General features: G+C 38.5%; 4 protein-coding genes across 6 annotated transcripts; 3 read left to right on the forward strand and 1 right to left on the reverse strand.

Moving 5' to 3' along the window:
• Window positions 1-17,767: 17,767 nt before the first annotated feature.
• On the forward strand, window positions 17,768-27,250 carry LOC114266199 (putative inactive histone-lysine N-methyltransferase SUVR2). 3 transcript variants are annotated; one of them, XM_082887300.1, is made up of 10 exons: window positions 17,768-17,937; window positions 20,064-20,319; window positions 20,554-21,103; window positions 21,858-21,971; window positions 22,537-23,753; window positions 23,898-24,160; window positions 24,829-24,895; window positions 24,987-25,037; window positions 26,042-26,138; window positions 26,876-27,250. In XM_082887300.1, exons 2-10 carry the CDS (start codon window positions 20,137-20,139, stop codon window positions 26,893-26,895), a joined length of 2,562 nt encoding a protein of 853 aa, XP_082743426.1. In that variant the 5' UTR covers window positions 17,768-17,937; window positions 20,064-20,136; the 3' UTR covers window positions 26,896-27,250. The 3 variants fall into 3 exon arrangements, 2 of the variants coding, with proteins under 2 accessions (XP_082743426.1, XP_028062885.2); XR_003630584.2 differs by having other exon boundaries at window positions 17,865-18,095; window positions 23,898-24,173; XM_028207084.2 differs by having other exon boundaries at window positions 17,865-18,095.
• A 2,338-nt stretch (window positions 27,251-29,588) lies between these two features.
• Window positions 29,589-33,832, forward strand: LOC114266198 (large ribosomal subunit protein uL14). Its single transcript, XM_028207081.2, has 4 exons — window positions 29,589-29,721; window positions 29,806-30,090; window positions 32,489-32,530; window positions 33,396-33,832. Exons 1-4 carry the CDS (start codon window positions 29,709-29,711, stop codon window positions 33,476-33,478), a joined length of 423 nt encoding a protein of 140 aa, XP_028062882.1. The 5' UTR covers window positions 29,589-29,708; the 3' UTR covers window positions 33,479-33,832.
• A 1,809-nt stretch (window positions 33,833-35,641) lies between these two features.
• Window positions 35,642-37,008, forward strand: LOC114266218 (acid phosphatase 1-like). The gene is made up of 4 exons (XM_082889222.1): window positions 35,642-35,665; window positions 35,777-36,165; window positions 36,271-36,480; window positions 36,690-37,008. Exons 1-4 carry the CDS (start codon window positions 35,642-35,644, stop codon window positions 36,865-36,867), a joined length of 801 nt encoding a protein of 266 aa, XP_082745348.1. The 3' UTR covers window positions 36,868-37,008.
• Window positions 37,009-37,760: 752 nt separating this feature from the next.
• Window positions 37,761-43,294, reverse strand: LOC145799621 (peroxygenase-like). Its single transcript, XM_082889223.1, has 4 exons — window positions 43,259-43,294; window positions 38,306-38,400; window positions 38,076-38,201; window positions 37,761-37,981 (listed from the first exon to the last, which is right to left on the reverse strand). The coding sequence occupies exons 1-4, from the start codon at window positions 43,292-43,294 to the stop codon at window positions 37,828-37,830; spliced, it is 411 nt and encodes a 136-aa protein (XP_082745349.1). The 3' UTR covers window positions 37,761-37,827.
• Window positions 43,295-72,089: the final 28,795 nt, after the last annotated feature.

Consider the following 72,089-nt stretch of genomic DNA (forward strand, 5'->3'; position numbering starts at 1 on the left):
AACACCATAATTACATATCTACCATCGTGCAAGAGGGTTTTAATATGTGTCCGAGTGTTCGAACCCAAATGCATGAGAAATGGTAAGTAAACAACATAATTACATAGTTGCCATCATGCAAAAGCGTTCGACTAAGTGTCCAAGTGTTCGAACCCTAATACATGAGAAACGGTAAGTAAACACCATAATTACATATCTGCCATCATGCAAAAGAGTCCGAATGTTCCAACCCGAATGCATGAGAAATGGAAAGTAAACAACATAATTACATACCTACCATCATGCAAGAGGGTCCAAATATGTTTCCTTGCGTTCGAACCCTAATACATGAGAAATGGTAAGTAAACAACGTAATTATATATTTGTCATCGTGTAAGAGGGTCCGAATAAGTGTCCAGTGTTCCAACCCAAACCCATGAGAAATGGTAAATAAACACCATAACTACATATCTGTCATCATGCAAGAGGGTCCTATATATGTGTCCGAGTGTTCGAACCCTAATACATGAGAAATGGTACGTAAACACCATAACTACATATTTGCCATCATGCAAGAGGGTCCGAATAAGTGTTCGAGTGTTCGAACCCTAATGCATGAGAAATGGTAAGTAAACACCAGAATTACATATTTGCCATCTTGCAAGAGGGTCTAAATATGTGTCTGGGCCATAATATTCATAATGGTACCATTATTCCTATTAATAGAAGCATGGAATTTGCATCTATATTTCCAGATGAAATTAAAGAAAAAACTCAATTACAGAGATTTTTGGGTAGTTTAAATTATATTCATGATTATTATCCTAACCTTGCTACAAATGCAGCAATTTTATATTCCAGGCTTAGAAAAAATCCTCCACCATGGGGTCCAGAACATACAGAAGCTGTTCAGAAAATTAAGGCTAGAGTTAAAACTCTACCTTGTTTATCCTTACCAAATCCAGAATGGAAGAAAATTGTTGAAACTGATGCCTCTAATCTTGGATATGGCGGAATACTTAAACAATTTAATCCTAACAGTAAAAAAGAAGAACTCTTACGATTTACTTCTGGTATTTGGCACCAAGCTGCTAAAAATTATCCAACAATAAAACAAGAATATTTAGCTATTATTAAATGTGTTCTTAAATTTCAGGATGATTTGCTAAATCAACATTTTTTAATAAGAGCTGATTGTTCCGCAGCCAAACAAATTTTCAAAAAAGATGTACAGAATTTGGCTTAAAAACAAATTTTTGCCGCATGGCAGGGCCAACTTTCAGTATTTGATTTTGATATTGAATATATCAAAGGAGAAAATAATTCTCTTCCACACTTTCTAACCCGCGACTATTTTTAGGGTCCAAATAATGTAGAATAGAGGCCGAGGCCCGGGTAGACGGGGCCGTGGCAGGGGCTCAAACTCTTATCATACAGAATTTCTAGGCTTATATGCCTCTTCCAGTAAAAAAAGGGAATCTAGGCCTAGTTTGGCTACTCCCAAAAAAGTACACTTATTTCATCTTTTTATCTTTTTTGGGTCACATCAATCAACATCTCCTCTCTACTTTTTCTACACATAATACAAAAAAAGTCAAAAAGTGCACTTATTTAGTCTTCCCAAACTAGGCCCTAGCCAAACGGCTAAAGATGTCCTTCTTGCTCCTCCAGTACCATATGTCCAGAATTTCATTACTGAGGAAACAGTCCTCTATATTGAAAATACAGATATCCAATGGATGAAAGATCCATGGACATAGAGCAAGAGGGTCCGAATAAGTGTCCGAGTGCTAGTACCCTAATGCATCAGAAATGGTAAACACCATAATTACATATCTGCCATCGTGCAAGAGGGTCCGAATAAGTGTCTGATTATTCGAACCCAAACGCGAGAGAAATGGTGAGTAAACGCCATAATTACAAATCTCCCATCATGCAAGACGGTCCGAATATGTGTCCGAGTGTTCGAACCATAATGCATGAGAAATGGTAAGTAACACCATAATCACATATCTTTCATCATGCATGAAGGTTCGAATAAGTCTCCGAGTGTTCGAACCCTAATACATGAGAAATGGTAAGTAAACACCATAATTACATATCTGCCATCATGCAAGAGGGTCCGAATAAGTGTCCGAGTGTTCGAACCCCAATGCATGAGAAATGGTAAGTAACACCATAATTACTTATCTGCCATTATGCAAGAGGGTCTGAATAAGTGTCTGAATGTTCGAACCCAAATGCATGAGAAAAGGTAAGTAAACACCATAATTACATATTTGCCATCGTGCAAAAGGGTCTGAATACCTGTCCGAGTGTTCGAACCCAAATGCATGAGAAAAGGTAAGTAAACACCATAATTACATATCTGCCATCGTGCAAGAGGATCTGAATACGTGTTCGAGTGTTCGAACCCAAATACATGAGAAATGGTAAGTAAACAACATAATTACATAGCTGCCATCATGCAAGAGTGTTCGACTAAGTATCCGAGTGTTCGAACCCTAATACATGAGAAATGGTAAGTAAACACCATATTTACATATCTGCCATCATGCAAAAGAGTTCGAATGTTCCAACCCTAAGGCATGTGAAATGGAAGTAACACCATAATTACATATCTGCTATCATGCAAGAGGGTCCAAATATGTGTTCGCGCGTTCGAACCCTAATACATGAGAAATAGTAAGTAAACAACATAATTATATATCTGCCATCGTGCAAGAGGGTTCAAATAAGTGTCCCAGTGTTCTAACCCAAACGAATGAGAAATGGTAAGTAAACACCATAACTACATATCTACCATCATGCAAGAGGGTCCTATATATGTGTCCGAGTGTTCGAACCCTAATACATGAGAAATGGTAAGTAAACACTATAACTACATATTTGCCATCATGCAAGAGCGTCCGAATACGTGTCCAAGTGTTCGAAGCCTAATGCATGAGAAATGATAAGTAAACACCATAATTATATATTTGCCATCATGCAAGGGGGTCTGAATATGTGTCCGAGTGTTCGAACCATAATGCATGAGAAACGGTAAGTAAACACCATAATTACATATCAGCCATCACACAAGAGGGTCCGAATAAGTGCCCGGGTGTTCGAATCCCAATGCATGAGAAATAGTAAATAAACATCATAATTACTTATCTGCCATCATGCAAGAGGGTCCGAATAAGTAGCCGAGTGCTAGAACCCTAATGCATCAGAAAAGGTAAACACCATAATTACATATCTGCCATCATGCAAAAGGGTCTGAATAAGTGTCTGAGTGTTCGAACCCAAACGCGTGAGAAATGGTGAGTAAACGCCATAATTACAAATCTGCTATCATGCAAGACGGTTCGAATATGTGACCCATAAAGCAACTTGTAGCAACCATCAAGAGGATACAGATGAAGATATAGGTGTTCTTAATTAGTCATATTATGAACAATGATCAGTTGCACATATATGAGCTTTTTACATAATGTTTTTTGTGTCCAGTCCTTACAGGTAGTTGCGAAAGAAGAAGAAGATATGGTGGATTCCTTGGATATCTTTGCTCATATCAGTGGTGTCAATTCCTTCAAATGCAACTAGCCAATTCAATCTTGGATTTGATCCTCAGTTTTGTCTCATGAAGCACTTGTACAATTTTGTAACACCCTGTTTCAATTAGGATATATATAGCACGGGATCCTCTGTCCTTAAATTTCTCTGTCAAGCACAGAGAGTATCCCAATACACTTTCAGTCGTAAGATTATGTTTCGAGATTCTCATGATTCAAAATTGTCACAGAAAGCGCCCTCAAACAATACACTTTTAGTGATATTATCATGTTTCAAGATTCCTGCAATTCAAAATTATCATATGATTCTACGACTGACAATGCATTGAGACTAAAGGATTTGGGAGCCTATATATATATGAATCCTCGACTAATAAAGAGTTGAATAATTGGGTCATTATATGGTTTTTAAATAATATATGTTGAACGCTAAATATGTTGCGACTTGTCAGTTGTGTACATAGTTTGCCTGCATTCATGTCAAGTCTAGCTTCAAATGTACAAATACTCTAGCATTTCTCTTGCTAGAGTTACAGTTTCAAGTTTATTAGTTTTAGTCATTGTGTACATGTTCATATTGTAAATGATTTCTTATCGATTGATGAAATAAATAAACATAAATTATAATTGCAGAGAATAGGGCATGTTTGATATGAGATTATTTTGTGGGAAGATTCGATGCTATGGGATTGTGTTCAGAATTATAAATAATAATAATAATAATATCATGGGAATAATATAGTTGAGTACAAAACTATGATTATACAATTGAGCATAGTGTCTTATTTGGAATTAGATGAAACCATTAAAAGTATTTTAAAATCAGTATTAAAAAAAAATGGTGATAAATGACTTGTATTTTTTTTTTCTTTTTTTGTCGTATTCTTGAATTCATTTTCATCATACCCAGTCATAATTAATTTTTAATAAAGATACACATACAAAACTTTACTCAAAAAAACAATGAGCAATTTAAATTAAAAATCTAGTATAATATGATTCACATTTAAAATTAATATGGACGACACGATATTTATTTATATTTTGTGCCTACTGATTTATTTTAAACTTGCGAACACAATCATTTTATCAACGTTGTTAAAAAAAAATTATTCACTTACTCATTACAAATATCAATGTAAATTCTTTATTCCTAAAAGTTGTCAAGTAGTGGCCAAACATAGTCAACAACCAAGGTTCAAGAACATTAAACGAATATTTGTACTTGCAATTATCTCAAGTAAAAGAGTTGTGTTTGTACGGGGAAGAAATAATTCTCCTCGTATAATCCTGTTGACCAAGTCCACGCTCCTCCGTACGACGTCACTTTATCACCTGAAAACACAAACGTGAGCTAGCCGGCGGGTGTGTGCCGGAAACCTCTCCGATGCCTAAGTCAGTAAGCTTGACAAATAGACACAGTTTTATGCTCTCAGAAAGAATTGTGTTCAATTACCTCCTCCAAGGTGGTGCTTGTGGGTTTTTATAAGTTTCCCGTGGCACAATCCTAGTAGGACTTGTATTTCTCCATGCAGAGTCCTCCCAGGATTCATACTCCTAAGGATAGTGCTTATCCTTTTACACCCTCCCCCACTGCTTAAACCAAGTGGGATGGTTTTCCCTTTGGCCGAACTACCATATGACCGAAGTAAAACTGGCTATGCCCAGCCACAAAGTAGGCCGTACTAACAGTAGTTTGGTTCTTCTTTGTGCTACACCACATCTCGGTTCTCTCATACACGAACCGTGGTATGTTCGGACCGATCTACTGAATAGCAACATTCCGACCGACCTAACCCGAATTCATAATGACCGGACTACCTTCTGAGACCGGACTAACTCAGATTGTCTAAACCGAGGCAGCTTTTCAATTCCTTAGCCGAAGCAACTTCATCTTTTCTTTTGACCGAAGTAAGTCACCATCTCCTCAGAGCCGGAGTAAATCTATTGTCTACGAACCGGAGTAACTTTAACAGCTTGGGCCGGAGTGACCTCTCTTGGGCCGTAGTAACACTTCAGCCTTTTTACCTAGTCCTTGGCATTTTGGGCCACAAAGTACATTTCACAGCTCGGCCCAATTTTTACCAAAAAATACCCTCTCAATTGCCCCTTAATTTCATCTGCATAGCATGATTGAGATTTTCAACCGAGCTGAAGTTCTACAAGCCTTTCCAGCTGAGATAAAAAACCCTTCAGCGTATCCAGCCGAGCTAGTTCTACTTCGAGCTCTGCCTTATCCGGTCAAAACGTCTCTTCAATCACGACTGTAACGCTTCCCCTCCCCTTGCCACGTGGCGGGCTCTGATAGGTTGTAAGCTGTCATCACGCCGCCTTCGTACTTTGAACTTTTTGAACAGTCCCGCCTCTTTTTGCCGCCTCTTCTCTGTCCTTTTTCACAAAACAACTTTTCTACTCTTGAATCATTCACTTACACTTTTCATATTCTTCGTCTTCTCTCTGTGTGCTCTAGCTGTTCTTCCATTGCACTCGAAGAGGCTGTGGTTTTGCTACCATTCTCCCTTCTTTGCCTTTGTTTCCCTCTGGTAAGTCTTGAAAAAACTTGTTTTTGCTTTCTTCTTTTCTGTTTTCTCTATCTTGGTGAAGCATGCTTGTGCATTTCTTTGTTTTTGCTTCTGCACTCTTATGAAAAAAAATATGATAGCATAGTTCATATGTGCAAGAACTTCCGAAAAAACCTTGCCTTTGATCCAAAATTAGGCAGCAACCGAACTAGGATCCTGTTTGCCCTAAATAAGTAGATAACCGTAGACAATCAACCGATCTAGAACATAAAAGTCTCAAAGAGTCACCGATGCCCGACTCTCTTTAGCCGAAGTAAGATCACCCAGTTTTGAACATTTCAAACTAGGAACCTCGGTTTTCAACCGAACTAAGCTCTTGGGGCCAAGCCGGCTTTCTTAGTTCTTAAACCGAACTCAGAAGCCGCCCCTAGAGGCTTAACCGAAGTAACTTTATTCACACTGCAACCGATTTAGGCCTTGGGGCTAAACCAGCTTTCTTAGTTTTTTAGACCGAACTCAGAAAGCTGCCCTTAAACGTTAAACCGGTCTACCGAGCAAACTGCTCAAACCGAGCCACCAAACCTATTGATGAACCGAGATAGAACCAGTTCTTTGAGGCCGAAGTAGGGCTTTTATACCTTGCTTCTAAATTGTAGCACGGTCAGTTGATCAGTGCTTTAACCCCCTCTGTTTTTTACTTTGCAGACTTAGGTTACCCAGGCACTCCTGCGTGCGCTCAACCGAGCTACTGAACACGATTTTTGCACCGATATAAATTATAAGTAATTTATTCATCAGATGGGTAAGTATAGGTATCTAGTTGAGACCCCTGGTGGCATGGCCGAATTTAGGAAAGATTACCAAATTCCTGACGACGTCCATCTGACGTTGGCCAAAAAAGATGTTATTCCGTGGGAAAATGAAGGTTCCGTCCCTTTTACTCTTCAATCCATAATAGAAATCGGACTACGGTTTCCTGTCCAACCATTGATCTGTGAGTTCCTTAGGCAGACTAGGTTATGCCCCACCCAACTGTCCACCAATACATACCGTATTATCATGGGAATAGCCGCACTAAACCACCAAACCGGTTTAAACCTTGGCCTTGCCGAAATATTCCATCAATATTCCATCGGCTCGAAAGATGCTGGGTGGGTCTATTACCTTAGGATCCGCCGCCGCCGAGAGAAGATAGTTAAGCATACACCGGACAAAGACCTTAATGATGATGACTTCTTCTGGGTCTCTGGGAATTTTGAGGATTTTCAAGCCCAAATTCCTGGCCGACCTATAAATTGGAAAAAGGGAGAGCCTGGTAATTTAACTTTGGTCTTCTTTCTTGTATGTTATCTCGGTTTTTTAGTCTATTGACCGAACTAACACTTCTCTTTTTTTTCGCAGATTTCGCCCATCTTCATTCCTTATATAGTTATCCAAACCTTGCAATTTTGCGAGCCGCGCTACGGATTAAAGAAAGAAGTTGGGCTAAGCTTCTGAACTTTGAGCCGACCTACCGGTACAGCGGTCGCCGAAAAGCAAGAGTGATTGACTTCCTTCTTGAATAAGCACCTGAACCGGACCCAACTTTGCCCGAAATAAGACTTGTCCCACTAACCGCTGAAGAAGAGATGGCGAAGAGGAGCAGAGTTAGGGCCCTTCTCACCGAAACAACTAGGCCCGAAGTAATGCCTCCCAGTCAATCGCAGCCTGCCGTTGTGGCCCTCCCTTCTCAACAGCCATCCTCTTCCCGCCGAACCAAACGTGCCCGAACTGCCGAAACTGAACAAGTTTTGGTTGATGAAGAAGAACCTGCTATTTAGCCGAGCTTACCACCAAGCCCCCAACCGGAGTCTTCCGACCGAACCGTCGGTAGCTGGGCACCAAAACTTACTTTCAACGACCGAGACATTCGAGATACAGACTCGGTTGTTGCTGAGAAAGACCACCTGTTGGCCATCAATCTGGCCAAGAGTGTGTGTCTGCCCAAAGACATGGAGCATCACCAAAAACAGTTAACCACCGAGCTCAAGTCCATCCGGTCTGCGACTAAATCCATGATTCTGGTTAGTAACTTCGGTCGCTTTTCTGTTTATGTTTCTTTTTCTTTTTAACTTTTTCTTCGGCTAAAGGGAAGTTGTTGCTTTGTCAGGCCATTCAGAAAAACCAAATCACCCATAGGAAAGTACTGGAGCTGAGGAAAGTGACTAGGCAAGCAGCGGCAGAGGCAGAGGCGAAATCGGCCGAACTGGAAGAGGCCAGAAAGGAACTGACCGAACTCCGAGGTAAGGTCGGCCGACTGACCGGAATGGTTAGTTCGGCCGAAGCTGAAAAACAAAAGACTGCCATTGCTCTGAAGGACAAGTATTTGCGCGAGCTGTTGAAGCTCGAAAGAAAGAAAGATGCCGAAATAAAGGAGAAGGTAAAGGAAGCTGACAAACAAGGCTTCAAGAGGGCAGAGGATGCTTATGCCCAACAATGCAATGCTGCCAAGGAGCTGTTCTTTAAGTGCGGCTGGAGGGGGGCCGTTGAGAAGCTCGGTCATGATCCTCAGACCGAGGTTTTCAACCCTCCAGCCTACTTTATACCGAACTCCCTGATGGAATATGCCAAAGCCATGCAACAGCAGTTCCTTGAGGGCTCAGACGATGAAGATTCTGATGAAGACTCTGCCCCTGAGGACACTTCGGTTGTGAATGCAGATCAGGTAGTTCGGTCGGAGCCCATGGTGGAAGATCTAACTATTGATCAACCAAGTGAAACCGTGGCTCCGGCCGAAACCATTCTTCCTTCTGAAAACGTCCTTGCGCCCGAAACCGGTCTTCAGGTTGACGCCGATGCTGCCTTCGACGCCGAGATCGAAGATCTTTTTTCTTGACTTTGTACTTTTTTCTCTATTTTTTTGTTACCTTGTCTTTGTAACCGGGCTGTGCCCTTCTGTAATGACTTTTTAGTGAATGAAAAATTTGCTTCAACTCTTATTCCGGTTGTGATATGTATGACTGTGCTTTGTAATGTCTTCTATTACTCCAACTGTTATTTCGGTTTTGGATGGTTAAACTATACTTGCCAGCCAACCACTCCTTAGCCGATATGCTTACTTCGGCTGAGGAGTACAAAGTGTTGGTTTATTCCAGCCAACCACTCTTCAGCCATGCACTTACTTCGGCTGAAGAGTAACAAGAGTTGGTTTATTCCAGCCAACCACTCTTCAGCCATACCCTTACTTCGGCTGAAGAGTAACAAGTGTTGGTTTATTCCAGCCAACCACTCTTCAGCCATACCCTTACTTCGGCTGAAGAGTAACAAGAGTTGGTTTATTCCAGCCAACCACTCTTCAGCCATACCCTTACTTCGGCTGAAGAGTAACAAGTGTTGGTTTATTCTAGCCAACCACTCTTCAGCCATACCCTTACTTCGGCTGAAGAGTAACAAGAGTTGGTTTATTCCAGCCAACCACTCTTCAGCCATACCCTTACTTCGGCTGAAGAGTAACAAGTGTTGGTTTATTCCAGCCAACCTCTAAGTTAGTTTTTCCAGCTAACTTAGAATAAAATGCCTGTATTAAACCTAATCTATACCAAGGCTAACTCTTACAAAGAATAACTTGTGCTGAAAAAGAATTGTTTGTTTTATTGAAGGAAGAAAAAATTACATATGTTGGAAAGAGAAAAGCTAAAAGTAAAATAACTTGAGATTGGCCGTATTCCATGGCCTAGGGATTGCCTTGCCATCCTTGTCTTCTAGGTGGTATGCCCCTTTGCCTGCTAACCCAACCACCTTATAAGGACCTTCCCAATTTGGGCCTAACTTGCCGTCTCCTGGGATCAAGGTGTTTCCCATTACTTTGCGTAGTACCCAATCCCCAATCTTGAATTGTCTTGGATGCACCTTTTTGCTGTATTTTCTGATTAACTCTTGTTGGTATGAGGCAATGTGGACTAGTGCTCTTTCTCTTCTTTCTTCTGCAAGGTCGAGTTCTAAGGCTATGGCTTCTCCATTTAAGTTTGGGTCAAAATTTTCGCTTCGAATTGTGGGGAGGCCAATTTCTAGTGGGATCACTGCTTCCATTCCATAAGCTAAGGAGAATGGTGTTTCTCCAGTTGATCGCCGGGGCGTGGTGCGGTAAGCCCATAAGACGTGAGGGAGTTCATCTGCCCACTTGCCTTTTGCTTTCTCTAGCCTTTTCTTTAGTCCATCCAAGACGACTTTATTTGATGCTTCAGCTTGCCCATTTGCTTGAGGATATGCCGGTGTGGAATTATAGAATTCTATCTTGTACTCTTCACAAAAGCTTCTGAAGATTCTGCCGTCGAACTGAGTACCATTGTCTGAGATTAGTGCTTTTGGTATGCCAAACCGAGTGATGATATTCTGCCAAACAAACTTCTTCACATCTTTTTCTTTGATTGACGCCAATGCTTCTGCTTCCACCCACTTTGTGAAGTAGTCTGTTGCTGCGAGAAAGAATTTTCTGCCGCCGGGTGCTGTTGGAAGTGGTCCTACTATGTCCAAGCCCCACATTGCGAAAGGCCATAGGCTAGTTAAGGGTAGGAGTTCTCTTGCTGGTTGATGTATTTGGTGTGCGAATTTCTGGCATTTTTCACACTTCTTCACATATTTCTCTGAGTCTGCTTGCATATATGGCCACCAATATCCTTGTGAAATAGCCCTGTAAGCGAGCGATCTTCCCCCTTGATGACTTCCACGCACCCCTTCGTGTATTTCGAACAGGAATGCTTCTACTTTGCTGGGATGAACGCACTTGAGGTAAGGTCCAGAGAACGACTTCTTGTATAATGCCAAAGATGGAGATAGCCAAAATCGTTGCGACTTTGTCCTTATTCTGTTAGCTTCTTTTTTCTCTTCTGGTAGGATGCCGTCTTTTAGGAAGAGGATGATGGGATCCATCCAAGAAGGGCCTAATTCTGTGCAACATACTTCTTCTGCTTCGGGGTCTTCTATGCTTGGTCTTGGTAAGAAGTCGATGAGTAATGGATGAGGGATTGATGTATCTGCCATTGAGGCAAGGCCTGCTAGCTCGTCCGCTCGGCTGTTTTCCTCCCTGCCAATTTGTTCTATCCTTACCACATCAAACTTCTTGATCTCTGTTCTGACTAACTCTTGGTACTTGGCCATTCTGTCGTCCTTTGCTTCGTATTCGCCAGAAATTTGGTTTACCACCAGCAGAGAGTCACTGTATACCATTAGTTCGGTTGCTTTCATGAAGTGTGCTGACTTGAGTCCTACGAGAAGCGCCTCATACTCCGCTTCATTGTTGGATGCTGGGAAGCCAAGGTTGATTGCTTGCTCTATAACCAGGCCGTCTGGAGAGATGAGGACTATGCCAAGCCCTGCACCATGTCGGTTGGATGCTCCATCCACAAAGAGCTTCCACATCTCTCCAACGAATAGTTTCCAGCAAGTGGAAGGATCAGATGATGTCGTGAGGTCAAGAATGGTGTTTTCTTCAAGGTCCATGTTGGCTGTCTGTCCTTTGTCCTCTGTTTGAACTGTTGGTGAGCCTTTGTTTGTCTCTCCCTTGTTGTCCTTAGTATGGTCTGGCTTGGTGCTTGGTTGACTGCCTTCCACTAGGGGTTGCGTTATTCCGGCGTCAACTTCCGTCCCTAGTTCGGTTGTGTCAGTTAGGTCGACTGGGCAGATATGATGACTTCCAGGAGTAAACTCTACGACGAAGTCTGCCAAAGATTGGGCTTTTATTGCGGTCTTGGGTTGGAACTTAATGTCGAATTGTCCCAACTCTACTGCCCACTTCAAAATTCGCCCACTAAAGTTCGCCCTTTCGAACAGAGCTTTTAGTGGAAAGGCTGTGAGGACGACTATGGTGTGGGCGTGAAAGTAGTGCGCCAATTTTCTGGATGCCATCATTAATGCTAATGCTAGTTTCTCCAAGGGCAAGTACCTTGTTTCGGCTCCCAACAATGTCTTGCTGACATAAAAGATGGGCAGGTGTTGTATTCCTTCTGCACGAACCAACACTGCGCTGACTGCGTGCTGAGAGACTGCCAGGTACAAAAAGAGTTCTTCACCAAGTACTGGTGTAACAAGTAGTGGTGGGGAAGACATGTACTCCTCCAAGCTTTCCAGAGCTCGGTCGCATTCTTCATCCCACTCAAACTTGGCCTTTAAAGCTTGGAAGAATGGTCGTAGTCTGTCTGATGACCTGCTTATGAACCGGTTGAGCGCAGTTGCCATACCAGTGAGATGCTGCACTTCTTTGACTGAGTTTGGTCTCTCCAACTCCTGGATTGCTTTGATCTGAGAGGGGTCTGCTTCTATACCTCGGTTGGTCACCAGGAAGCCCAAGAATTTGCTAGACCCAACTCCAAATGCGCATTTGGACGCATTAAGGCGCAACTTGTGTTTTTTCAGGATCTGGAACATCTCGCCTAGGTCTTTAAGATGGTCATTCTCATTCTTGCTTTTGACCACCATGTCGTCGATGTAAGCCTCCATTGTTCTGCCTAACAATGGTTCGAACATCTTGGTGACCATCCTTTGGAATGTCGCCCCTGCGTTCTTTAGGCCGAAGGGCATGACCTTGTAGCAATATAACCCCCTTGGTGTTGTGAAGGATGTGACCTCTTGGTCTGGCTCATGCATGGCGATCTGGTGGTAGCCCCTGTATGCATCCAGAAAGCTAAGTCGGTTGTGCCCTGCCGTTAGGTCCACCAGTTGATCTATCCTTGGTAGAGGAAAGCTATCTTTTGGGCACGCCTTGTTGACTGTTTTGTAGTCGACGCAGACACGCCATTTACCATTCTTTTTTGGCACTACAACTGTGTTGGAGATCCATCTTGGGTAGTGCACTTCTCTTATTGCTCCTGCCTCCAGCAGGTTGCCTACTTCCTCCGCCACTATTTCGGCGTGGTGGAGTGCCGACCTGCGTGTGCGTTGAATGACTGGTCTGGCGGATGGGTGGACATTGAGTTGGTGACTGATGAAGTTTGGGTCAATTCCTGGCATGTCGTAGGGTGTCCAGGCAAACACTTCGATATTAGAGGTCAAGAACTCCAAGACCTCTAATCTCTCAGTGCTGGACAATGATGAGCCAAGCAAGAAGAACTTATCCGGGTTCTTCTCATCTATTTTTACCTCCACCAAGTCCTCCACCGCTTTCTGATCAGCCTCTTTGCCGACGTCCGCGAATAGTTCATTACTTTCTGGTTCTTCCACCGAATGAACGTATCCTTTGGCAGCTCGGCTTCCATTCACTGTGGCGAAGCATTGTTTGGACATGATCTGATCGCCATAGACTTCTTCAATTATGCCGGTGTCGTTGGGAAACCGCATTACCTGATGGTATGACGATGCTACCGAACGCATGGCATGCAGCCATGTTCTGCCCAAGATGATGTTGTATGTGGAGGGGACCTTCAATACCCAGAACTCCACTTGTTTTGTTACACTCCCTGCTCTGACTGGAAGGATTATTTTACCGACAGGCCACTCTGGCATGGAGTTGAATCCAATCAGGGGAGAAACTGCAGGCGCCAAGTCTTTGTCTTGCAGCTTCAGTTGCTTGAATGTGTCGTAGTACATGATCTCACATGAACTACCCTGGTCAATCAGAATCCGCTTAACGTCAAAATCCTTGACTCGGAGAGTGACGACCAGCGCATCATTGTGAGGACAGTATATTCGATCCAAGTCCTTATCCGAAAAGGACATGACATTTGTTGCCTCTGTCTTCCCCTTCTTGGCGGCAGGTTGGGCACTTAACACTTCCCTGAAGTGCTCAGCCTTCTTTATTGATCCCCTGAGCTCGCATACACGCTCAGGTTCAAAGACTCCATGTATCACATTGATGATGCCTTGTGGTGGGGCGTCGATTGGCATTCTGTTGGGATGGTTATTATGATCTTGGGGGGCCGGTTGCGTCCCTCCTTCAATGTATTTGTCCAAGTGGCCTGCTGCCACCAATTCTTCCAAGTGCTGTCTTAGTGGCGTGCAATTCTCAGTTCGGTGCCCCTTTTCCTTGTGGAAGGTGCACCATGATCTGTCGTCGTAATTTTTCTGAGCTTCCCCTAGCTTGGCTGGCCACTTGACAAAAGGCTCGTCTTTTATTTTGCTCAGAATCCGATATATTGGTTTTTTGAACACAGTTGTTATGGCAGTGCGGATTCTCAACCATCTTTTGTCTGGGTCTTCTCCGTTATCTCGTCTGCCACGCCCGCTTTTATTCTGCCGATCTACTGTATTGACTTTTGCTGAGGTCTTCTTTTCTTGTACTGTGGTTGTACTAGATTTTGCTTTTGCGCGTGCGCCATCCTCTTCTACCCTGATGTGCTGATGCACTCTTTCCATCAGGGCCTCCATGGTGAGGGGTGGCGTCATGGTAATCGAATCCCTTAGTCTGTTCCCTACTGGAAGGCCTCTTTTATATTGCGCAATGGCTAGATTGGTGGGGCAGTCTCCAATCTGGTTGAATGTCTCCTAGTAGCGACTATTGTAAGATCTGAGGGTCTCTTTTTCACCCATGTCGATGGAGAGTAACTGGTCTATCTCCACCGGCGTTTTAGTGTTTGTTCGAAACCTCGTTACGAATGCTTCTGCCAATTGGGCCCAGGAGGCTATGCTGCCCTCTGGGAGCTTTTCGAACCAAGCAAGACTTGACGGGAAGAGTATGCACATTAAGGCCTCGTTTCGCCTGTACACAGCCATGACTTGGCGAAAGTGGCGAAAGTGTGAATACGAGTCCGTCTTCCCTTCATATGTGGTGAATTTCGGCTGAAGGAAGCCTGATGGTAGGGGCGCGTTTTCGATTGCTGGGACAAACGGCGAAGTCTGTAGTCTTGCCAATGCCTTGTCCGTTGGTTCGTAGGCCGGTCGCGGTATTGGCATTCCAACCTCGACGCTTCCATGCGTCCGAGGAACCAACCGTTGTAAGGCCGAAACTCGGTGTGGATCCCTTGCCCTGGCATCCTCCTTGCATCGTGCTTTTTCTTCGAGCACGGTTCGTAAGTCGGATGACCTGGGTATCTCTGTTTGTCTAGATCTGGTTTGGTGTGAATGTGAAGGCCAATACGTGCTTCCTTCTGTGTATGATCTTTCGGATCTCGTCCTCTCAGACCTGGAGTGACGAGTCCTGGAAGATAAGGAATGAGTGTCGCCTGACCTGAGACTTCTGCTCTCTCCTTGGGAGGGTGTAGTATTCCTACTACGATTCTCTGAGTGGCGAGGGGGCGTCTTGTGCTTGCGCCCCTCTCCTGTCGCCACATCTTTAGTCTTCATCTGGCGTTTTAATGCTTCCATGTCCGCCGCCATCTTCCGAATTAGTTCATCTTGTTCCTTTACGCGATCTTCCAGGGCTTGAGGATCAATCCTCCTCCTTTGCCTGTCAGGACTTTGAGAGTGACGAGGGCTGCTATTCCGCCTTCCCCTGCCACTCCTCCTGGAGTTATGTTGTTGGGGCTCCAGATCTGCCATAGGAGGGACAGAGGGTAATCCTTCACGCCTTGCGCCCCCGTCTGGAGTTAGTCCGTCGACGGCGGACTGCGGTAGTTCTTCAATGTGCGCCATTGATTTGAGAGAAAGGAGAAGCTTAGTCAAGAGGTTTTTGTTCTTGTCTGTTTTTCCCACAGACGGCGCCAATTGTACGGGGAAGAAATAATTCTCCTCGTATAATCCTGTTGACCAAGTCCACGCTCCTCCGTACGACGTCGCTTTATCACCTGAAAACACAAACGTGAGCTAGCCGGCGGGTGTGTGCCGGAAACCTCTCCGATGCCTAAGTCAGTAAGCTTGACAAATAGACACAGTTTTATGCTCTCAGAAAGAATTGTGTTCAATTACCTCCTCTAAGGTGGTGCTTGTGGGTTTTTATAAGTTTCCCGTGGCACAATCCTAGTAGGACTTGTATTTCTCCATGCAGAGTCCTCCCAGGACTCATACTCCTAAGGATAGTGCTTATCCTTTTACACCCTCCCCCACTACTTAAACCAAGTGGGATGGTTTTCCCTTTGGCCGAACTACCATATGACCGAAGTAAAACTGGCTATGCCGAGCCACAAAGTAGGCCGTACTAACAGTAGTTTGGTTCTTCTTTGTGCTACACCACATCTCGGTTCTCTCATACACGAACCGTGGTATGTTCGGACCGATCTACTGAATAGCAACATTCCGACCGACCTACCCCGAATTCATAATGACCGGACTACCTTCTGAGACCGGACTAACTCAGATTGTCCAAACCGAGGCAGCTTTTCAATTCCTTAGCCGAAGCAACTTCATCTTTTCTTTTGACCGAAGTAAGTCACCATCTCCTCAGAGCCGGAGTAAATCTATTGTCTACGAACCAGAGTAACTTTAACAGCTTGGGCCGGAGTGACCTCTCTTGGGCCGTAGTAACACTTCAGCCTTTTTACCCAGTCCTTGGCATTTTGGGCCACAAAATACATTTCACAGCTCGGCCCAATTTTTACCAAAAAATACCCTCTCAGTGTTAATAAAAAATAAACATCAAATACAAGTTGAGGCAAAAAAGTTAATAAAGCACCTAAAAACCAAAAAAAGTGCCAAATTTTTATTTTATGGAAGAGAGAAGAAGATTTAAAATTATTTTAATCATTAAATTTGCTTAAAATGAAGAGATAGAAACTAAATGGGTAAATAACACTTACCCACCCCTGTACCTGCAATTTGATTCTTTAATCCTATTAATCTAATGTTTTAAATTTAAATTTAATTTCAATTTGATTACGTCGTTCAAATTAGATACTCAAATTTATGAATTTTTAACAATAGACACTTATATAAAAAATTAACAATAAAAAGAAAAAAACATAATGACAAATTAAAACAACAAAAATTAAAATGAAATTTAGATAAATATGTAGAAATGAAAAGTACTATAATTTACCCAAACTAGATAATGGGTAAACAACTCCCTTAATGACACCCATAAACATAGAATATCACAAGTTAAACTAATATCTAAGATATTGAAGCACAATGTACAACACTTAAAGCACAAGGTATCACAAAAATATCTCAAATTTTAAGTCTTACCATTTTGCATGGCCACTTTTTATGGATAAACAACTCCTTTAACTTAGGGGTTGTTTGGGATGATCTAAATAAGTGCACTTTTTGTCTTTTTACGAAAAGATGTGTACAGAAGTAGAGAGGTGATGTGATGAAAAAAAGATAAAAAGATGAAAAGATGGATTATTTTGAACTTCCCAAATACTTGGCCTTAGAATATGAAAAGTTAAACTAATACCCACGATGTTGAAAAACAGTGTACAACACTTAAAAGCACAAAGTATCACAAAGTCTCAAATTTTAAGGGCTTGTTTGGTTTGTTTTTGGGAGAGTAGTTTTTGAAAATTATTTTGGAGACAGTTTTTAGGAATTTTTTTGGTTTATTTGGTTGTATATTTTGAAAGTAGTTTTAGAGTTTGGGAGTTTGTAATGATTTGACATTTTGTTTTAATTGAGTAGATGTGTGTGAGAGAAAAAGTAATTGAGAATGAGAGAGGAGAGAGGAGAGAGAAAAAGTTATTGATTGATAGGTAAAGGAGAGAAAATGATTTTGAAAATTGTTTTGGAAAATTTACAAACCAAACAAATATTTTAAATTTTTTTCCCAAAATCACTCTAGAAATTCAAACCAAACATACCCTAAGTCTTCATCATTTTTCATGACCACTTTTTACTTTTTCTAGGTCACAAATTTTTTATATACTCTCTTTTATATCTTCTCTCTACCTTCTCAATATTCTCCTCTCTAATTGAATCAAAAACTTATATCGTCTCTCTACCTTCTTAATATTCTCCTCTCTAATTGAATCAAGTTTTTGAATGAGTTTTCTTGTGCCCAAAGAAAAGTCTTTCATAAACAAATCCAAATAGAATAGGTAAATAAAAGTTTTCTCAGTCAATTTCCTCATGAAGATCACATTGACTTCAGGAATATATCAGATCCAACACAAAAACCTTGAAAACCCACTTAGGGTTTTGAGTGTTTTGCATTTGGGGCTCTAATAATTTACTTATTTTATTATCTTTACTGTTGGTTTGTTTCTAACCTCTCTCTTCATTTATTTTAGCACTGATTTACTCATGTTTGCTAGTTTATTTATCATTATTTGCTTTGGATGTATCTGAAATTTTGTTTTTTTATTTTATAATAACTTTTGATAACATTAACAACCATGATTGCGTTGAAATCTCTGCAACTTAGCATCAACTTCGTGGGTGAACCTTTTTTTATTTGTAATATTTTATATTTCTTTGTAAATGGATATTTAATATTTATGTTTGCATACATATATCTGGATTATTATATTATAGGATATTGTTTATTATGTAAGAAGATGGACCATAGGCTTTTTCTACTAGTGAGATTTATTTATTATTTATTTTTACTTTGTTCAACTTGGGTTTTGTTTCACGTTCTTTGAAGGCAAATATTTTATTTATTTTTTAAATTTTTTCTTATTTTTGGGTGATGGCGGGTTTAGGTGGGTTTGCATTTCATCTATTTTTTGGGTTGCTTTAGTGCTTGTGATTGTGGGTGTGTGTATATATATATTTGTACAACTTTTTTCCATATTTTTTTTTATCTATTTCATTTAATTTTTGATACAATATCAGGTTGGAGGCAGTAATGATATGCATTGCATTTTACATTGGTTTTGATCCATTGGATGGTGTTTTAAATGCTGGGATTTTAAACATATCTCTTATTATCAGAGCAAATGGGTGTCCTCTTTTCCCTATTTTCTTTAAAGGGTTTGCACATTTGTGTTTGAATGGCTTTATTCTAAAATATGTGTGTGTATTTTTGTTTTTGTTTTTGTTTTTTTTTGTGTGTTCTGTGCGAGTCCTTTTTGATGTTTGATGGAGGTTGAATGAGATCGTCAGGAGATGAAAGCTCGAGTGTGTTTTACTAGGATTTCCTTAGCAGTTACTTTGAATAAGAGCATTTGCTATATAATCCTCTTGGAAATGCAGTGAACACATGTCAAACGTGTATTCATTAGTAATAATTGATATGGCGTACGTGGCCTAGATTGATCAAGCACACAGAAATTTTTCAGCAATTCCATACTTGTTAGGCTATAAACAAAATGGATGATGAGTAATAGTAGTAATATGTGTTAAAAGTCCTGTGATATATGATATTTATTAAGCTTCATCAATCACAACAATTGTTGATAACAAAATATATATAGTTGATGAGTCAGACATAATAACAGGGTTGTTGTGCCATATCATTTTCTTATGAATGTCAAAAACGTTTATTTCTTGGTTTATTTTCATTTTTAGATCAGTCAACATTTAGGATTATAGATCAATTCAGTTGTATGCTTCATTTTTAGATCATTCAACATTTAGGATTATAGGATTAGTGTCTCATGCAAATAATTCACTGTATTGTCCATTCCACATGACTGATGAAATGAGCTGAGATTAATTTGAATAGGGTTTGAAGTAAAATTTTATCATTTCATGTAAGCTTCTCCATTTATGACTTGATTATTGAGATGTCGTTTAATTCTTTTTATGCTAAGCCATATTTATGCTTATGATTCCATTTTCTATAATGAAGCCATCCGAATCCCATTTTATTCACTGCTTCAGTTGCTATGGAAATCTTATTTATTTCATTCCCATAGGATGCCAATGTGCTTTTGTTGATTATTTCCGGTTTATGGCTGGATTTGTTTTATTTTACATTTTCTTTTCCTGTAATTTGCATATCTTTGTTGTCCTTATGTTGATGTCTTCTTCATTTCTCTTATTTATTTATTTTTTAGTAAATGCCCATACTTATCTGTTTGTATCATTGGGTGAATTTGTGCTTGTGACTGTTCCTGTTCCTGTTCCTGTTCTCCAAAGAAATTTCTCTATGCTGAGAACAGAGTTATTGTTTTTCTGTTTTTTGTTGATGATTATTTTTTTTATTCTTCATGATTCTGCAAATTATCTGGTTGTTTGGGATATTATTTTCACTTATTTTAAAAATTTTGATGTTCAGGGCCCATGGTAGTAAGTAAAGGTAAGGGGCTATAATTTTTCGACATTGAGTTGTTTTACTTGGCATATTGGTGATGGCACCAAGATCAAAAATTGCAAAGGCCTGCAAGGCAATGAAGGTTATTGGCATTTCTGAAGAAACCGTTAAACCAGTTTTAAAGAATCTTTTGGACGTGTATAACAAAAACTGGAAGCTTATTGAAGATGAAAACTACAGAGTTCTTATCGATGCTTTGTTTGACCACGAGATCCCAAAGGTGTGCCTTCTCGCTTGAGTTTACGTGATTATTTTTTAGCATTGCAGGTTGCTCATTTATTTAAGAGCTTATTGTTTTATTTTACATATTTCATTGCTTTCATTTACCCATTGTGGAAGAGAACTGTGATAATGTTAAACCCATAATTTGTATTATGTGCCACTTAAGGTGGACTCATTGGTCATACTTCATAACCTTCTCAATTTTATTTCATCTGTTTCTCATTCTGTGTAGAAAGGGGAAACGAGAAAACATGAATCTTGGTCCAAAGTTGAACCTGAAGAAAGTGAACCACCATTAAAAAGAACTCGATTGAGAGGCCAAACAGATCAGTCTTCATCCTCTGCTGGTAATCACAGCCCAGGTCTTGGAAAAACTTTCGGAAGGACACCAAAGGAGGCTTATGTGTCTCAAACTCATTGCAAGGAGAAAATAGATGTGTCCCCTCATCTGTGTCTCGTAGACAAAAAATTTGAATCAAGTCCATCTGAGCAGTTCTCTAGTGACAGAAGAACCAAACCTGAACATCTTTCATCTCCAACACATGTGCAAGATGATGAAGAGGTAACTCAGTTTCAGTTTGTTCAAAAGGGGAAAAAATTGAAATGCGAAAGAGACACACAATGCTTTTCCTATGAAGAGCCAAAAGGTATACCTGTTGTGGATCTTTCTGATGAGGAGAGTGTGCTTGATAAACATCATAACAATGCTGTTATTATCAAACGTGAAAGAGATGCTGATGAGCTGCCACAGTTTGATGTTCCTCTTGCTATTGTCCGCCCAGGTTTGCAACTATCTTAGTAGCTAGCTAACATTTGCAAAATATCAAACAGGCGTTCTAGAAGATTGAATTCTGTAGTTATGATTCTCATTAGATCTGGAAAGTTGTTTGCCGCGATAATGATTGGTCATGCTACTCAGAGCTCTCTGTCACTGCACATGCATATTAAAGCCATGGCAGCAAGTGATTTTAACGAACATAGTTAGCTAGCAGTATGCTGATTTCTTTCTTTTCACACAAGTTAGGTGGGTTTTGATTGGCTAAAGTTTATCATCTGATGTATGTTTCTGGGTCAACTGGCATATCATTTTGGCAACATGTGTGAACAAGCATCGTCTAAAGCTGAAGTAGGAAAAAGGGAATTCTAACTTTCGAGGTGGTTCTGCATGTCCCAAAATTAAAATTCTGGATTGTTGAATATCTGACATCTTTTAAAGCCTTGTACTGCAAGTGAAATTAAGGCTACTCTATCTATTTTTAAGAATAAATAAATAAATAAAAAGAAAAAAAAAATCTGGCACCTTTTAAAGCCTTGTACTGCAAGTGAAATTAACATGGGAGCAACTTGACTTTGATTGTGTTTGTTGTTTAATTTCTGTGTCTCAATTTGATCACAATCTCTTTGTTTCAAGTTTTTTTCGGCCAATTAATTATTTTTGTTCTTCTTCCTTTGCATTTCTAGAAGTTCATGCATATTATCTAAATGTCCTTGCTTTTTGATTTGCATTGTATTCACCAAATGACTTTGTGCATGCAGCGGCTCCTCTCAGTTTGGCACATGAAGATGGTTTTACAAATGGGAGTTCTTCAAATGTTAGAGAAAATGACGGGGAATTCTTGGGAACAAAGCAACTAAATTCTGAAGTTGTAGGTAAGGCTCACTCACATGCATGTGCATGTGCCTGCATATTACTACCACCAGTTTTAACAGTATAAAAAAAAAGGGAAAGATAAAAAAAATATTGAATTATCTGTTTGATGATGTCACTTTCTTTAGTCTAAATAGCCACTATTTTATTTATAAGTTTCTTGGGTTGACGGCATTTCATTGTAAGTTTATTGGATTGAGGGAATGCTCTACATTTGCAGCTACTTGTGCTGCCCGAAACTGAAAATTTGTTGATGTCTCTTTTTGATATATGGCATAGTCCTTGCTGCTGAAAGTGAGATTGGCGCTATACTGCAATAAATTTGATTTCCACGTGCAGTAAACCTAATATGATTGTGATTTCTTTCTTTCGTTCTTTCGTTCTTTCTATTCTGCTGATTGGGTTCATTTTTATTTTACTTTTTCCTTTTAACAATTCTGAAACTTCAGGCAAATATGATAGTGCTTTCGAGTCATATAAATAGCCATCGCTTTGCGTCATTTTTTTATATATTAAATGTTTGGATTTTAACTGATGCACCTTTGACTGGTGACTTTCTCTGTATAGTTCCTCCCACTCTGCTGTTATTATGTGAAGATGGTTCTTCAAATGAGAATTGTTTTGATGTTGAACGAAATGGGTTGAAGCTCCTGGAATATAAACAGCTGGATACAGAGGACAAAGGCGATGATTGTGCATCAGATTCATCACAATTTGACATTGCTTCCTCTCCTCAGGGAAATGTGAAAATTTCCCTGATCTGTAACTCTTCTCAGCAATCTGGTTTTCGTATTCCAAGTTTAGATGCAGTTTTGAAATTGGTGGAGGAGAAATATATTAAAACATACAGAATTACTGAACCTGGTTTCTCTGTGGTGAAGCTGATGAAAGATGTCTGTGAATGCTTCTTGGCAGAAGGCACCAATTGTACTGATGATGGACAAGTAAGATCCACAAATTTAACATCATCACTTGCTATATCTAAGAAATTAAGTGCACAAGATGTTCTGTGTGGCAGAGTCTATGAAGGCAATTTCTGCATTCCACCAAGCTTTCCAAACGAACCATTTAGATTTAGGAATTTTATTGAGGTGCTTCCCCAGATTCCTAGGGTTCTTACTTCAACTAGTTCCAATGTTCTTAACTACATTACAGAGTTGAATGTAAATGGGAATAGCTATTGCGGAAGGGATATAAAGATTAAGGCACTGGAAAGTTTAGGACCTTCGAATCCAAGCAGTCTGGTGGTTGTTCAGAAACACAACTCATGTCTTGATCCTTTAAAGGTTTCACATCACATTGATGACATTACCAAAGGTGCAGAGAATGCTAAAATCTCATTGGTAAATGAAATTACCGATGAGTGTCTGCCAGAATTCCACTACATTCCAAGGAACATAGCTTATGAAAATGCATGTGTGAAGTTCCTTCTTGCTCGTATATCGGATGACAATTGTTGTTCAAATTGTGTTGGGGATTGTATGTCACTTATCGTACCTTGTGCTTGTGCTGGTGTGACAGGGGGTGAGTTTGCTTACACACATGGCAGGTTAGTTGAGGAGAAGTTTCTGGAGAAATGTATTTCACTGAACTGTGATCCTGGACAGCACCGCCTGTTTTATTGCAAAGATTGCCCTCTAGAAAGGTCTAAGCATAAAAGGGTATCTGGCCCATGCAAGGGCCATTTAGTGAGACAATTTATAAAAGAGTGCTGGTACAAATGCGGATGCAGTATGAAGTGTGGAAACCGCTTGGTTCAGCAAGGCATAACAGTGAATTTGCAGGTCAGATCTTCAACATCTCTTTCTTTGACTTAAAATTTTAAAATGGTGCAATAATTTATTACAAATTCCTTGGAAGATTTATATTTTCAAGTAAAAGACACGTTTCATAGTAAAGATTACATATATGCATTCTTGATGTTTTAGGTGTTTATGACACCCGAAAAAGGTTGGGGTGTTAGGACACTTGAGGACTTACCGAAAGGTACTTTTGTATGCGAATATGTGGGAGAAATTGTGACCAACACAGAGCTATTTGAGAGAAATAATCAAATGAGTGGAAGAGAGAAGCACACATGCTCTGTGCTACTAGATGCAGACTGGGGTTCAAAGGGTGTGCTAAAGGATGAAGAGGCTCTCTGTTTGGATGCAACAGTCTATGGAAATGTTGCAAGGTTTCTCAATCACAGGTACTTCAATGCTGTAAGTAAATACCTTTGTAATGTCACGTGTCTTTGCAATGCTTTGCCATGAGTATCAATCTGAAAATAATAAATATTGTCCAGAAAATGCTGGTTTTACGCTAAATTTGGTTATTTTGATGCATTTGTCTGAGAAACATGAGGCTCATTTAGCTGCTGCACATGAAGGTTCTATCATTGTGGAGTAAATGACAACTTTTCAGAGGAGACATTGATATCTATGTCAGGGGGCTCTTACATTTCACCACAAGAAATTCATTTAACTTTCTCCAATTAGGGAAAGCAAGAAGAGGAAAGAATGAGTTTGGGAAAAAACAAAAGTTCTCATGCATCCATGATTTTAATATTCTTCTACTTAATCAGTTGCTGTAGGCAACAAATCTCTCCTAGTACTTATTAAATCTTAGTCCTATAGTATCTTTCCTTTTTTTTGGGAGGGTAAGTTTTTAGTCACGTAGTTTTGTTTTCCCTATTCTCTCTCTCTCTCTCTCTCATTTATTTAGTTTTGTGATTTTGTCATGAACTTTTATGTAGTGTCACATTGTCATGTTGACTCTTTGTTTAACTTTATGAGAGGGAAAAAAATCTTCCGTCTTTTTTTTAGTAAGGATTTTTTTGAAAGCTTATGTATCTGAATTATGCATTTTGTTGATTAGATGTTTTGATGCTAACTTGGTTGAGATCCCAGTTGAAGTTGAGACACCGGACCATCACTACTATCATGTATGGAATCTTAGCATTTCATTCCTGTTAATCTCTCTCTCTCTCTGCAAATTTTGGGGATTAATCCAAATATTGTCTTATTTCTTTGTAGCTTGCTTTTTTCACAACAAGAAAAGTTGATGCTTTGGAAGAGTTAACATGGGTAAGTAGGTGGTATATATGTACTGTGCTCATTGAGATGCAGCTTTGATCCATTTAACATAGATGCTCCAAAAAACCCCTTCCAAGCTTCGATTTATATTTTGCTACCTCAAATATCTGAGTTTGAGCTTAGAATCAACTAATTTAAGACTTGTTTTATATACTACTAAGGTATGACTTTACTTTTTTATATATTTTTATCCCTTATTTATTTTTATAATAATTATTTTTCTTAATGAAGGATAGATTCACTGTTTCTACCTAATTGCACTAGGTTCAAGTTAAATTCATTACAATTTGTAGATGAATCTGTAAATTCTATGTTTGGATTTTCTAATCTACTGGCTTAAACTTTTCTTCTATGTTTTATATTTTTATATATGTTTTTTTAATGTTTTTTGCAAAAAGTCTAGATTTTACATCTTGATGAAAACATAAATCCTCATGTTCCTCATTTTTTTTTTGAGTTTTGTCATTCAACTATTCCCTATCGTGTAATTACTATTTTTTATGTTGTAATTTAATTATTATCTGCTTGTGAACTTAATATTCTACTGGTAATTTATATATAACAAATTATTACGTAAACTATATCAACATAATAGATTTTTTATTTTGATTACTTATGTTGATATAGATGCTTTGTGAACGTGTACATTTATGCGCGCACACACACACGTGTATATATATATATATATATATGTTGATTAAAACATGGTTTTTAAAATGTATTCGGCAAGTTTGATAAATTTTCATCTTCAAGTGCATCTATATAGCTATAATAAACGTAGCGGAAAGTAAAAGACAGGAAACATTTATCTTGGCAATGACTTAAAGAACAACATAAAATCCGTTATCCATATTAAATCATGCTCATGACCTGAATAATTTCATTAAAAATTCAAATTTGAAATTTGAGGGCTGAATCCTTATTATTTTCTCTCAATTCTTTATCCATATTTCTTTACTATTGGCTGTAAACAATTTGTACACAATCAATTGCAGGACTACGGTATCGACTTCAAAGATCATAGTCATCCAGTGAAAGCATTCCATTGTTGTTGCGAAAGCATGTTTTGCCGAAATGTGAAACATCCAAAGAGTTAGTATATATTTCTGCAACCATAAAGCCTAAATATTTACCTTTTTGTTCTTCTTATGGACAGCAGAATCTAGTGCTTCATGAGTGTATGTTTATGGAAGATAATAAGCAGTATATTTCTTGGTAGCATTTCCTGACTGTTTGAGGCTCTGGAAACTGATCATTTCACTTGTTGGGAGTCTGTGTGACTGAAATGCTTGTTGCACTTAGAAATTTGATGGCAAATGCTTTTTTAGTAGCTTTTTTCTTTTTGTTCTTTTTTACTTTTTTGGATAAAGTTATTGCTAAAAAAGTTAATGCATTTGGCAAATGCTGAAAAAGTTGTTTTCGTTACTGTGAAAGTTTGATTAGGGTTTGGAGTTTTATAGTTTCATACCATCTGTACCTTTTTATAAATCTCAAAGTACAACGTACTCCTCAATCAAAATGGGCAAAAACGTTCCTATTGTTGGAGCATGACTTTTCTAATGATACTGAATTAGTGCATTACTATTTAAATTTGTATGTGCAATATGTTGCTTAAGCAGAGTACGCATGTGGTTGACATCTGGTTGTTGTAAGAGGTTAGTCTTTTAGTTTCCTGTTGATTCAAGTAATACTAAAAATTGTTAGGTTTAATATAAATCTTTTATTTTGAGAAACATGTGAATGGCGTTGAACCAAATTTATTAATTTTTTTTTTTTAATATAATCTATGTGGATTGAATTCTAATCGCATTTTCCATTTTGCGGTACAGGAAATAGATCCAGTTCATGAATTTTCAAGTGCTCACAAGGAAAATATTACTGAGGAAGCTAGCTGTGGCTCTCTCTCAATCACTCCCTCTTATAGAGCAGTCTTATAATTGATGAAAATACATATTACAAATAGTTGTAATGAATTCTGATTTCGCCTTTATGATACCGTGGCAAAGGCTAATAGAATTATATATATACATAGATTAATAGAATATTATTACAAATAGTTGTAATGAATTCTGATTTGGCCTTTATCAGAATTATTTATATACACACACATATATATAGCAAACTATATTTTAGATATATGTATTGGGCATTTTCAGATCTGAAGGAAGACTTCCGATTTCATTAATTTCTTTGAAGTTTTTAAATCCAAATTTGTGTTGCTGTTGCTTGCATGTTAACCAATTTATCATTTGGAGTTTACTTGTCACATTAACTGGTTGGCTATGTTAAACTGAAAATTGACTTGTTTCTCTTTGATGGTTCAATGGAAATTCAATTTGTTCAAGTGCTCAAGACAAGCTACATGATAATGTGCAGGTTGCATGCTTTGTGAGCTTGGCTTGCATTGTAACTTTGGTTCTATAGTGTGGGCATTATGTCCCGCCCTGGTTTTAAAAATTTGGTAGCAAAAACTAATTAACCTAAGTATATGATTATTTATTGGAAATTCGTTGTTTTACGTTATCACTTAAGTTTGTCTCAATTCATTTTCTTCTTGTCCTTTTTTCATTTCAAAGTAAAACCGAAGTGTCATCAATGTTGTCCAATTATTAGATTTACTAAATCAATTATAACATTTATTAAGTGTGATTTGGGTACAAATAAATAAATTCCTCTAAGATAAAAAGGCCTCTAAGACTGAAGTTAATTATAAGGATAATATTTTTTATAAAAAGTTTTGTTATTTTATAAGACATTTTTTTTTTTTTTATTTTCAATGAAAATTTCAATATTTCTAGTTAATTAACAAATTTTTAATGTACTCTCTCATGCTTACCCTTACATTAGCGTATAATTGTGGCAATACAATAAATAAATAAAGTTCAAAGTTTAATTAAAAAGGTTTGCAATTAATACAAACGAAATATGATTATAATTTTACCTTGATGTAGAATCATAAACTTAAATATTATGATGGAATAATTATTTCATTCCAACTCTTACTCCAACAAACCAAAAGCTCTTTCCCTTTACTTCAGTTTTCTTAGCACTCATACAATCCAAATTCAAAAACCCTCAAACAAACAAAATGTTAATCAACACACTTTTGTTACATAATGCTCACTTCAATATTCCCCTTCAGGTGAATACAAAGCAAAAATTTCTCATGTACTGTGAATATTGGTTTGGCAAGACACATTGAGCAAACATAATATGAAGATTATAAAATTACTTTTAGAGAAAGAGAGAGAGTTGTTTTGATAAGAATGTTCAAACAGATAAATGGATGCACTTTCGAAGATAATTTTGTTGGTTCCATTACAATATTATTATTTGATTTTAGTGTTTGAAACTCAAATCCATAATGTTCAAAGTTATTATCAGGATTAACGAATTTAATTTATTTTATGAGGCCATGAAATTTTGATTAGGATTTAACGTCAGGTGTCAGGTGTGTATTTGGTTGATATAATCAAAAGTCGCTATAATTTATCATATTATACTCTTTATTTTTCTACACATATTTTCATAAAAAATCAACTAAAATATAGGGAATTATATCTCAGTGGGAGAGTTGTTTTTTACGCAAAAGCATTTCACTCGCACCCATCACAGAATTACTTATATTTTACATATTTTATTTTATTTTCACTGTGCTGTAATTTTTCCACTAAAATACTCTTTTATATAATGCCAGATAATGGGCCTACTTAAATCTTGAAATCCCACACATCCGTGAAAGTTGAAGTCCTATAGAATTCTACAGTACTTTCCTGATAATACACAAAAAGATGAAGGTGTTTTATGTAATTTTATTGAAATAGCTCACCAGCACAAACCCTAGCTCTCGATAGCTTCTATTTGCACACACCATTTACCCTCTTTACAAGCACTTAATGAATTTTTTTTAATTACATTTCAGTCCCAAAATGAAACTACCAAAATAACCTTCCTCTTCTCCCCCAACCCCCGTCTCTTTCAGTCCAAAAACCTAACCCTAACCCTAACCCTAACCATCATCCTCCATGGCCGCCGCCTCTCTTTTCCTCTATCACCGCCGTAACCTTTTCCTTCACCACTGCAACTCCCTTTCATCTGCGAACCCATTGCCTTCCCGCTTCTCTTCCCCACCACGTCGGGCATCGTGGAATTGCCGCCGTTCAGACTACTAGTGTTGAATGAATCGCCTCCGTTCGGAAATCAACCATCGAACCAATGAATTTGGTTCGACTATCACCATCCGAACAAAGCACACTGGTTCGACCATCAACATCCGAACCCCCTTTCGTCTGCGAGCCGCCGTCGCCGTTCGTCTACGAGTCGTTGTCGCCTTCCTTTTCGCAATCGAGAGGAGAGAGAGAGGGGGGGTCGCCGGTGCTGTGTCGTCGTCGGCAAGGTGGTTGCTGCCTAGGGTTAGGGTTAGGGTTTGATCGTTGTTGGCTGGTGTAGAAGAAGGTGTGTGAATTGGGAGCGTGTGTATGGGTATACCTGGAATAAAATTGTGTGTGCTGAGTAAATTGAATTTTTTTTTTTTTTTTTTTGGTGTGTGAATTAAAAAAGATGCGTAAAAAGAGGAATGTGTGTGTAAAGAGAACCACCCCTAGCCCTCTCTATAAATTCCACACAGAACCCTAATCTTCTCTCTTCACTCAGCAGGCAAAAATGTCCAAGCGAGGTCAGTTTATCTCTCTCTCTCGATCTCGACGTGTATGTATGTATGTATGTATGTATCGTTTTCATGGTTTTTGGGTGATTGTAGGGCGTGGAGGATCGGCGGGGAACAAGTTTCGCATGTCGCTGGGTCTGCCGGTGGCGGCGACAGTGAACTGTGCTGACAACACCGGAGCGAAGAATCTCTACATCATTTCGGTGAAGTGCATCAAGGGAAGACTCAACCGCTTGCCCTCGGCATGTGTAGGAGATATGGTGATGGCCACTGTGAAGAAGGGCAAGCCTGATCTCAGGAAGAAGGTCATGCCCGCTGTCATCGTCAGGCAGCGCAAGCCCTGGCGCCGAAAGGACGGTGTTTTTATGTACTTCGAAGGTCTCTATCATCAAACTTATGTTTTTTTGTTGATTATACTCATTGTGATATCAAATCTGTTTGTTTTGTGCTTTTGTGGTTACTTTTTTATGGGTAATTTCTTCTTGATTATACTAATTGTGATATCAAATGGGTTTGTTTTGTGCTTTTATGGTTACCCTTTTATGCTTCTTAAAAGGGTTTAATTTAATGTTTCTTGTTGATTATACTGATTGTGATTTGAAATGGGTTTGTTTTGTGCTTTTCTGGTCACCTTTTATGCTTCTTGAGGTTGTGTTTGGTTGAGGATTTGATGAGGGAAATGGAAAGGGAAAGTGAAATAGAAAGAAAAGGAGAAAGAATTGATAGGATTTGAATTCTAAGTTAGGTTTGGTTGAGTTGGGAAATGGAGAAAGAAAATAGGATAAGTGAACCAAAAAGACAAACAGTGGATTTGCATTTCCCCCTCACTTTCTTTTCCCCTGTGTTCTCCATTATAACCAAACAAAATGTGAGATTGCATTTCCTTTCCCTTTTCATTTCTCTCATCAATTCCTCTAACCAAACACAGCCTAAATGTTTTAATATTGAGTTGTTTAGGTAGTAATTGGATGACTATAAGTTACATTGCTTTATACAAGTTGTTTATAGATTTATGAACTTGGTTGATCATACTGATTGGAATTTATTGTATGTTAGCTGTATTGCTTCTTAAATCTACTTTTTCAATTGTCTCTGCTGGGCTGTGAAATTTTAGGATGACATGATATGGAAAAGAATGTATGCTGGTATAGCAGCATCTTGATAAGTGAATTTATCATTCACGAATGATAATCTGGTGCTTCTTGAGACCAGCCACATTAAATGTCAATCATTAGATCGAGTGGGTTATTATCTCTTAATCTGTACCTGCTCTGTCGTGGTCTGATACATTTCATCCTTTTCCTTTTTGTCTCTTAATCTCTCCTTTGTCCTCACTGTCATGATTGATTATTTACTACAAACATCTATTTGGTTTTCATTCTCCCTTTTCTCATTTTGTAATCTAGGTTTAATAATGAGCTTAAGGGGAATCTATTTCTTCTTGGTTATTTCGGCTGGTGATGTGGTGTGAGAATTACATTATCTATTTAGGGTTTCTCTACACCTCCCATACCCAGCTAAATGCACGTTACCAATCTTGCCCTATATTGGATGATAAATCTGTTTATCACCCCTGTCAAGATTGGGATATGTGAGTCTGAGTTTATCGTCATCTTCTTTAATCTGTCATGAACACTATTTTTTTGAACCATTGGATTATTATGGTTTTTGGACTAATTTGATTTAACCTGTGTATTTGTCCTTTCCAGCAAGGTTTCTCTTCAATTAATTGTCAATGTGTAAATTTTAAACTTGGCCATCCTCATTTCATGTCTTTTGCTTGTTTTTGCGATAAATTTGAGATCGTTACAAGCTTTTGAGGCTTAATTTGCAGATGAAGAGCATGGAATCTATGTTAGTTAGGGGAAGTTTTTATGTGTATTGGATCTCTTTTAACCTCCCATCTGTAGCTTTTTTCCTTGAAAACCCATGTTTATTATTTTGAATGCATTAATTTTTGTCAAAGAATCTCAAGTTAGTCCACAAAAGTCTCTTTTTGGTACTTTCAGTTAGTTTGTAAAAGCCGCTTTTGCTTGCTGTGTGATTGGTGCTCTTTTCCTTCAGTCTTCTCTTAGAAAACCAAAATTGGATTGTTTAGTCATTCCAACAGTGAGCAAATATCACCAGACTAAGTCAGGTATCCTCCTTTATGTGTGGTTGATACAGTTACATGTCTGGAAAATCAACAGTGTCTATTGTTACAGATGTGCTGATGCTCCTCAAGATCACATTTGCTCCATTTAGGCCTTACATGTCTATTGTTTGATATATGCAATTGGACCATTTTCTGGGAAGTAGTTGTGCATATAAGCAATTGGAAACCCAATTGTGTTGTATTTATGCCTTTTGTTATCAATATTGTCTTATTATCTCATCTCCCCACTCTGCACTGCAATTGTATTGTTGTAATTTTCTGCTTCTTATGTAATACTTGGCTTACTTGCTAGTATACAAGCATTTCTAACTTCTAACAAAAAAGTTTGCTTAGATCAAGAAAAAATTATTTGGATATCCATGAGCTTTAATCTGCCGTTACAGTTCTTTATTTGATGCAATTACTAGCTTGGGAAAAAATGTATATTGTTTCAGATGCATTAATGCTTTTCAAAGCATCTAAAGTTGGTCCACAATAGTCTCTTTTTGGTGCTTCCTTTCTTCTTTTGTATTGCTGAGTTGGCTGGTTTAGATTGCTAACTGAGGATTTATTTTTCTTTTCCAAGAATCAATTGAATGTTCTTTTTGATGTTGCTAATATATACTTTTTGCATTATTGCAGATAATGCTGGTGTCATCGTCAATCCAAAAGGAGAAATGAAAGGTAAGTTATCATTTTAACAAATTTAACTCAATAATTTTTTTAAACCAAATTAAGAGATATTCCCATGAACATTTGATTGATTGATACGTTATTGCAACCCTTTTTATGTTTGGAACTGTTAAGAAAAAAACAAGTCTTTTGTCGCATTTGGGCCTATTATTAGTCTCTCTGATATTTCTATTTGGTAGAAGTGCCCATTCTTTCTATAAATTGTGTATAGCCTTTTCTTCCCCTTCTCTCTTTTTAAAACTAAAATCCCAAACTAAAGCATTGTTTATCTGTATGTGATTTTCTTGTTTCTTTGCCTTGTTGTAAGGAGAGTTGGTGGTTGTTACATTTTGCGTCCTTGTAAGGTCCTACTCTGGGCTGTTATATGTTTCCTATATTGTTTGACTAAATAGAAAATGTCATATCTTATGGTTTGAATTTTTGAAATTATTGATTCTGGCAATAGCAAGAAGTATTTTGAGTATAATTTTTTGAATATTCTTCGAAGAATTTCTAGTAGGGAATTGTTCATGTTCAATCAACTTGGCTGTTGATATGATATTAATTATTTATTGGTGTTTTGGTGAGAGGCTCCTCAATGAAACCAATTCACCAAAGGAAATTTGAGCTTTATGAAATTCAAAATATCTTATTATGGATGGTAAATCAATTCATGGAAGTAATGTGGATACCAACATAATTTTTTTGGGGGACCTCTCAAATTAAAGACCTTCCTTGCACGGTTGACTTGCTGCTTCTCACACCACCTTTAAATGAGGGGTTTGTTTAACAATTTCTTCTTCACTGTTTATTCCAGTGTGAGTTTGTTTTTTTTGGCTATTGTATGTGTCTAACCACTGGCTTCATGGTGTTTCAGGATCTGCTATTACGGGTCCAATTGGCAAGGAGTGTGCTGACCTGTGGCCTAGGATTGCTAGTGCAGCCAATGCTATTGTCTAAGTTCTGAACTGAAAGGGAAGTCGAAAGACTTGAAGAAGCCTTGGAAGAACTAAGCAATTGAAGTAGTGCTATGGATTTATCCAAAAAAATAGTCTCATGTTCTCATGTCTTAGATTTACCCCCCAAAAAATGTTTTAGATTTATGTTACACAGTAGAATATACTCTTTTGCTGAGAGGTGCTTGACCTTGTTTTCAATTTTGGATCGTAAGTGTTCATCTTTGGCAATGACGTGTTTGTTATTTGCTTGGCTTTTTGAAGTATTTAAAATTGGGTTTGAATTTGTCTATGTTTTATTGTTGGTAATTCTTCGACGAGGAATTTCAGGATGCAATGGAGTACAATTTTTGTTTTATATTGTATTGATTTTATGGTATTGTGGTTTTTTAAATTTATTTTTAATAAATCAAAATGATTAAGATGCTGTCAGGTGACATTTTTTTAATGAACATGGTTGCATACAATTGTACGACCAGCCTTCGCTTGGTTTGAGAAGTCTTTTGCTCTCGTTTGATAACTAATTAAGTTCAAACTTTAATAAGCTCATAAAGCTCGCTCCAGCATGATTATTAAAGTAGTAATGTTAGTTATCATGAAATAAATATTATGAAATGTCTTTATGAAGATTTTTCATACTTCAATTAGTTATAGTGTTTTATTATATGTTATGTAATCACCCTTTAATTAGTTTCATAAAATTTTTTATGATATTTATTTTATGATGCGTAACATTACTGAGTTCAATTGAAACTCTTACTTAATCTATCACTGGCATCCTTGAGAATTGAAACTCTCACACTTAATCTACCACTGGCATCCTTGAGAACCTGAAAACCAGGAAGACGTTGATGGCAATACCAGTCCAAAAAAAATTAATACCTGAAGGATGATGACGGCAATACTAATACAAAAAAAATGTGCGCACATGTAAAATTGGGCCAACTCCCCTTGATTTTACTCGTTTGTAGTCTTATTTTTAGAAAATAATATTCCATAACAATATGACCAAAATCTAGTAGTATTAAAAAAGATACGAAAACACAATTTTTTTTAAAAAAACATAAGTTCAATTTATTTAAATGCTCTAGTTGAGTTACATTTTGGTGCCCAAATTTGTTAGAATTTGCAGCAAAAGGACTTAGAGCATATATCCTCAGCACTCCTACGATCTTGGATTACATTATTGCTCAACAAGTGTCCTGTACATTGGCATAAGCTTGGCTGATCTCAACCGATGCAAATATGATGATCAAGGCAATAAGAACCATCCGCGAGTTCCATTGCACGTTGCAAGCTCATTTAAATTGGCACTATAATCATATATTGGCACTAATTTCGTGTTGAGATTTTCTATCTCAAAAAGTAGTTTGTCCTTTTGTTCTATCACAAAAAATCATATAATTTGTTTATTTTTTAAATTAAAAATTAATTAAATAACATATCATGCAACTATAAGCACATGAAATGAACATTTTGAGGAGAGAACATCCATGACATTTTTTTCATATACATCCAATCAAATCAAGACAATTCCTTTGTAAAAAAAAATGGTGTCAATTATCTTTGTTCTCATTCACATTTGAAAGCATTTAGGCTCCACATCTCCATCAAATGGATTTTTTTCTTCTTCTTCTTCACTTAAAGCCATTTGAACACCCTATCATGTGATCTACTAGACAAGTAAAAGACATGGTGACAACTAATTACAATATAATACCCATGTGACCCCACTTCAACCTGTCACCAATTCCTCCTTAAAATCCCAATTCTCTCTCTCTCCCCCTCACTCTCCAAAACCTCATTGTACCTCTATTGTCAAACATGACAACAATGTGGAAAAACTTCGGTAGCGTTTGCTAGAGTTTTAGAATTATAATTTGATAATAGAGTTGTATTTTGAATTTGTGAGTTTTGAAATTATAATTTAAGTATGAAATATTTGTTTGACTATAAATTTTGAAAAGAATTTTGAATTGAGTTTGAAATGAATGATGTGATATATGATATTTGATTAAAAAACTTACAACTCATAACCAAACATACAACCCAAAATTCTATTCAAAGCTCATAAAAAAATTTTAAAAAAATTCCGAAAATATTTTTTATTTAAAATATAAAAATAACAGGTGCAAAAAAAAAAAAATCCGAATACTTTTCTGGTCAAATGACCAGACATCCAAATAGACGTGTTTGCAAAAGTGGGTGTTGAATCAATTTTTGAAAACTATAACCAAACACCTACCCCAAACCGACTATAACCAAACACCTACCTCAAACCAAGCGGTGGAATTTACTCTAGAAAGCTCTACCAAGCAGAGCCTTCACTTTTCTCTTACCTTTCTTGGGTGTTTGCATTGGTTTGATAGCTGCAGATTGGAACATTTTGAACCAGAAGGGAAAACATGGGGTGGAAACCACCTTGAAAAATTACTGTGAGAGTTGGAGGATGAATGTTGAGCTTCACAACATCTGGGAATTCGAAGTCGTGGCCAAGGAATGCACGGAATACGTTGGAAAATACATGAACTCAATCCAATACAAGGTGGACTCAGAGAGGGCAGTTGATAAGTGCACTGTGTTTCTTAGCACTAGCTGCAGCTTGAAGAGAGATGGCAGAGATGCCTGGATTTTCAACATCCACGACACGCTCTTGTCGACCGTGCCATACTACAAGAAACACCATTTTGGGTAAGTTTGATCTGTATTGTAAATTCGCTAATCCTATAATCATTTTACAATATTGGCATGTTTTTGGTAAAATGGGTATTTTTTTTTTTTTTTAATGTGACATAGGGGAGAAAAGTTGAACATGAGCTCTTTGGAAGAGTGGCAGAGTAAGGCTAAAGAAACAGCTCTTGAACACACATTGAAGCTTTTTAATGATCTAAAAGGAAGAGGAATGCATATCATTTTGGTTTCTTCAAGAAGAGAGCAACTTAGAACAGCCACTATTGACAACCTTGTTGATGTTGGTTTCCACGGGTGGACTAGTCTTATTCAAAGGTTTGAGCTTATTTATCTATTGAAAAATATCTAACAGATCTTATTTTTCCTGATAAATATGATTTAGTCATATTTACCATCATATTAATAGGACTCACTGGTACTATAATCAGAAAAGAATTGACTAAGTAAAAAAAATTTCATTTTTAAAGTAATTTTATGTACTTAAATGTATGTTTGATTGGAACATTATTATCCTTTTGATGTAGGGGACCAAGTGATGAATATAAGGAAGTACAGAAACACAAGGCTGATATAAGGAAGCAATTGATTGAACAAGGGTATCACATTTGGGGCATTGTTGGAGACCAATGGAGTAGCATTAAGGGACTCCCTACTGCTAAAAGAACATTTAAGCTTCCAAATCCCATGTACTATGTTTCTTGATTGATCAAGAGAGACTCTGTTTACAAGATTTGTCTTGTGATAAAAACTATATATTTTATGTTAGAAATTAACAAAAATAAGCTATGTTTGTATACTGTTGATGAGTTGATTGATTTTTATCGAGAGTCTGCATTTTCATTCGCCCTTGCACCATGTTTGTTTTGTTGGCCCTTTGGGTATGTATATATGCTTGTGCATCTCAACTTCTGGAACTATCCAACAATACTTCTGCTGAAGTAATATTTAGGAAAAAGATATACACGAATCTTATACTCAAACCTGTCAAAATGCTAGTGGCAAATCTTACAATTAAGTCGAGTTGCCCTTTTACTAGATAATATTCCAACTTCAGTAATTTTCACTTCGGTACTAAAGTTAAACTTACCATCTTGAGGAGCTCTCAACTTACAAAAGCATTTAATAATGTCGCTTTGAAATCAAAGAATATTGAAAAAGTCTCTCCCTTTTCCAAAGATTACTGATTTATCGAACGTCCATTCACATATAGCACAACGGAGCTTATAAACAGATTTGATTGTTTCCCCCCTAAATCTTGGGATTCTGTTCTTCTGAATTGAGGAGAATAAATGATACAATTACATGCTCTAAATCTCAATCTCTCCCCTAAAAGTGCAGGGACATTTTTGACATTATGATATTTGGAAATGAGAGAACCAAAATCAGCTACTACATAGAAATTTTGTACGAAAATTCTGCATTACTCAAACCCTTACATTGTCTTTTCATTTTATTTACTCAGATTTTATTGCACACACTAGGCAAATCCATTACATACACATCCAACAGACATATATATGTCTATAGACAAGTCTAGTAGCGGAATGTTTAGCCACAACAAAGTCAAAATATGCACAAAACAGAATTACCTCATATTAAGTGATTTTCACAACTACTTAAAGTAGACGGCCATTTATAGCCACCACAAAAGCCAACATTGGTTCAGCCCATCTTCTCCTCGCCGCCCATCTGCATCTTGGCACAATACTCAAACAAACTCCCATCAAAGCAGCGCCTAATGGCTTCCTTGGACAGCAAACCTTCCTCATCCCTAGCGAGAACATACAGTACTCCCCACTCGAACTTACTTGCAAACCTTCCAAAATAGCAGTGAAACAAATTATTAAGCTAAAGGAATCCAAAGCAACATTAATGGAAATAGAATGTAGTGTGCAAATCTTGGCACAAACCAGCCAAAGATGTCAAATGCTTCTCGATTTCCCTGGGTCATTTCCCAGATCTCTCCAAACGTAAGCTTGTCGGGGACTGTGCGAGCGTACTTGCTAAAGATGTTTTCAAAGTTCACAGGCATGTACCTGCATATTTATTGGATATGGAATGCAAACGTAAACAACATTAGAGAATTGTAAACTACATTAGATGATCTATTCGAATTACTTGTGAATTCTGATATGCTTACCTTCCTTCAGTGTCATAAGTTGCAGAGTCACTCCCATGCTTGCTTTTATGGATGTTGGCAATGTATATAGGGAGAAAAGGAGAAGGTATCCACCCCTACAAAAATACCAGTGCGAGGAATGAGACGAGGGAAAAAAAATCACTAGTGTTTTTGCTATTTTAAGCAATGACTGGTTATGATTGAAACTAGAGCCCTCCGCTTCAATAGTTTAAATTCATTGTCTAAAGCTAATTCATTTAATTTCTGTTGTATTTTAGCCTTTCAACGATTAGCATAGTAACCAATTTGTCCACATTTGTAACATTTAACTGTAGTCTTATCCTTTTGAGGATAAGTTTTCTTTTGTTTTCCTTTGGCCTTTGAAGGCTGGATTTGCTGAACTGGTTGTTTATAATATTTTTTTTTTTCTGTATTTTTTGGAATAATCTTTTGAAGATTTTCCATACTTATGTTTTTTATGCTTATGTTTGGATGGATACTGGATTTTAGTATCATAGGCAAATTGTTCACAAAATTCACCTAATTTTTTTCATTTGATTCTGTAATTTTAGATCATTGCAAAGGGCAAGACCTTCTTCTGTAACAATTCTTATGAGTTGGCCATAAGTATATTCGGAATAAGGAATAGACATTTTACTATGCTTATCCCTTAATTTCTTTCTAATTCTTTCAGCAAAGAGGGTAGGAAGACCATCAATGAACTTGGCTTTCCAATGTTCACTATTGGCGTCAGATCGTCTTACTACTCTCATCATGAACACATCTTTATACCATCGAAAATGAGATAAAGATGGACATCTTAGATTCTGTAAAAGTTCCCTACTCCTATCTTCTAAACCATCAGGAGAAGCTCCTACAAAATGGTGTAGAATTGTGTTGATAAGAGTATAAACAGCGTCCTGTTCAGATTGAACAATGCCTGTTAATGGGTCTGTAATTCTTTTAAATGCTGTAAGAATTTCTGCTTGTTGAGTATTTGTAATGATGTTATCCCACCATCCTTTAAGGATGCTGGTAAAACCATTGACTAAGAATCGAGCGATCTCATGATTGTCATTCTCATTCTGTTTGCAAATTGTTGAATCATGATCATTTGATGTAACAATTCAAATACATGAAATTTCACATCAAACAAATGAACACACATATAATCACGTATATAATGAGGGAATTAAAGCATATTAGAGGGTTGGGTTATTACAGTATAGTTCTTGCCTGACCTTTTCTGGATTTTGAAATAAGTAAGCGCTAACAATGTGAAAATTTCAAAGGCTAGAAGACTAACCCATACATTAAAGTACTTTCTTGGACTTTCTATTAAGACAAATCCCTTCGAGGACAAATATTGTCACTCTTAAGAGAAACTCCATGCTTCAAAACACTTAGACTAGGCTTCGAAGCAAGATTGGTTAATTCAAGACTGTAATTTACATGGATTATATGAACAAAGTGAGGAATAAGGTCATATTAACCATGCAATTGGAATATGAAAAACCTAATTTTATTGATAAAACATTTACATTGGGAAAACCTTTACATTCTCATTTTCATAAAAGTAAGGAATGGACAAAGTCACAAGACAATGAAACTTTGTCCAGTAAAATTCAATAAATACATATTCCTTTTGAAGCCTTTTTTCTATCCTATCTAAATTTGATTTATCTAATTGATGAGTCCTTATTTGGAAGAAGAGTTGCTGGGCCTTCATTTCGAACTCTATTTGCTTAAGAGCTCTCTCTATTTATCCATCTCTCCCATCCCATACATATCATCCATATTGGCATCTTCTTCACACTCTAAATCTTGGTTCTTGAAGTCCTCATATTCTTTAAGAAGGTTCTCTGCCTCATACTGGGTTTGAATGCAAGCTGCAGAAGCCTCCTCCAGTGATGCACTGCTGGCAGAAGCATATTTGTGCCAGTTGAGTAGCAAGGGAAGCTGGTCCAAGAAAATGTAAAGCTCTGCTTGCGCCACAGGGTTGAGAATGTGGCTTCGAGAGACAATATCACAAGCCCATAAAAGGTTCTTGCGAGGGATGTCATCTCGAAGGATTTTGAAGGATAAATGTGAGAAAGCAACAAGCAAAGTCTGGGCTTTATACTGCTAATAAGCAATTAGAGGAACTGGAGCTTGGTAGGGAGCAAAATGCTAACTTTTGAAGAGGGTGAGCATCAATTCCTCAATCCAATTAGGATTTGAAGGCATGAGAGAAGTAGTTGGGTCCCCTCCAAAAGAAGGTTGAAATTGTAGCTCATTCACACACTCTAGCCAGTCAGAGGAGCAAAGTTTTGCTTTCCTAGCTAAGAGTGAGGGGCTGATTCCCAAAGCTTCAATGAGGTGGGGAGTCTTTCGCACTATTCTGGTCGGCAGGGTAGAAGTGTACCATGTCGAGAGCAAGTTGTCTTCGAGGCAGCGAAGATGGTTGAAGGGAACATATGGGTAAACTACATAATTGTGCATAGAGGGATGAATTATAAAGGGGTCATCAAATTTAGGAAATCTATGGTGGATCCACTCCTTTGTTTGAGGTTGATTAGGTGTTGGCCAATTACCCCAGCCAGTATCCTAGAAGAAGATGAGGTAGCTTTGTTCCATGCAGAAGGTTTCTGAGCAAGGGAAGAGCTTCCGAGATCCATTTTGGCAAGTTCTTGGTTCAGGGGCTCGTATTTTGCAAAGGCTTCCATAACTTGTATAAATGGAGGCGGATAAATATGGCCAATAAATGCATGAATGTTTTTTCGATATTGATCATCATTGTTCAAGAACTCTTCATATGCTTGATCAATGAAAGAGATGGTTTGGTTAGCCATTAGAGGAGTATCAGTCCTTTCGTTTACACAGATAGTGGAGACAGTTCAAGCAGTAGGGAAAATTTAATGAAGTTCAGTGTTCCATTGCCTGGAGACGGTTATACTTCTAGGTCAAATACATTCCATGCATGTCCTAGGACGTGGGCAAAGCACATTGAGCCACTAATATTACCAAGCATTGGTTATATTAGTGCGGGGGGTATTGTTGGCTGCATATTTTGTATCGGCCAATCATAACTTAACACGTGGCTTGTAAAGGGTAATCTGGGAAGTCAATGCAAGTCTCCAACCAGCGACAGATAATTGATTAGAAATTAAAATTTTTGTAAGGACTTATTGATCCTTGTTGGCACGCTTAAAATTACATTATTAACCTTCAAAAGCCAAAAAAGCCAACACAGTCATATTTTGATATCAAATATCAACTCCCCCCGATATGCCAAATGGTGAGTTGGCATTTGGCATTCAACATGTCAAATTTGAGATGCTCTATGTTGATATCAAATGTTGAATCTACTCAATAAAATAATTTTATTTTTAAAAAACAATAGAATAATAGATTGACATATCGAGTAAAGAGTTTCTATGTCAAATTAACATATGCCAATTTATCACCTAAGCCTTTAAAAAATTTGACAAATTTTGAAAGTTTGGATGGAGATACTCTTATATGTTAAATTTAACATAGGAAAGGTAATGCCAACTCACACCTAAGCAAATGACATTTTTGTTGGGCCTGGTAGAGATATCAAATATTACTTTTTTGAGATGTCACTTAAGATTTGTGGTCTTAGTTAGATGTTCATGATCTTTTTAACACACACATATATATATATATATATATTTAATATCTACAAAGTTAGCCCGTTGGCTAAAAGTTCATGCATATCATTAGGTTCTTAGAGATTTGATTTATTGTGATGTCCCATGGTCGTTGACCCACTTGAGCGTGCCTTTTCGGATTTATTGACTTACCTTCGGGTCTTGACTGTTGTGAAATGTGCTAATGTTGAGCACTGAACCGTGTCTAGCCTTTTCTAGTTTTGCGAGTTAGAAATTTTTGAATTTTAGGTGTAAGGATAAAAAACGGAAATGTGGAATCACCTTGGAAATGTGAACAGGTGTTGAACAGAAATTTTTCTGAACTCGAATTTCGTGCCTCTCACAAAATCTGACCCTCTCTTTCCTTTTATTTCATTTCTCTCAAACCTCTCTCTCTCTCTCTACATCTCTTTTCTCTCCATTCTCTTTAAAAACCTTCCCAAAGTGATGAGCATGTTGAGGGTGTCGTTTTGACTAGAGCAATCGAAATTCTAGCAAATTTAAATTTGGAGATTTTGTTCTTAGTTCTCATTCTCTCCAAGAAGTAGGGATTTTTTTAATTTCTCTTAATATAGTTTTATTGATGGATATGTGGTATTTTCATTACACAAAATTTAAAAATTTTGTAGAGATTTCAAAGCATGTTCTATGAGAAATTAGTATTTGTTTTGTATTATATATTGCTTGAGGTATTCATCATTTAATGTGAGTTTGAATGGTCTTGGAACATATGGAAACTTTGAAATGGAAAAGTCCTAAATATTTAAAGAAAAATCATTTTTTTCTTGAAATTATATGATTTGGAGAAATTGAAAAGTTTATTGATCATTTTGGGAAATTGGAATTGAATATTATTAATTGAAAGAATGAAGAGAATAAATCACAAACATTTTGGACAATTATTTGAGATTGATGATAATTTGAGAAATGTTCAACTATATATATTTCTAAATTCATTGAGAGTGATTATTTATATTGTTGTTAGGTAGCTCTAATATTGCTAAATTGAAATATTTTGATAGAGATAATTGTTATTGACAAACGGTGGAGAATTACATTGTTGTAGAATATTTCAACCTGGGGTGAATAAAAACCCCATTTGTAATTAGATAATGAGACAGAAACTACAGTGCTGATAGAGATGCTTAAACTCATGAATTGTACAATTGAGTAGTTGAAGGAGAATGAATGAAAGTAATTTGATATGCATTGGTTATGTATAATGTGGTATGCTATATTGAGATAATGTATTCGCTCTAGCTAGTAACCGGTAAAGTAAGTTGTGTTATATGTAAGTAGCACGTTCCTTCTGGCTAACAACTGGTAAAGTAGGGTGCACTATATACTGGTATCGCATTCTGACTAACAACCAGTAAAGTGGGGCTGTTATGTGGGGCTTGGCGAGACTACAAAGAGGTATATATGTTTGAGATTCATTGTTGGTATATTTATGTGTGTTGAGATCCTTCGTTGATGGATATGCGAATTGAAAATTTATTATTTAGATTATGCATAGCATCAAAACTAATTATGGGTTATGTGTGCTGTGGTTCATTAATATTATAGGCGAAATGAAAATACTTTTGAGGTAATCGTGTATTTTAAAATATAAGTGGGAAATCGGATATTATCTAAATATAATGTGGAGCATTATGATATTAATTGGGATAAAAGAATTTGCCTACACGTTGAAACCTTTTTTGATACCGACGATAAACCACGATCGTAAGTTGGTATGAAAGTTGAGTATGAGCTAGATGAGTTTTTATTTATTTATTTATTGTGGTCATGGGGCCTTTAATTGAAGGCAGAATGTCATATATGTATAAATGATTACACTTTTTTTTCTTTTGTTGATGTCAATCTGAGGAAAATTATCAATAGGTCTTACTTTTGAAATTTATTATTCATTAAGTCCTATTGATAAATTTATCAAGTGAAAAATTTATCAAACTCTCTTATTTTTATAAATAAATATACAGTGATAAATTTATATCAGGACTTGCAGGTAAATAAATCTAAGGACTGATTAGTAAGTGTCCTTAAATTTTATTGTATTCAATGACTCTCATGCATGGTTATCATATGTATGTATTTATTTGAGAGAGATCCCTTATATTATGATTATTACTGCTTTGTTATCACTATTCAAGTTTATTTATTTCAGATTGGATCATATATTCTATTTGGGTGATTATTCAGTATTCCCGGAGTATGGACACGTAGTACTCCATAAGGTTTTAATTGGTAGAGAGGGGTAGGGGCTTACGATTTATGTTGAGGATGGAGAAATAACATGGAACTAACTAATTAGTGATTAGCTTGGAGTATGACCACGTTGTGTTTCAAGATTATTAAATAATTTTCCTATTTTCGGGTGATTGTTCAGTATTTCCGGAGTATGGACACGTGGTACTCTATAAAGTTTTGATTGGTAGAGAGGGGTAGGGAGCCATGATTTATGTTGGGGATGGAAAATAACATGAGGCTAAGTAATTGGTGATTGGTTTGGAGTATGACCACGTAGTGTTTCGAGATTATTAAATATTTTTCCTATTTTCGGGTGATTATTCAGTATTCCCAGAGTATGGATACGTGGTACTTCATAAAGTTTTAATTGGTAGAGAGGAGTAGGGACTCACGGCTTATGTTGAGAATGAGGGTTACATTTATCCACTTGCGTGACCCTTGTAATTTTTTTTATTATTCTTTTATTTTTTTAAAGGATTATTGTATATTTGTTGTTATACGTTGTAGTTTTTTTTATAGTCCAATGTTGAACTTCATATAATTATCATAATATTTATAATCAGTTTTTGTTAACATGTACCTTTGTAGAAATTTAAAAGCTGTCAAGACTAAAGAAAATTATTTTACATAGAGTCCAAAATACCTTTTGGCACTATCCTTCATTATTTTTTAATTTCCCTTTTATTAGTTTATTTTTTACCTTTCAGCAAACTTGATGCTTTACCTTACTTTTATTTGCTATTTTTTATTTATTTTTTTGGGTAATAAGAACATAATAGAAGAAAGTAAAGCAATGTGACAAGTAAGATTTTTATTATAATATTATAGTATTAATAGATTAATGGGAAAATTCTATAATACACTCCTAAAAAAATTTAGTTGTTGAAAACCACCAAACTTATATTCATTTGTGCTTTATAATTTTGGATAAATTACAAATATATGAGATTTGCTTAACAACAATGATTCATATCACTAAAAAAAAGATCACTAATAGCACTAATGTATTGAGAATGCTAAAAATAAATAAAAATAAATAAAGCATAGGCAGTGGACGTCACATTATTAGCGGTGCTATTAGAGCACCATTTTTAGTGTTCTCAACCATTTTTCTTTGCTTAAAATATAGATTGGACCCTTTTGAAAATTACATCCTGTTATTTCAAGTTTTTAATTGCATAATAAATGATCATTTTTATTAATAAATAATCAAGTCAATTAACATTTTTTTAATGATGTCAAAAATATATTTCAATTAACAATTTTGAAAATTTTATTATTATATAGGAAAGTAATTAATTAATTAATTAATTTTTTTTAGTTAATTCAATTAAATAAAGATTTATGACAAGAGAATATTTGTAATTTATAGGTTCACGGGAAATAATTTGTATTTTAAGTAAATCACAAGAGAGGTATTTGTAATTTATTCTATAATTTTCTATAAAAGTAAAAGTAGTTAAAGCCATTAATTACTTTTTTAATACTAATGGTTGGGCATATATGTTGCACGTGACATGAGATTTTTTATCAATTGTTAATATTGTAATTATGCGTGTCTCTTAAATTGGTATGTAATTTGCTTACAAAGTATGAAGATTTATATGGGTAAATTGATCTGCATCCAAAATATAACTGAGTAAGAAATGAATACATACTCGGCTGAAGAATTTAAATAATAAATGAGAAATTTTATAAATATAAACATTAATTTATAGCTAGGTTATTGAGATCACAATCTTATCTTAAATAATAAATAATAAACAGGTCATTTAAATATATAGTATTACACAAATCTTTTTCCATTAATTTCCCACTTCAATTTCTATAATCGATACTTGTAATATAATTGAAAATATGAAATTAATTGCACAATTACACAATTTTGTTTAAATAGTTCATCTCATAATATAAATTCATTGAACTCACTATTGCATATTTTTTTGTATACTATTGCTGTAAGAATGCATTCATATCAATATGTAATATATTTTTATACATCAAGAGTTGTTGAGTCTCGTTTCTTGTGCCACGAATATCTTGCACGAATATCTTGCATAATGAAAAATATAATATTAGGCATTAGTATACAGTTGCTATAAAATTGTAGTGAAAAAAATAAATATAAAATGTACAATTATTATTGTGATGTAAGTGTTCTGTAAAGTCTTGGTTTATTATTGAAAGTATTTGTTATGGATACTTTACTACTAAAAAAAGTACTTTTTGAGACCGCTACAAGCCGTCGCAAATAATAAAAAACAATCACAAATGACTTTTTGCAATGGCCCATGCGACGACAAATGAGGGTCGCAAATGTTGGGGTGGCAAATACTTTTTGCGACCGCAAAATAGCAGTCGCAAACTATTTGCGACAGCCTAACCTACTTATAGCGACTGATATTTTGCTGTCACAAAAGAGTTTAAAAAAGACCTACAATGTAGTAGCGACCATCTTATTACCGACGCAAAAAAAAAAAACTACAATCATATATATATGCAAATATTATATACAATAAACGTAAAGACATATTTGCAAAAATCTCAACATTCATGCATTATTTTCCATTATTTAAAAAGGCCTACAATGAGAACTTTTGCTTTTGGAAATTATAGGGCAGCCCAAATCCAAGCATGTAGAGGATATTGCATTAGACAAATTGATTTCAACTGCTCTAGTGAGGTCTTCTTAGTAGATATGGCCATCCTCTAACTGAGATGTAACGCCCATGATCCATCTTCTCCCTGTTAGCCCAATGAGACTTTGAATTGGAGATATCTGCCCAACATATACACATAAATAAGCACACTTTGTTTAATTAACATATGTGTCTCCAATCTCGATATGTTTATGTGCAAGACAGAGAGACGGGTTACCTCACAGCTGCCGAACTGAGACCTTTCAGTATCAAATGCAAGCTTAGAAAAATGCTAATCACGAGAGCCTCTGGAGCAACAAGAGAAATCTATCCCTATATAAAGTGGCTTTGGCAGAAGCATCACCATGAATTGGAATCTTTCATATATGCCTACAATTCAAAAAATAAAAATGGCATAACTAACACCACCTAATCAAATGTTCAAATTAATATATTAGGCATTCTTTTTTCTAGTTATCTATTGTAATGACAAAGTAAATACACAGATTACCCTAGCACCCATAAGTTACCATAGTCATGCAAGAACTCCAATTAAACCTACTTAAGTTTTTATCTCCAGCGTCCTACCCAAATTAGTTCAACCACAAGCACAACAGGAAAATTAACTGGTGCACATTTTGATCTTAGTTTTTTTTACAATTTCACTAGTAAGACATCTTTGATTAGATATATGGGGTGAAATCGCCATGGGTAAGGAAGTCAGGTGCTTATGTCTAATACCAAAAGAAACAATCATATGTTCACATGAGCAACACATCAACTAAATCATGGATTCCTATGTTGATAATGCAAAAAAGGATTCCTAATCCTTTCATTGACTATCTGCTCTGTATGTGAACTAAAATAGATGAATTGGATAGCAGTTTCCTAAGAACATTTTGATATTGATGTTTTGGACAGTGATATCCTTCAAGAACTTCATATACAACAACTATCATAAATACATGCAGAAATATAAGGGAAAAGAGAAGTATTCCAAAGAGATATTCATATGTGACAGTTGCACAGCATGACAAACAACATAAAGGACAAAAATGCTTTTCTTTCTAATTGATTGATTTAAAAATGGCATTCATGAGCTAATAAAAGCTGGATAATCTTTGTAAATGAACACTTCCATTAATTAAGAACTTGAATAAGGCAAGATCAGACTCGACTCCAAGTTAAGCAATATTCAATCCTATTATCACTTACATACATTTTAGATCAAATTATACGCAAGTGTGTCTTATAGGAGTGTAAGAAGGGAAAGTCTCTACAATCTATAAAACAGAGTCAAGTATTCATATGCACGCCTTAGAAAAAGCTATAGCACACATTTCATACTCAACAAAGCTATCTCAAAATAAAAGAAAGGTTTTTTTCTCCGATTCAAGTAATACCAGTAATATAACATAGCCAAAGATATTGACAATAATAAATCCTTGCTGCAGAATGGTGAGGCCCATAAGCTCCCATATCAGGAGACTAGAATTGCAATTCTTAGGTTTCTTTTTAAATTCTACTTGATTCTTTGAGATTTAATGAAGACCTCAGAAACCAGATCAATGATGACGGAATAAAGCTACCAATTCAGTGAATTTTTTGACTCCCGAAGTTTTTCCTTGTGAGAACTTTCTATCTCCTCCTGCAACATTAGTAAGTTAGTTCAATGTTCTTGCTTTCTCCTTTAAAACACCATGTCTAAAGTTAACAAAAAAATATAGAGGAAAAATCTTATTAACATGCAATGTATGGGAGGAACTGAAAGCAGGGTGTATAACTAATCTAAATCCATCTCTGAAATTCTCATTAGAAAAATAAATGAAACTTCTTTCTCTATAGAATAAGAAAAGAATGTATTTGGTGGAAAGCTAGAAGTGGCACGGATTGAAGAATAGAGAATTGTTTGAGATGGTTTGATTACACTTAGACCGATTATGAAACCAGTGCAGAGGAATGATTTTGGTCCAAGTTGAAGGTAAAAGAGGATAAGAGGTAGGAATGGACACTGTCAGGAAGGATGTGATTGACTTGGATTTGATTGAAATATGGCTTTAAAAGATCACCAACTATGAAGATGGATCCACATATTTGATTTCAAGGAGTTGACATTAAAGCCAATTGAGTTGAAATGGCATGTATTTGCAGGGAAAACACTAATTAAAGGATATTGTTGGCATGGATAAATTTAAGTTGCATAAAAATGAAAACAAATAAACTAGGCAAATAAAAATGAGACATACCTTGCATGACCTAAGTAGAGGCTACAAGAAATATGATTTGAAAGATGTAATTGACTTTCCAAGTGATGTTCTATCCCACCTTGCTCAAAGAAACAAAAAAAATATTTTAATTCGTCAGTTATGCTGGTACAAAATAGGAAATAAGCTACATAGTCTACTCAAATTCTAACAATTACAATAAATAATTAAGTAATTTAGAATCCATAGTAAGTCCTGCCCTGGCATCTACATAAAAATTCTTTGTGCACATTAAATATTTTGACATCACCACCATGGATTTTAGGAAGGAGAAAATGCTGGAAATAAACATGATCCAAGTTTATTGAAATTTCAGTTGACATACTGTCATCACCATCTGCTCTCAAACCTTGCATGTTAAGTTCGCCCAAAAAAAGTTACTATACTTACAAAATACCAGCCATTATAAGTAGATCACAAATTTTTCAACAACAAAAAACTACTGAACAATGTTGAGGCTATACATACACCAAAAAGAATTGAGTTAACATACTAATTCCATAACGACTCTCAGAGAAATAGGCAACCTAATTCATAATAAGCTGAAAAATTCATTAAAAGTAGAGAAATAGGTTAGTATAATGTGTAAATAATTTCCTTTTGAAGAGCAGAGTGACATACCTATTCATTTTTTTTTGAAGCTTATTGCCCACTAGATGCATCTGACACCTACAATATGTTAGTATAATGTGTTAATAATTTCCATATGTATATATACAAATTAATAAAATGTAAAATTCGTCAATTTGTAAGTATTGCACCTCTCTCAAGCTCGTACTCCTAGCCACACCCTGTGACTCTAAGAACAAAACACGTGCCGTTAGGTTCTTGATCATCATAGTGAACCTAGACTCAACGTCTTGTGTCACACTCTGTGTGATCTCATCAATAAATGAAGAGGTTGCTAATGATTGGGATGCGCTATTACCTCGCGCATACACCGCACTCCAGGGCACTCCTCTCCCACAGGTCTTGCAATACCCATGTCCATCATTCCCAACAATTTTATGGTAAATCCCATCGCAATACTCAATCGTATGTTGCTCCTTAGGAACTTTCCAAAGATGCACATTGTATTCCTCCTACATTTTGAAAACATAAGGACAATGTTTGGTAAAAAGCAAAATATGTGTAAAAACTTTTAAACCATAGACATACCACAATTGCCACCACATCGGGATCATTCAAGTTGTGTGCCCTCTTCCAGAGGCTCATCTTATCTATCCGCTCTCCTTTATGTGTCATCTGCAATTTTTTTCGAGTTAAGAGCTCAAGTCTTCACAACATAATAAGTCAAAAGTGCAACACTAAGTGCAGCTACAACTGTAGCCACAACTGTCACACCAAGTGCACTAGGTGCGGCTGTAGCTACAGCACCAAATGCAGTCTCAGATGATGCCTTAGGTGCATCTACAAGATCAGTACATTGAAACGAATATTTGAGAAAGATGTCCTTCTGGTCGTATGTGGAGGCCCACGAAATCCCCGATTAGAAGAATTCTTCTTAGCAATCGCCTATGACATTGGTTAGAATATCAAACATATTTACTTACCATTAAAACATTAATTAAAATTTTATAACGAATACATATACCTGTACTTCTTTACTCGCCCAATATTGCACAAGTTTCCTCCACTGGGTTGGCACTATGTTACTAGGTACTCTAGAAGCAATGTCTGTATCATTCTTGAATGGAACCCAATACTTGGACTTTGTCTTGCTTTTATGATCTTTCCATGATGTTCTACAAAGTCGCATACAAACCTCCTTGAATTCATTTGGACAATATACCAAGTTGTCTTACAAAGCACAAATTGAAAGCCAATTTCATCCTCACAATTATAGAGCATACACAAATGCACATGCAAGCTAATAACTAATAACTAAACACAATTAGCAAGAAATCATAAATGAAATAACTAATAACTAATAATTTGGAAAAATTAAAAAATCTAAGCATAAACCCTAACCCTAATTAGTAAAAGGGAAAACTATATACCTTCACCTCCTGCCAAATATTCTCCTTTATATCAACATGCATCACATTCCAACTGAGATGTGTAAGTGGGACTCTATGCCCGCTGCGCACGATCAACCCCAATTGTCCCTTCAACTTTTTGCCATCATCCTCCACCGGCTGAAACTTATCATCAAATTTTACTTGGATCTTAGTGCCTGTGCCCCATTCATTTATCCCTCAAGCAAATCCTCGACCTCGTTGTGTTAAGGTAGTTGATACTGTATGTGGAGATGAAACAGATGAATAAGATGCTCTATCCACAGTGCGAGATAGCAAAGGACTTGCCCGGGGCCTTAAAGGTCTTCCTCTTCCGCTTCATCCTAAAATGAAAGAAATATGAAAAGGTTAATACACAAGAAATATGGATATCAATTTACTAATAATATAACACAAGATATAAATATAAACAAATGATACAAATTAGTTTCAGAACAAATAGAACTTTAGCAGTAAAGTTTACCTCGAAACATATGGAGAAGATGCTCCATCAATAGTGCAACGTAGCGAGGGACTTGCCCGCACATGTAAAGCCTCATCCATAATGCAAGAGGCCTTAAAGGTCTTCCTCTTCCGCTTCATCCTAAAATGAAAGAAATATGAAAAGGCTAATACACAAGAAATATGGATATCAATTTACTTATAATATAACACAAGATACCTGTTAGCATCCTCGGTCGTCTTCCCAACAATTCTTCCTTTGGGCGATACTGATAACTGTCAAGAGCGCAAGTTAAATTCAAAACCAATTTAATACATGAAAAATAAGGTCAACTAACAAGATAAATTCATAAAAAAACTCCTACGAATATTGACTAGAGAGTCAACATTAACTCCAATTTCATTTGGGGCCTGTTAAGTAAATAAATAAATAAACAAACTATCTAACATGGGTTATTCAATAAATAATCAAATATGTATGAAGTATGGGTGATGCAAACCAATAGAAGAACAAGAAAAATTAAACAATGAACATGGTTGGTAGCTCTTCAGTTTGCTTAGCTAGGACATTTGTTGTAAGCAAGCTTGTAATTTTGTTATTTGTTGCCTAAGCTTGATTAGCTGACATGCTAAAATTTTAGTTGCTGCCTGCAGAATGCAGATACAAATAAAAATAAGAAGATAAATCTGAATATAAAAACAAGAAAGAGAAATGCATCCCAAAATGTACCTCATTTCCTATTTTAGCGGTTCTCTTTATCTCCCTAACAAGCTTCTTTTCCTATATCAACAAATAATTTATAATTAGATCAAACACTAAAAACTTGCAACAAAAACATTACCTATAAACTCTTTAACATACTTTCAATTGCAAGGTGGTGATTTCCTTCTCAATTGCATTGGCCATTTCAAAGAACAGAGATCCGTATGTAAGTCCACAACGATGTCTCCTAAGCTCGTAACTATTAGAACCAACATTGTAATTGAAAAAAAAACAACCACCACAACAAGTAAATATTCATTATAAAGAGAAAGAAAATCTTTATGAAGCTCTACACCAAGCTCATTTTGGGAATACTACTAAGTTGATGAACACTTGATAATAAAACAACACATAAACATATATAAATTTCTCACAAATTCAGCAATATTTAAACTTTTCTTATTTGCGACTAATAGAAACCTAAGAAACACGGAGCATAGTTCAAACCTCTTCCTCAACAATGACAAATGAAGTTCAACCCTCTTCCTCAACATCAATTGTTGCTCCTTCTATTCCTTCTTTCACCCAACCAATTTCTTTATCACGAAGCATAGCGTTGTCTTCCAAATGTTGAGTCATATAGGTTTCAACTAGAGGGTCATCATTAGAATTCATATCAAAAAGACCTCTTTGAGACATGTTTACCACAACTTGCCAATCTGGTTCCAAGGGATCAAGAACATACCAAACTTGCTCGGCTTGGGATGATAATATAAAAGGTTCATTGCTAACACGATCGGTTGGGTACAACAAACGATTGAAGTTGACTAATGTGAATTTGAAAGCGTCTTCCATTTTCCCCTAGTGCTATCAACCCAATCACACTTAAACAACACATATTTCATATTGTTAGTGTACCGGATTTCGACAATATCAGTCAACTGTCCATAGTAGTACACAGCACCGACGCGAGGACTTTTGTCCTTCTGACTAGCATAACTCATTGTATCAGTCTTTAAAGCTACGCCACTATTTTGAGTCACCCGACGATCATCCACAACCTTCACATGAAAACGAAACCCATTGATAATGTAATCATTGAAACCCTAGCCAAGGTATGAGGACCATCTGCTAATCTATTGATTTCTTCAGTAAATGTAATATTACTTGTCCTTCGCAAGGTCTGAACCTATTAAAAAGACAAATATAAATTCAACTTCAACTTCAACTCAAAATTTATGTATATTTAGATATGTGAAATGAAATGTCTAAATACATACATGGTCCTTAAACCAAGTGTAGAATGTTTCGAAATGCTCAGATTGAATTTAATGATCGCTTGCACATGGCATTTTGCTCTTAATGACTTTAAGGTGTTTTCTATGTAAATTGAAAGAGAATAGTAAATATCATATAGATTTCACTTTAGAATTTTACAAAACTGGGGGAGTGATAAATTACCTTATGAACGGTGTAATTGAACTTGTGTTGAACAACACATATCGGTGACATTGTTGTAATTCATTATCATTAAGATAAAATATTGTACTTTCGCCTATAGCTCAACCCATGTTGTTATCACCTTCGTTGTTTCTCCTCGATCGATTAGATTTGGTTTCCATATCAAGGAGATAGTGAGAACAAAAGTTCATGCATTCTTCCATCAAATACCCCTTAGCTATTGAGCCATCTGGATGAGCTTAATTACGCACATATTGTTTTAGTGTAAGAAGAAACCTTTCAATCGGGTACATCCATCGAAATTGTATTGCATCAGTGATCAAAGCTTCACCAGCAAGATGTATAGGCAAGTGTTCCATTATGTCAAAGAAAGATGGTGAAATTTTTTTTTCAAGATGATAAAGAGTTATCGCGATACGATCCTGAATATATTCCAAATCACTTGTACGATTCACTTTGGAGCACAATTGTCTAAAAAAAGTGCTCACCTCAATCAATAGTTCAATCACATTCTTAGGCAAGGACCTCCATAAAGTTAAAGAAACAAGTTGTTGCATCAAAATATGACTATCATGGCTCTTAAGACCCCAAATACTTCTATCTTGTAAGCACACGTGTCGCGAGATATTGGATGCATAACCATCCGGTACACTTACTTCCTTGAGTACTTTGATAAACATATCTTTCTCATCATTGATCATTGTGAATTGTGCAGGAGGTACATAAACTTTATTGAACCCTCTTGACTGCAAGTGCAATGGTTTTTTGATATTCATTTCTTGCAAACCACATCGAGCATTCACATTATCTTTGGATTTTCCTCGAACTCCTAGTATTGTCCACAATATAGTATCGCAGACATTTTTCTCTATGTGCATCACATCGAGATTGTGTCATGTCTTATTAAGTTGTGCTCCCAATACGACAATTCATAGAATATACTTTTTTTCTTCCAATTATGGCTTCTTTTTCTGTTACTTTCCCTCTCTTTTTGTCTCCTGAACATTTCCTTAAGGTCATTCCTCTTGTATTGACTAAGGACACCTTTTGATTCTAACTGATGCAACATCTCAGATCCAAATAACATTTGAGGTTTTAGTCTCCATTCTCAACTACCATCAAATGATACTTTATTCTTTCAAAATTTATGATTTGGTAAGAAACGACGATGACTCATGTATGAATACTTCCTACCATGCTTCAACCAACATGATTGAGTTTTCACATTGCAGCAAGGACAAGCATATTCACCTTTCGTACTCCATCTTGATAAGTTGGCATAGGCAGGAAAGTCACTGATTGTCTATAACAAAGCTGCATGCAATTGAAACATTTAATTGGTTGATGCATCAAATGTTTGTTCACCTTCATCCCATAATTCCTTCAACTCCTTAATCAATGGTTGCAAATACACATTGATCTTATCACCAGGTCCTTTTGGCCCATCAATCAGCACAAACAAAATTAGATTTGGCTGCTTCATGCACATCCATGGTGGTAAATTATACGAAATCAACACAATTGGCCAAGTGCTATGAACTATGTTCATCGATCTAAATGGGTTGAATCCATCTTACTAGAAAACACAAGTGTTTCGCCAATCAAAGTCCTTTTATGCGAGAGAGTCAGCAGGATGCCTTAACATACCATCATCAACCCGTTCTTCCACATGCCATCTCATGAGCTTTGCCATTTTTGATGACATAAACAATCTCTACAACCTTGGCTTCAAAGGGAAATACCTCATTTGTTTTGTTGCTACCTGTAGACGCGCTCGTAGGCCTCATACTACAATTCGGACTCAAATAGTCACGGTTCTGAATCTAGTCTCGCAAAGTGCAATGCAAGACCGATAAATCACCAAAGAGTCCAAATCTGACAAATCGTTTTGGAAAACAAATTTTTAAGCAAGAAATGCCAAACATGGATTGTTTTGCCAGATACAGAGTCGCCACCTAAATGTTTTATTTTTGGGAAATTTAGGAAACCTTGACTCATTGCCTAAGGCCACATGTCCGTCATCACCAAAGTTGCCTCGGTTCGGGAACTCGGGGTACGATTGGGGAAGGTCAGTTATGAGCACCCCCGCTCACCCGATCCGAAGATCGGCCTGTACTAAGCATGATATCGAGTTTTGAAAACATTATGTGCTCTTAAACCAGTTATTAGCCTAGAATTACTATGTGATGTATGCAACATACAAGTATAGACTAGATTGCCTAATTCGTAACAAAGCATCGCATGCCCGTTTGTTTTGAAAATGGATTGAAATTTGTTACTCACAAGTAGGCTAAAACACGGGTTTCGACGAATTATTCCAACTCAAGCAACCCAACCTTCACCCACAGGCATTTAGGCAGTTATATCATGTAAGCAAATAGCCTCATGGCAAGCATGCTATCATGGCAGTCACTCACACGCATGCAAGGATGCTAAAGTATAAAAGTTTACCTAGTACTCCGAGCCAAAACAAGAAACTAGTTAGTAATCATGCATGATCCTAGTTCATGTTAGCAATGGTTAATGCAACACATGCAAAATGCAACTAAGATAGGCTCGGCTACCCTAAGAATGGCATGAGAAATGCGACAACTCGATACACGTATTCAAGTTAGAATTGAAACACAATGCAGTTAGCATGATGCGCCAAGCCCGGTGCATGCAAAAGAGATGAATGATGCAAACATGCGAGCATAAGTATGCTAATTGAAACATGTCCTAAACTAACCATCAAAAGCTAGTAAATAAAAGGGAGAAAGACGTGGGGGTTAGAAGACATGCACACACTCACGCACACTTATTACAACATTGCCCTCTCTCGGAGGGTCCGAATGAATAATACAAATTAATTAACTAACAAGCTAATTAACTATTACAGACCCTTAATTAATTAAACAAATTAATTAAATTACTGAAAGCAGTAAAACAGTCTCGGAAAGAGGGACGAATGCATGCACGCTCGGCTCTGCTCGGAAATCCACCGCCATGTCACATGTTGCCTCTATTTACACTGCTCTGCACCTCTGAGGACTGCACAAGTCTCAAGGTTACTTCTGGACTACTCCCTGAGCACTGTGGGAGGTCACTGACCAAGAGGAAACACCACCGGCCATGGGGATGTGGCCATCGGCCAAAAATTGGATCACCGGCTGGACACTGATGGTCGGTCGGCACTAAGAGTGGTTGGCCGGCCATTTTTTCCTGCAGAACACTGGTTTTGCTGCAACAAAGGACAGACAGTGCATGGCATAGAATTTGCAAGCAAATGTATGCATGACCACCCTCCCTATCATGCCATGAACTCAAGGGAGTATGGCTCTCGACCCTCGGGCCACCAATCACGCATTTTAATGCATGATGGCCAAAGGTGTCAAAGGTGCATGTTAATGTAAAATGAATGCAATAAAACATGTGAATGCCTAGAACTCTATCATGCTTGGATCAAGAGCATCGGTGACTAAGGAGTGAGACGTATTTCGTCACTTTAAGTACGAACACACCTCATTCCTTAGGTTTGGTTTGACACCCCAAACCAAACACAATGCAATGCATATATGCAATATGGCTCAAATATACAAAATGGCTCAAGTGTGCAATATGGGGCTAAGTTAGCAAACCATGCCAAATGCAATGCAGCCTAAACATGCAAATGTACAATGTGCTAAGAATGCAAGATACAATGTAATGCGGCCTAACATGCGAGCTAAGCTAATGTAACAAGAACATGCAAACATGATATAATGCAAGCATGCAAATGATGTAACAAGATACAACATGCCAAACATGCAACTATGTACCAGGATGGGCTTAAACCGAAATGGGAGGCCTCAGCCATGCCCCAAAACAGTGGCCAAAATACCAAAATTAAGGCACCAAAATGCAAGATAAACATGCACACATGTTGGTCCATCAATTTAGGCCACGATGCACAACCTTCAAACATGAGCGAGATGTGATAAATATGAGGATATGGCATTGCAAATAAACTCTAAAATCACATGAAGAATGACGCCAAATCGACTACACAATGCAAACATGGCATGTTAATGGAGTTAAAGCTCAAAGCTAGCTACGGGACTTAAACCATGACTATGTCAACCAAGCTCCAAATGGTCGAGGCGACCCAAAACAGTCCCGGGGTAGACCAAAATGAAGCTAAAACTTATATGGGACAAAGCCAAAACATGCGATGAAGAAAGGTACAAAACAAAACGCATACAAGGCTTAAAAGGGCAAATGCACTACACCTCTTATAACCGAACATGGCATGACTTAGACTAATGAAGTCAGAGTTAAAACAAGTCAAAATAAGCCCCAAAACCCACTGATATGGCAGCTCGAAGACTTAAACAAATAGGCATGCATAATGGCCTAAACATGGAGCATAAGACAACAACTCTTCAAAGCATTAAAAGGGTATTAAATGCAAGCATACGAGCATGGAACATGGACTGAAATGGCATGAGAAGTGATTCCAAATCACTAAAATAACCCAAATGAAGCATGCTCAAGACTCACACACCCAAGGCTAACAAGCCAAAATGCAAGGTGGCTATACAAAGCATGGCAAGCATGACCAAATCGACACCAATCAGAGCTTAAACATGGTAAAACATGACTAAAAACTTCACAAAGCTAAGTCAAAACATGGAAGCATGGTGGTCTAAATGCATGATGCATTTCTAGGCAAAATAGAGGAATGCAAGGCAAGTGTATTATGCATGCAATGGACTAACAATTCGACTAAAAATAGAGGTATAATATGATCAAATAACACCAAAAGCCCTCTAAAATGGAGCCAAAATTGACTAAGCATGCATGCTACCTTTATGAGCCAAAAACACGAACAAATGAGACACAAAGGGAGAGGGGTGTCCCTCCCCTATACATGACCTCAAAACCACTTCTTCACCATTGAAAATCCTCTGGATTTCAGTGGTGAGAAGGCTAATACATGAAGGTACCAAAGCTCAACAAGAAAAGTACAAAAAGAGGCCAAACAAGGCCTAAGAGGGGGTAGAAAACCCCCAACCCAAAAGCAACCTTAAACAAACATCTTAAGCATGAAAATACAGAACTTTTATTAGTTATACACTAAGCTTAAAACAGCATGCAAGATAGGTTAAAAGCTTATGCAAAAATGGGAAATATAAAGCAAATAGTGCTCACCCTTGAAGAACACTTCAAGAACACCAACCCCAGCCCCTTCCTCTGATCAAAACCAACCTAAAAGCTCTGAAACCAGTCCCTCAACACCTTAGTAACCGAAGTATAGTGCAACACTAGGTGTTTTAGTGCAAAGCTAAGAACAAAAGCACATTTTGAACACTATTCCACACACAAATGGAGAGAGAGAGAGGAAGATATAGAGAGGGAGTGATATAAATGTGATGTATATCTCTGATATATACCTTTGATTTGCTCAACCCCTCTAAAGGAGAAGGGAGGCCCTCTTTTATAGAACAAAAAAGGGCCTAAGCTTCTTGGAGAAGTTAAGACAAAGGGGTCAAGCTTCCTCAAGAAGCAAGAACAAAGGTTCAAGCTTTTGGGGAAGCTAAGGCAAAGGTCCAAGCTTCTTGGGGAAGCTAAGGCAAAGGGTTCAAGCTTCCTCAAGAAGCTAGAGCAAAAGGGTGCAAAGGGTGCAAATCCTCCATACATGTGTATGGAGGACAGGTATGTGTACTCCAGCTGGCACAGTTGGCATGCAAAATGCCTGAAAAAGGCAAAAAAGAAGTCCCGGACAAAAAATATGGCCGATTGACCAAAAAAATAGCCGGCCGACCAAAAATAATGCCAACCGGCCTCACCAATGGCCGGTAGAAACAAAACAGGGCCGGTGGCCTCAAGCCAAGGCCAGTGAGGTGTGGGGATGACCAACAAGCCATTCTCTACCCTTAGAAGCAAAAACAAACAAGTTCTTGGTCTACAACCAAGCACAAAACAGGCAAGTTAAGAGGTCTTGAGGCGAGGCGCGTGACCGAAACCTCCTAGAACTCAGAACGAACACGAACATGGATGATCATCGAGTGTTCAGACGATGACGTCCAACTCTTGAGGACGGTCAAAAATTGGGTGTCTACAGTTGCCCCTCTTTGACCGACCTCGAAAGTCATAACAATGACGGGAGTGAGTGTCAAAGCCCAGAGACGACCCAATTTTAACAAGGCCGAAGACTTAGACAAAGCATACAAACTATAGACGAAGATATGCGCCTGAAGGTAGGGGCAAAATGCAAGAACAATGCACAAAGCCGAATATAACTTATGATCATGCAAAGAAAGCCGTAACGAAGTAAATACATACAATAAATGCAACAGTTTTAAGCAAGCCAAAAACCAAACTACATTACAATGCAGAAAGGATGTAAGAGAATTATGTAATTCTCGCTACGTTTGACGCGGAGAATACAATACCTGTGCGGTTCGTCTGGTCGTGCCAGCTTCAAATGAACCATACATACAATATCATTTCTGTCCGGTTCGTCTGGTCGTGCCAGCCTCAAATGAATCGAACATACAATATCGTGCCTGAAAAAAGAAAGAGAACTTAACAGGTACAATATCGTTAGATACATGCATAGCAATGCAAGTGAAAAGTGCGTGACAACGTGAGTGAGAGGGTGCATGACAATGCAGGTGGAAGGGGTGCATAACAACGCAACCCGAGTGTGTGCATAATAATGCGATTTGAAACAAGCATAACAATGCTATGAAGGCACAAACACATATAAGTAAAGTACACGTGACAACGTGTACAATGTGTGGAGGTGAGGAAGAGTATACACATGTAAGTAAAGTACATGCGATAACATGTACAATGTGTAAGGCAATTGATAAGTATACACATGTAAGTAAAGCATGTGCGACAACGCATGCAATGTATAAAGTAAGGAATAAAATGTACACATGTAAGTAAAGCACATGCGATAACATGTACAATGTGTGAAAATAAAGGAACTTGAACACATATAAGTAAAGCACACGCGACAATGTGAGCAATGTGTATAGGAACTTGAACACAAATAAGTAAAACAATACGCGACAACACGTGCAATGTGTATAAAAGAAACTTGAACACATATAAGTAAAGCAATGCGCGACAACGCATGCAATGTGTATAAAGAGGAACTTGAACACATATAAGTAAAGCAATACGTGACAACGCATGCAATGTGTATAAAGAGGAACTTGAGCACATATAAGTAAAGCAATACGCGACAACGCATGCAATGTGTATAATGAGGAACTTGACCACATATAAGTAAAGCAATGCGTGACAACGCATGCAATGTGTATAAAGAGGAACTTGAACACATATAAGTAAAACAATACGCGACAACGCATGCAATGTGTATAATGAGGAACTTGAACACATATAAGTAAAGCAATATGTGACAACGCATGTAATGTGTATAAAGAGGAACTTGAACACATATAAGTAAAGCAATACGCGACAACGCATGCAATGTGTGTGGCAGGAATGAACACATGTAAGTAAAGCATGCGCGCTAACGCAAGCAATGCGTAACCTCCTGAAAATATGCATGAACACATATAAGTAAAGCATATGCGGAAACGCATGCAATGTGTAAAGCAAGCAAGGTATGAACACATGTAAGTAAAGTACACACGAAAATGTGTACAATGTGTAACCACCTGGGGGGATGCATAAACACATATAAGTAAAGCATACGCGGAAACGTATGCAATGTGTAAAGCAAGCTAAATATACACATGTAAGTAAAGCACGCGCGGAAATGCATGCAATGTGTATAGCAGGAACAATGCAAATGAAACGTGTATGACAATGTGAGGTCGGAAAATGCATGACAATGCATATACTGAAATGCATAACAATGCATGTAATTGAAATGCATAACAATGCAAAGTAAGGAGATGCATGACAATGCATGATAAAGGAATGCATGACAATGCATGTACTGAAATGCATAACAATGCAAAGTAAGGAGATGCATGACAATGCATGATAAGGAAATGCACGACAATGCAAATGCGGTGTACATAACAATGCACGATGAGAGAAATGCATGACAATGCATGTACTGAAATGCATGACAATGCAAAGTAAGGAAATGCATGACAATGCAAAATGAGACACGCATGACAATGCATGAATTGAAATGCGCGACAATGCATGTAATTGAAATGTACGACAATGCGTGTAATTGAAATGCACGACAATGCGTGTAATGCATAACAATGCGTGATAAGGGAATGCATAATAATGCACGTGAGGTGCGTATGTCAATGCGAGATAAGGAACATGCACGACAATGCATGAGAGATGTGCATGACGATGAGTGATAAAGAACATGCAGGACAATGCATGAGAGGTGCACATGACAATGCGAAGTAATTTGAGATGTATGACACTGCATGTGAACTCAAGTGCGCGACAATGTACGTTTTTTGAAATGCAAGACAATGCAAATAAATTCGAATGCGCGACTAGGCACATTTGTTGAAATGCATCACAATGCATGTAAACTCAAATGCGAGACAACGCACGTTTTGTTGAATACATGACAATGCAAATGAACAGTGCATAACAATGCAACCTATGCGTGTTTATCATAAACGAGGCAACACATGTAATGCAACACATTTAAAGTGGTTATTGAACCTTACAAGATACCCAAGGATATGAAAAGGATACACCTTGCGCGTATTGAGCATCACATACGCGAAACACGGCTCGAGGTCAACACGAAGGCTGATCAAGGTTCAAAAGTGCATTTCCTTGTACTGCCTTGATAAATGAAGGTTTCAAACCACATGAATGACCCAACCAAGGGTGTGGAAGATGCACCGGCCACCGGGGAAGACCACCGGCCATCCACTGGCCACAAAATAAGGCCATCGGCCAACTTTTTTGGCCGACCGGCTAACAATTTGGCCGATCGGCCAAAAATGCCTGTGTCGGGGCAGTTTTGTCAATTGGCCGCGGGTCTTTAAATATGAGGTTCTAAACCTCATATTTTCACTTTGCCCTAGCTCAAAAACTTCCCCCCTTCTCTCTAGGTGATTTTTCCCCTCTCGATTCCCGTCTTTCCTTGGTTTTCGGGCCCATTTCGTTATTTGATTCGCAAAATCCTTCCGATTTTGCACATTTTGAACTGAACAAAACTTGATTTCGGTGTAGTTTTCTTGATTTCCATCACCTAGGGTTTGTTTCTCCCAAGTTTTCCTCAGTCTTCGTGCCCTTTTCCGTACTTCGACATTTTCTCCCATTTTCCACCCTCCCGGGGTTGACCTTAGGGTTGACTTTTCACATTCTTGCCCGGTTTTCACACTTCTGGCCATTTTTGCACTATTCTTGAGATGGCGGATAACATTCCAGGTGGTGGGGCTCCCCCGAAGTTGGACGTGGACCCTGAGGCCGAGCTCCTGCCTCTTCACATCCGGCCATTCGATCCGGCGACCTACAGGCCGGCGATACACGTGCTTCCTCCTAACAGCCTTCGCCACTTCCGAAGCCATGCACGAGTCGCGCCACCGAAGCTTCTGCTGTGTGAGCCAGAGTCACATCTGTCCTATGGTGCTTCTGAGGTACACTCTTCCCTATTTCATTTTCTGCAATATGGAACACATAACTGCAATAGTTGATTCTGTTCTTTAACTGCTTAACTTATGCCCACTAGTACATTACATGCTATATTTGATTGCGAGCACACCTGCACCAGATATCTGTTTGAATCTGAACACATGTACACACGCTGTATTTTCACTGATTCACTCAAACACACTGATACATCGCATGCTGTAGTTCACTGCAAGCACACCTGCACCCGATATCTGTTTGAATCTGAACACGCATACATACACCGCATTTTCACTGATTCACTCAAACACACTGATACATCATATGCTGAAGTTCATTGCGAGCACACTCGCACCCGATATCTGTTTGAATCTGAACATGTGTACACACGCTGTATTTTCATCAATTCTGAGTGCTTTCAACACTGTATTTGTAGCACTGCTTCGCAAATGTTTGTTTTGACCACAGAGGGATTTCCATGCCTTTCGAGGGTATGGGAATGTTGCCGCCAGAGCTTGGTACATGGAGCTGCCCGATGCGGTTCGTCGCATTGTTGACCAAGCCGGATTTGGGACCTTCTACATGGGACTCTCGTGCCTCACTGCGAGGAGGCCCCTTCTTGCTGCTCTGGTGGAGAGGTGGTGGGACACCACTAACTCCCTCTACCTTTCTGCCACTGGGGAGATGACGATGACTCCCTTCGACTTCTCCATGCTCACAGGCATCGGAGTGGGGGGTGATTCGATCCCCTTTGATACAGACATGGACGAGTGGGACGCCGCTCAGATGTACCTGCTCGGCGCTCAGCCACCTCTCGCTTGGGCAGGGTTCGTGCGATACTCATGGTTTGAGGATCATTTCCGGATCCAGGCACCTACTACCCAGGAGAAGGAGGAGTGGTACGCTCGCGGTTTTATCATGTTTCTGCTGGGGACCACACTTTTCGCCGACCGGGCGAACACCGTTGCTCTTTACTTGTTGAGCGCACTTGTGGATGTGACACAGATCCGCCGCTATGACTGGGGTGGCGCCGGCTTGGCCACTCTCTACGGCTATATGAGTTCATCCTCCCGCCTCAGTGGACAGTTGCTCGGAGGCTACTGGCGAGCCTGGGAGGTACATGTTCCCTTTTCTGTCTTTTCAGTTCTGTTTTGCATTATCTGTACTCTATACACTGTGCACACTACACAATACACTGCATATATCGCTTTCTGTTTTATCTGTATACTGCTTTATCTGATAAGCATGCTCATATCCATTCTGTTACATTGTACAGTTATGGGTGTATGCCTACTTCCCGAGACTTACCTCAGTGCCAGACGAGGAGATGCCCTTTGGCGTTCCATTCTCTCGCCGCTTCGACGTGAGGTGCGAGCGGAGACCACGGGAGTCCCTCATTTTCTTCCGCCGCTACTTCGATACCATCACCGCAGCCGAGGTACGTCAAACATTGTAGTTCATTTAAGCTTCACTTTGCATTGTTCTTTCAATATCAGTAGGTAACAAACTGCATTTTATTTGCAGATTACCTGGAAGCCTTGGGCTCCATTACCTGATGCAGTTCGGGACCGGTATGCTGGTGCCCAAGAGACGGCCCGATTCAGAGTTCTATTAGAGAGCCCCGTCTGCCGCGCTTAGTACTTTGGGGAGCGCTTCTTGCGACAGACCTTGGGCGTGCCAGAGCAGCCGGTTCCAGCACCTCATCCTACCTATGCGAGGGTCACTGAGAGATACACCTTAGTGGAGATGATGAGTTACACCATCGGCTGGAGCCATCAGCGCTTTGTAGACGAGGGCGACTATGCGGAGTTCGTCCAGACCTATATCACACGGCCTCTGAGTAGTGCTCATCGAGCTGAGAGGGAGAGGCCTGCGGCGTCAGCGGCTGGAGCAGGGGCACCGAGGGCACCTAGGGCAGCGAGGGTACCTCTAGCTCGAGGCAGGAGTGGATCTCGGAGAGGGCAAGGAGCCGGGTGGCCTGAGCTGCCTACTATGATGACATGTCGAGGGCAGGGTGGGGAGACTTACCAGATCCCCATCGCTCCCCCTCCGCTTGATCACGAGCTAGTCGGATTCTACGGCTTGCCTTCGGTACGCGCTACTGCATTTTGTATCTTGTACAGTCATTTTATTTCATTTTTCTTGATATTTCGCAGAATACTGATGTTTCTAACACTCTTGCAGACTTCTGCCAAGTACATTCGCCAGTCTTTGGAGTTGACTGCCTCCGTGATGGGGATGCTACAGCGGAGCCTCGACCTGCTGTCTATCTACGGTATCCCGGTAAGCTCTTTCAACCACAATCTCAAACTGTGCATAATCTGTTTCACACATAATCTGATGCATCGCACTGCCAACATGGCACTTGATACACGGTCCTCATGGCATTTGATACACTGTATCCCACAGATCGTTCATAGCATTGCTTACAGTATTCATACACTGCACCCAGTCACTGTACTCTGTACTGACACATTGCTCATAGCATTCATACACGACATTCTGCACTAATATACTGCTCATAGCATTCATACACGACATTCTGCACTGATATACTGCTCATAGCATTCATACACTGTACTCATACGCTGTATTCTGTATTCATACTCTGCTTTGCATAGCATAACTAATGTATTTTTGATTTGTCCTTTTCAGCTCCCATTCCAGATACCGGCTGCAGGAGGTGCTCCAACAAGACCATCTGTATCTACTCGAGAAGGAGGGAGAGCAGGGCAAGGGACCGCAGTACACCCCCGCACCAAAGCGGGGCGCACTCATGTTGGGAGCAGCTCACGAGCACCGATTCCAGACGACGATGAGTCCGAGACAGAGGCAGAGGCAGAGTCATCGGAGGATGAGACTGGAAATGATTCGGGCTCGGGCTCAGATGGTGGAGCCGGTGACGATACTCCTGGACCTTCGTCCAGGAAGAGCACGAGGACAGACTCTCATGCCTGAGACCATTGATCTGGACTTTTGCTGCTTTTCTTTTTTTGCTTCTCTTTTTGCTGGTAGATTGAGCACATTCTATTGCCGCAGGCAGGTTTTGTTTTCTTCAAAACTATGTACTTGAAAAGATGATGGAATGAAACAAACTTTTTCCTAAAAAAGTGTTGCATTGCATATTTCATACATCACACCACATCATATTACATAACAATGTAGTTGAATTGGAAATTGAACATGCATGTATCACCAGGTCAGGTAGACCAACGTAGCAACTTAACTCAATAAGCAACCATAAAACCTTGACAAGTTTACAACTCGATAAACAAATAGCAGCAACTCGATAAATAAAATTGCGACAACTTGGTAATCAAGTGAGCAACAACTTGATAAGCAAATGAGCAACAACTTGATAAGCAAATGAGCGACAACTCGATAAGCAAAATGGGTAACAACTCGATAAGCGAATGAGCAACAACTCGGTAAGCTAAATGAGTAACAACTCGATAAGCAAATGAGCAACAACTCGATAAGCAAAATGGAGTAATACAGGTGTGACTTTGCAAAATCAACATCGGAAGGCGTTGGAAATGGAACTAATCACAAGTTCTCAATATGTTCAAGTTTTGAACACACCGCGCGCATCACAGTACTCTGTTCATTTTGATCATACGGCTCATGCAGGACACTGCCGAGTCTGAATACACAGCCCATTCTGAACATTGCTCATTCTGAACTTACAGCCCATAACACAGCATTCGGTTTATTCGGCATACAGCTAATTCTGAACAAATAGTTTGATTCGAACAGATGGGATGCGAAGGTGGGATTGGCAGAAGTTGAAACATACTCAGATGCTCCAAATGTGGAAGAACAAATGTGGTGAATGGCACAGCACTCTGAATACAAAAGGTGCCGTTTGGTAACACTTACGTTTTCAGTTTTCAGTTTATATTTACAAAAATTTAAAAAACTCAAATAAAAACTTGTTTGGTAAAATTTTTGATTTATAAATCAGTGGTCTCAGTTTATAAATTTTGCTAAAAAATGAAAACACAAAAAATGTGTTTCCATTTTGAGTTTTGAGTTTTGAGTTTTTTTTTTTTTTTTATCACCCAGCACTAGCCACCACCCGCCACCATTTTTCACCACCGTCTTCCGCCACCACCACCCACCACCCACCCCTATCACCACCACCACCCACCACTTACCTGCCATCCAACCGCCACCACCCACCACTCGCCACTACCATCCACCGCCCGCCACCACCACCTACTTGCCACCACCACTCACCACCCACCTGCCACCACTACCATCCACCACCTACCACCACCAGCCACCCACCACTAGCCACCTGCCACTCACCCGCCACCACCACCACCGCCACCGCCACCATCACCCACCACCTACCTGCCACCACCACTCGCCACCCGCCACTACCACCACCACCACCCACTCGTTACCACTTACCACCCGCCACCGTTACCCACCTACCCACCCACCACCACCACCACCACCTGTCACCACCACCCGCCACCGTCACCCACCCACCTACCATCACCATCACCACCCACCACCACCCACCTGCCACCACCATCCACCACTCGCCACCATCACCACCACTACCCACTCGTTACCACCGGCCATCATCACCCACCCACCCACCATCACCGCCCGCCACCATCTACCACCACCCGCCATCCGCCACCCGCCACCCACCTGCCACCACTACCCACTCGCTACCACCCACCACCCACCACCGTAACCCATCCACTCACCACCACCACCTACCCGTCACCACCACCTACCACCCGCCGCCACCACCCACTCGCTACCACCCGCCACCATCACCCACCCACCCACCCACCCACCACCACCACCACCACCACCACCCACCGTCACCACTTTCCACCACCGTCTTCCGCCGCCACTTGCCACCACTTGCTACCACTCGCCATTTCTCACTCTTTTTTATATTTTAAATTTTTTTTAAACATTTTGTCAATTACCAAACGCGTTTGTAGTTTATGTTTTTTTAAAAATAAACAAAAAATAAACAAAAATCAGTTTATAAAATTTTTGTAAATATAAACTGAAAACGTAAACGTTACCAAACACATATTCATTTTGAAAATCGAGAAATGAGTTCTCAATCGGGTATTGAGCCTACGACTGAACACAGCAAAAAATGACTCAACAATAGAAGACAAAAGGGATGCAACCTAAAGACAAACACAGACACTTGAAACGACTCAAGACAAGAATCGAGACAAACAAAACAAAAAACATGACACTCGGACGCGTTATAAAGACGAGAGGCCTCTCAATTCGTGAGGAGCCAGTTTTTTTTGGTTATTATTTCCCACCCTTTCTCATTTGTGATTCTCACATTACTCGGCCCTCAAGCTCTGTTTTTCTGAAAAAGCCCCTTTTTCCTCGCTTTTTCTCTTAACGCGCATCTCTCTATTATTCAATCCCTCATTTTTTATCCCTTCCCTGGGTGGTTTGATGGATAAACAAAAGGTTGTGGGTTTATGCCCAACATTATTAGCTCGCGGATATCTCCTCCGATGTCATTTAGTCAAGGCCCCGGAAGAGGGAATGGAGTAACTTGAACCACTCGAGTTCGTGCTTCGCACTTGGCTTGATACCTCGTTGCTTGGAGGATACTGACAGCTTTCAGCCCTTTGTTGTAAGCTTCAACTGTGCGCTTTTCTGCGAGGTAGAGTGCCCTTTCTGGCAAACGCATGGATAATGGGAAAAATACAGGAAGCCTGACTCAACTGTGCCCCTAGTTCATCATTTTGACCTTTTTTTTGTTTTTGCTTTCTACTAAAATAATTTTAATCAATGTAAAAGTTTGATTAGCATGCTCGTTCAACTTTCTAACTTAAAATCATGCAAGTTAGGTTGTGAGCACTGAAAATTTTCCTTTTTGGGTCCAAGAGAATGGTCCGGTTTTGGAAAAATGGAATAATTTTCTAGAAAATTAGTCAACCTCAGTAAAAATTCTCAAAAACTATTTTTGCAAACGGCCACTGCTCTACGAGCACAGAACCTACTCTTGAGATGTACAACCTCAGATCGGAAAGAAAACTGCCCTTTGTCTGAAGGACACTGCACGGCAACGGCAAGTTGCCCTTTATTTGAATAGTACCACAGCACACTGTGTGGCAACAGAAAGTTGCCCCTTGTTTGGATAGCACCGCAGCGCGTTGTAATCGGTCTTTCAAAGTGACGATCATAACCGAACTCTCAAATACAGAGAAAACAAAGATGAGCAAAACCATTACATGGACATAATTCATTTGGAAGTGTTTGTGGCTCGACTTCAGGATGAAGTTGCCTACGTATCTCAAACATGGGAATCAAGCCTTACGTAGTTCCGGTTAAGGGACACTCGGGTATTAACCTCTCCTTTTACGCTCTAACTTTTGCCAAGGCCGCCCTTCTCGATTTTTAACCTTGCGAGCTTTGTTCTTCTTTTCTTTTCAACTCTTTTCATTTCTTTTCTTTTTCTTCTTTTTTTTTTTACATTTTTCTTTTTTTTTCTTTTTCTCCTTTTTCTTGCTCTAACTTTTGCTTGGGTCGCCCTTCCGGGTTTTCGGCCCAACGAGCCTCTCAAGGGTAAAAGTGTAGCTTTGTCCATGTCAAATGGTTTTGAAATCTCGAAGAATGGCTGCTGTTTACTGATAATGTCGGAGTCCATCCAATGGGGGCTGAATTTTCCCTTAGTGTTGTGGATAGGAACTCAGTTGTTCTCCAGTAGTACTTTCTTCTTTCTTCCCTTCTGGGATTTGGCGTTCTTGTCGATCTTCGTCTTGGACTCTTCGAGTGCATTATCTAACATCTTTTGCCTCTTGTTCAAGAGGTGCTTCTGATCTGGCCATACGAGCCTCACATCGTGATTGACCGTTTGAACATTCTGGATGCAAGTTCAAGGTTTTGAAAGCAAAGGGGTCGAGTCTCGAGGCTGAGAGCGATCCTAGGCTGCACAATCTCAAGAGCGATTCCACACAGGTCTTCGCGGGACCGTGCAAAACATTTTTTTTGAAAACTTTTAAGAAAGCGACGAATCGCTCGCGCTGAAGACAAGGTAGAACTAGTCTAGATCAAGCCAGGATCCTTCTCAGTACTCACACTAACAAGCATGATCTCATTCATTAAGGGCTTAGCATGCCTCTCTTTCTCTCAATTTGATCAAATTTTACAAATCCCGAGGAATTCTTTCCTCTTCGTTTTCACCGCAGTGTTCAAAAAGTTTTGAAAAACTTAGGTCAATGCAACAATTTGAAGGCATAGAAGAGCAGGTGAAATGCACTGTCGTTTCATTCAAGATTCTGGCACAACTGGCGCAAGGCAGAAGCAAACATGAGAGTGTGAAAATTACTGCTGTTTCATTAAGATCTTCTGGTGTAACTGGCTTCAAGATAGAAACAGACTCAAAAGAAATGACGAAAACAAAACAAAATAATGATATTCGAAGCAACAACCCCAGAATCACCCAACCTCTATACAACAGGACTGACTCGATATAACAAGACAGACCCTTAACCAAAAAGATTGACTCAAAACAAAGAGACAGACTCAAAACAAAACCACAGAACTAACTCAACACCCGAGTCAGAAACTACAAAAGTTAGCATTCGCAAATGCTCAAAACAGTGCGTGCCATACGCCACATCTGAAGTAAACCGAGCACCGCCCGCAGGTGGGCCAACTCCTGATCACATACTTGTATTATCTTCGAAGTCCAAAAACCCAGTAGTGACGGACTTTGCTGAGCTAGGTGGGAGGATGACCTCATCATTAATCAAGTCTTACACTTCGTGGCGAAGACGAAAGCAATTGTCGGTGGTGTGACCAGCCTGTTGATGGTACGCACAGTACTGGGTGGCATCATGTGAGAGAGGGAGATTACTTGGGAGAGGCCGAGCTCAAGAGGTTTGAGATGACCTTTTTCCGTGAGGATTTGAAGCGCCTTGGACAAAGGCATGTAGAGGGCATGAAAAGCCCTGCGCCCTCGGGCCAGATACTTCGAAGTCTGTGGACCTTTGCTGGACGCACTAGCAAAATGATCGGCAGGTGTTGCCTTGGCTCTCTGATCTTTCCCAGGTGCAGGGTTAGGATGGGAAGGAACTGTTCAGATATGACGATCCCTATCTCGATTTTCCCTTTAGCTCGAACTGCTCTCGGTCTGAGTGGGGAAGATGTCATCCACAGTCTTAGCCAGAATCGCGAGTACTTATTGCTTATTCAACCCCCCGGCTTTCAGAGCCTCAACAGCTTGCTGGAGTTGTTTGTAGGGATCTGCATCTGACTTCATCTTGTTCTTTCCACTAGCCTCAGCTTGGTGGGAGGCTTGGGTTGTTGCTTCAGTGCGAAGCCCCGTTGTCATTGATACGTCATTGCAGAAGTTCGAGACAGCTTCAGGCTGGCTGAGCTCAATTATAATTCGTCCTAGTAGTGGGGGCTCCTGCGGCATGAAATTCCCAACATACGATGTAGTTAGTGGCAGGGCTGATATTCCATGGGCTAAATCAGCCACGGATCTCTGAAGGTCGCCAATCATTCCCATTAACTCAAACGTGGTGGGTTCACGAGTTTGAAACAACTGGGGTTCCCAGATTAGGCGCGCGACAGGCGACCTGGGCGGGTGTGGTACCTCAACATCAGTCTCATCCTGCAAGATGATTCTTTAGTATAATGCGACTGCCATAACCGCAATTTCCTCTGAATTTTGTGCCATCATAAATCTGCTAAACTGAACAGGGGTGATGTGACTGGTGACTTGACTGATCAGATATCTGCCTTGCTTTAGCGAAGGAGAACACTGGCTATTCTGAACTCAGATCTCTGAAACTCCCCT

Source organism: Camellia sinensis, chromosome 9 (assembly GCF_055761805.1).
Source record: "Camellia sinensis isolate YWXY chromosome 9, ASM5576180v1, whole genome shotgun sequence".
In the NCBI taxonomy this organism is placed as follows: Eukaryota; Viridiplantae; Streptophyta; class Magnoliopsida; order Ericales; family Theaceae; genus Camellia; species Camellia sinensis.

Bases quoted from the DNA above. Each gene is read 5' to 3' on its own strand.
- LOC114266199 (XM_082887300.1), top strand. From the start codon at position 20,137: ATGGCACCAAGATCAAAAATTGCAAAGGCCTGCAAGGCAATGAAGGTT. The intron at 20,320-20,553 runs GTGTGCCTTCTC...CATTCTGTGTAG, and splicing joins TTGACCACGAGATCCCAAAG to AAAGGGGAAACGAGAAAACA. The intron at 24,896-24,986 runs GTATGGAATCTT...ATTTCTTTGTAG, and splicing joins CGGACCATCACTACTATCAT to CTTGCTTTTTTCACAACAAG.
- LOC114266198 (XM_028207081.2), top strand. The intron at 30,091-32,488 runs GTCTCTATCATC...GCATTATTGCAG, and splicing joins TGTTTTTATGTACTTCGAAG to ATAATGCTGGTGTCATCGTC. The intron at 32,531-33,395 runs GTAAGTTATCAT...ATGGTGTTTCAG, and splicing joins TCCAAAAGGAGAAATGAAAG to GATCTGCTATTACGGGTCCA.
- LOC114266218 (XM_082889222.1), top strand. From the start codon at position 35,642: ATGACCAGACATCCAAATAGACGT. The intron at 36,166-36,270 runs GTAAGTTTGATC...AATGTGACATAG, and splicing joins TACAAGAAACACCATTTTGG to GGGAGAAAAGTTGAACATGA. The intron at 36,481-36,689 runs GTTTGAGCTTAT...CTTTTGATGTAG, and splicing joins TGGACTAGTCTTATTCAAAG to GGGACCAAGTGATGAATATA.
- LOC145799621 (XM_082889223.1), bottom strand. From the start codon at position 43,294: ATGCGATACCAGTATATAGTGCACCCTACTTTACCA. The intron at 38,401-43,258 runs GTTGTTAGCCAG...GTATTTTTGTAG, and splicing joins TAGTGCACCCTACTTTACCA to GGGTGGATACCTTCTCCTTT. The intron at 38,202-38,305 runs GTAAGCATATCA...ATAAATATGCAG, and splicing joins ACTTATGACACTGAAGGAAG to GTACATGCCTGTGAACTTTG.